This window comes from Coregonus lavaretus (assembly GCF_964263955.1).
Source record: "Coregonus lavaretus genome assembly, contig: SUPER_35_unloc_3, whole genome shotgun sequence".
Taxonomy (NCBI): domain Eukaryota; kingdom Metazoa; phylum Chordata; class Actinopteri; order Salmoniformes; family Salmonidae; genus Coregonus; species Coregonus lavaretus.
This window is the reverse complement of record NW_028167179.1, coordinates 300,265-355,203: the sequence shown is the minus strand read 5'-3', so window position 1 is coordinate 355,203 and position 54,939 is coordinate 300,265. Positions and strand designations below refer to the sequence as shown.

General features: G+C 43.2%; 3 protein-coding genes across 4 annotated transcripts; all 3 read left to right on the top strand.

Annotated features, from left to right (window-relative positions):
• The first annotated feature begins 10,312 nt into the window (after positions 1-10,312).
• On the top strand, positions 10,313-15,776 carry LOC311110354 (uncharacterized protein). Its single transcript, XM_084188899.1, has 3 exons — positions 10,313-10,792; positions 13,277-13,407; positions 13,609-15,776. The coding sequence occupies exons 1-3, from the start codon at positions 10,522-10,524 to the stop codon at positions 14,779-14,781; spliced, it is 1,575 nt and encodes a 524-aa protein (XP_084045025.1). The 5' UTR covers positions 10,313-10,521; the 3' UTR covers positions 14,782-15,776.
• A 4,823-nt stretch (positions 15,777-20,599) lies between these two features.
• LOC311110350 (uncharacterized protein) lies at positions 20,600-29,356 on the top strand. Of its 2 annotated transcripts, none has more exons than XM_084188894.1 (7): positions 20,600-21,102; positions 22,028-22,158; positions 22,363-22,527; positions 25,770-25,934; positions 26,333-26,444; positions 26,657-26,757; positions 27,858-29,356. In XM_084188894.1, the coding sequence occupies exons 1-7, from the start codon at positions 20,826-20,828 to the stop codon at positions 28,881-28,883; spliced, it is 1,977 nt and encodes a 658-aa protein (XP_084045020.1). In that variant the 5' UTR covers positions 20,600-20,825; the 3' UTR covers positions 28,884-29,356. The 2 variants fall into 2 exon arrangements, with proteins under 2 accessions (XP_084045020.1, XP_084045019.1); XM_084188893.1 differs by having other exon boundaries at positions 20,608-21,102; positions 26,657-26,784.
• A 5,646-nt stretch (positions 29,357-35,002) lies between these two features.
• LOC311110351 (uncharacterized protein) lies at positions 35,003-50,292 on the top strand. The gene is made up of 7 exons (XM_084188895.1): positions 35,003-35,512; positions 35,938-36,068; positions 36,267-36,452; positions 40,540-40,704; positions 46,507-46,618; positions 47,000-47,127; positions 48,278-50,292. The coding sequence occupies exons 1-7, from the start codon at positions 35,230-35,232 to the stop codon at positions 49,181-49,183; spliced, it is 1,911 nt and encodes a 636-aa protein (XP_084045021.1). The 5' UTR covers positions 35,003-35,229; the 3' UTR covers positions 49,184-50,292.
• Positions 50,293-54,939: the final 4,647 nt, after the last annotated feature.

Sequence of the window (54,939 nt, the reverse complement as noted above, 5' to 3'; positions counted from 1 at the left end):
TAAGGGCTATTTGAACAAGGAGAGTTATGGAGTGCTACATCAGATTACTTTGCCTCCACAATCCCCTGACCTCAACCCAATTGAGATGGTTTGGGATGAGTTGGACCTCAGAGTGAAGGAAAAGCAGCCAACAAGTGCTCAGCATATGTGGGAACTCCTTCAAGACTGTTGGAAAAGCATTCCAGGTGAAGCTGGTTGAGAGAATGCCAAAAGTGTGCAAAGCTGTCATCAAGGCAAAGGGTGGCTACTTTGAAGAATCTCAAATATAAAATATATTTAGATTTGTTTAACACTTTTTTTTGGTTACTACATGATTCCATATGTGTTATTTCATAGTTTTGATGTCTTCACTATTATTCTACAATGTAGAAAATTGTTCAAATAAAGAAAAACCCTTGAATGAGTAAGTGTGTCCAAACTTTTGACTGGTACTGTATTTATAGTCCATTTGTGTGTCAGGAGAAAATGTGGAGTCGCTCACCACCTTCCACACAGCGGAGTCGCTCACCACCTTCCGGAGACATTTGAAACCCCACCTCTTTAAGGAATACCTGGGATTGGATAAAGTAATCCTTCTACCCCCCCCCCCCCCCCCCCCCCCCCCCCCCCCCCCCACACAGCGGAGTCGCTCACCACCTTCCGGAGACATTTGAAACCCCACCTCTTTAAGGAATACCTGGGATAGGATAAAGTAATCCTTCTACCCCCCCCCCCCAAAAAAAAATTGTAAAGTGGTCATCCCACTGGCTATAGGGTGAACGCACCAATTGGTGAGTCGCTCTGGATAAGAGCGTCTGCTAAATGACGTAAATGTGCCCTTGAGCAAGGCACTTAACCCTAATTGCTCCTGTAAGTCGCTCTGGATAAGAGCGTCTGCTAAATGACTAAAATGTAAATGTAAATGTAAATGTGGTTTATATTCAAACTTGGGCTGGCTAGACTGCCTTTACGTTTTCAATCCAAAATTATTAACTGGAATTAATCAACATAATAGTGATGACAGATGTGAGTTAATGTTTTATAGGGTGGTATATAGGATACCTGCGTGATGCAAACCTGCGTGATGCAAACATGCATATAGCAATCTCAGCCCTGTGAGTTCAATTGTCTATCTGTGTCTGGGTAGAGGAAATCCCCCTCTTAATCGAGTCTAAATATAAGTCATATGAACAAGTACAGTGAGGGGAAAAAAGTATTTGATCCCCTGCTGATGTTGTACGTTTGCCCACTGACAAAGAAATGATCAGTCTATAATTTTAATGGTAGGTTTATTTGAACAGTGAGAGACAGAATAACAACAAAAAAATCCAGAAAAACGCATGTCAAAAATTTTATAAATTGATTTGCATTTTAATGAGGGAAATAAGTATTTGACCCCCTCTCAATCAGAAAGCTTTCTGTCTCCCAGGTGTCTTTTATACAGGTAACGAGCTGAGATTAGGAGCACACTCTTAAAGGGAGTGCTCCTAATCTCAGTTTGTTACCTGTATAAATGACACCTGTCCACAGAAGCAATGAATCAATCAGATTCCAAACTCTCCACCATGGCCAACACCAAAGAGCTCTCCAAGGATGTCAGGGACAATATTGTAGACCTACACAAGGCTGGAATGGGCTACAAGACCATCGCCAAGCAGCTTGGTGAGAAGGTGACAACAGTTGGTGCGATTATTTGCAAATGGAGGAAACACAAAATAACTGTCAATCTCCCTCTGCCTGGGGCTCCATGCAAGATCTCACCTCGTGGAGTTGCAATGATCATGAGAACGGTGAGGAATCAGCACAGAACTACACGGGAGGATCTTGTCAATGATCTCAAGGCAGCTGGGACCGTAGTCACCAAGAAAACAATTGGTAACACACTACGCCGTGAAGGACTGAAATCCTGCAGCACCCGCAAGGTCCCCCTGCTCAAGAAAGCACATATACAGGCCCGTCTGAAGTTTGCCAATGAACATCTGAATGATTCAGAGGAGAACTGGGTGAAAGTGTTGTGGTCAGATGAGACCAAAATGGAGCTCTTTGGCATCAACTCAACTCACCGTGTTTGGAGGAGGAGGAATGCTACCTATGACCCCAAGAACACCATCCCCACCGTCAAACATGGAGGTGGAAACATTATGCTTTGGGGGTTTTTTTTTTGCTAAGGGGACAGGACAACTTCACCGCATCAAAGGGACGATGGACGGGGCCATGTACCGTCAAATCTTGGGTGAGAACCTCCTTCCCTCAGCCAGGGCATTAAAAATGGGTAGTGGATGGGTATTCCAGCATGACAATGACCCACAACACACGGCCAAGGCAACAAAGGAGTGGCTCAAGAAGAAGCACATTAAGGTCCTGGAGTGGCCTAGCCTTTCTCCAGACCTTAATCCCATAGAAAATCTGTGGAGGGAGCTGAAGGTTCGAGTTGCCAAACGTCAGTCTCGAAACCTTTATGACTTGGAGAAGATCTGCAAAGAGGAGTGGGACAAAATCCCTCCTGAGATGTGTGCAAACCTGGTGGCCAACTACAAGAAACGTCTGACCTCTGATTGCCAACAAGTGTTTTGTCACCAAGTACTAAGTCATGTTTTGCAGAGGGGTCAAATATTTATTTCCCTCATGCGGCAGGTAGCTTAGTGGGTAAGAGCGTTGTGCCAGTAACCGAAAGGTCGCTGGTTCTAATCCCCGAGCCGACTAGGTGAAAAATCTGTCGATGTGCCCTTAAGCAAGGCACTTAACCCTAATTGCTCCTGTAAGTCGCTCTGGATAAGAGCGTCTGCTAAATGACTAAAATGTAAATGTAAAACGCAAGTCAATTTATAACATTTTTGACATGGGTTTTTCTGGATTTTTTTGTTGTTATTCTGTGTCATACTGTTCAAATAGACCTACCATTAAAATTATAGACTGATCATGTCTTTGTCAGTGGGCAAACGTACAAAATCAGCAGGGGATCAAATACTTTTTTCCCTCACTGTATAAGGTTGCTGCAGTTTGACATGGTTTTCATCCCCCTGTAGGGGCATCTCAAAAACTAAAGCCCTTTTTGAGAATAGAGCTCCATTTAGGCCAGTATGGTCCACCATGCAAACAGGCTGTTCAGAGCCCTATACTACGAATGTAATTTGAGGAGTTAGCGAGGTAACTTTGGTCAACTGAGTTCAACTCGGGATAACCGGTACCACGAAAGTGGTTCAGCTTTCAGCCTGGTACATTTCTATGGCAACGAATCCTTCAGAACTAACCTTGGCCTGGTTTCCCAAAGGCTAAGTGCATCGTTAGAACCTTCGTAGGCGAATCGGTCAATCTCCAAGCTTTTTCCCAAAACCATCGTTATTAACGTTGCACTTCAAAACGCTTGTAATCTAACGCCTGCCTCAGACCACTCGTAGAACAGCTAAATGTGTCGTTAGATGCTTTTTTGCCCTCCCGCTTCACTTTATACGCAGATCTCTGCTAAACATAGAATCACATGGTGTATCCGTCTCTCTGTGACAAAAGTTGACTACTAATACAAAGTTGCCAATGTCTTTGCAATTTATACAAACAAGCAACGTACAAAAATATGATTCAAATCAATTCCGAGATGACTGCATAAAAATAAACTGTAGGCTATAGGACTATTTTAATTATAATGAAAAACATGTCATGTTCAATCAATTGAGTTCTATTTAGCTACTTGTAGGCTAGGCTGTCTTGTAATTTGTCTCAATATATTTCATGATGTGTAGCCTAAAGTGCGCAATGATGTTCCAAATCGGTGATTTAATGCATTTTTATTGGGTAAGCATTAGAATAAGCCGCGTTAATATTTCGAGCCTTAGGGGGTAAAATGTATCTAAGAGCTGATCCGTCAACAGTATTGCGAAATAATCCTGATGTTAAGGTAAGATTTGAATGGAGAAAGGTGATCTGAGCGCAGCGCTTCCGTTCTTTCGAGCCTATCAGTATCGACACATGCTCCAACGATGCACTTAGCGACCGTTCTCTCTGCGTGGTGTTTTGGAAAACGGATGTTACATTATTCGGCCATTGTAGGAAAGATGCATCGTTAAAACACTCGTAAGCCTAAATTCCGTCACTATCGGGAAACTAACTACATTTATCATTAATTAAGTGTCTGAGCCGCGAGTTGAGAACCAATGAAATAAGATTCCCTCCCTTTCAAAGATTTCGTCGACATCCAATTCATTTGAGGAAGACAAATTATTTAAATGTTATTCATCAAATGTGTTAAAAAATAGTAATGTTAAAATACCTATCACATTACACACCAAATGCATTTGAAACTTCACGCACAGTAAAACTTTTGTATGCCTTAATACAATGACTTTATCGATAGGAGTGGGAAAAAGGATGCTTGTGCATTGATAAGCACAAAGTAATAAAATAAAGACGGCACTTCTAAAAGCCTATTTCACACCCTAGCCTGCTGAATTGGCAAGATAACGTTTCTTTAATTTAGGCACAAAATGAAAATGTGGAACTGACTTCCCCATGGAATGATGTTTCAGCATTGTCTCAATAAAGAGTTTGGCGTTCGACTAGACATGAGCAACATGCACGCGCAGTTACAAGCCTGCTAGAGTTAGCGGCAGGCGGATGAGCATTATCCACTGTTGTAGTACGGATGAAGCCGGAGCTTGAATGGGATGCTAACTGAAGCTGGCTAGCTTTAGAAAACCCTGAGTAGATCTAGCTTGCTTTGCAGTATACCCCTCTCGGCCTGCATCTTCTGGTGACCTATTGAAAACAGTACAGTAATGATATAGCAAATTATGATGTGTGATGTATGCCTTTTGTTTTTATGACAAAACGAAGTAGCCTACACACCTGTGGAAGTTTGTCGCATTCAAGCTCCAACTGACAGGCTTTCAGGGTCCAGCTCCAACTCAGGTTGAATACCATGTGCTTTAGGTTTTTTGTTTTTGTATCCACAAAGCATCTCAGAAAAGGTCTTAGGAATCCTGTTAAACCCGGTTTTAAGAAAGAAAACAACCTTCCACCTCAGAGTAGGTTTTAGGATGGTGTTAAGACACTGCTCAGACAAACTCTGAGCCAGGAGTAAAATCAACTCATAAAAGTTTCTCAGCTGGTAATCACGACTATTTGAGGTACTGCAAAGTGATGATGCTCATTGACATTGTTGCAAATGATGGGGAATTACCAATTGCGATGAGGCATCGCTAGCTGTGAACTCTATAGCACGCTTCAGACAACCACGGTGAATGTGACTGTACATCAAATGTTGCAAAGGTAAAACTTTTGATATAATTTTCGCCTGACACGATCACTTTGCCGACTCTTAATTCTTACCTAATATGACGTAATATCTGTGATAATGCCTTAAATCATCTTTACTTGACAGGAAGTAGTGAAGCTGTGTGTAATGTAATGTTGAACCTTTTACCAAGTATTCTAAAATCCATTTGATCAAATTGAGGGTATCAGATTTACAGAAAGGGTCAAGTGTTACCATGGTGAAAAGTTTTTCTACTTGTCATGTATCGTTTTGTGCAATAAAATTACTGTACTTTACGTTATGTGAGTGTATGACCATTTTGTTGAAATTAGCATGTTTTATCATCGGACCCAGCTCTGCCAGCTGAATTTAAGAACCCACCACTTATTGTATATAGGAGAGGTCGCAATTGACGCGACAGATTGGTCCATGCCAACTGCCAGCTACAAAAATAAATGAGCCCGGTTATTTTACACCCTCTTCCGAATGATAGAGGTTGCGCACAGTGCAACAATATGATGAAGTGTGAATATTTCTGCCACCCACATAGAGGAAAACGGTTCCAAATAAATGACATTATTACGTGCTTCACCACCAATGTTATCTATATGATTAAATGTCCATGTGGGCTGTGTTATGTCCATGTTATGTAGGTAAAACCTCTCGTTCTCTCAAACAGAGAATTAGTGAACATAAAAGTTCAATCAGGAGAAACGACAGGGATTATCCAGTCGCAGTACATTTTAATGACCAAAAACATGACCTTTCTACCTTTAGATTTTGTGGCATAGAGAAAGTCAAGATATCAGACAGGGGCGGTGATATAAATAATACTCTGAGCAAAATATAATGTTTTTGGATTTTCACCCTCCAGACATTATTCCCAAAAGGTCTTAATGATTAAATGCCCATGCATGTTATGTTGTAAATGTGAACATGAATTAATGCTGCCCATTCAGTCTACTCTGACGTTTTTTCTTGGGCTGTACTCAGTAATTTATGAAAACTTACTTGATATGTCGATGTCCTCATTGTGGTTTTACACTCTTGTTTAATAAGTTATGTACACACCTTATTAGAATACTTATGAAATGCACATTGTTATATTTGGTAACGCTTGTTTATTTTCCCTCGACTCCAACCCCATTCGATGCATTGAACGGATGTGGGTGGAGCAATGTCTATATAAAGGTGCAAGTTATAAAAACTCACAAAATCTCTGACAAGGCCTTGAGGCCGATACGTAAAGCTGAATAAAGAGCAGTGATACTAGCAAGAGCAGTGTGCGGGTTTTCTTTTTTTCTCTTGAAATGAAATGCAAAATGTAATCTGTGCTGACTGACTTATTTTTGTACCATTGAGTCGAGCTATAATTTATAAACAACATTGGCTCCATATTGTTAGGTACTTGTATCACAGTGTTAGAGATGGGCTTGACTGTGGTTAACATTTTATAATAGCATGTCATGTTTGTGTGTACAGCAAAGAGTTTCTTATATAAACCTTTATGCTTTTCTGTACAATCTTTGTTTTAAGTCTGTAGTCCATGGTGAACTGAACAACCACAGTCCTGGTGGTCATCAGCGAGACAGAGGCTCCAGTCAGGGATCCAGTCTGCAGCCCAGACCCTTCTCTTCACAGTCTCAGTGCAGTGATGGAGCAGGGCCTGGGGCTGATAGAGATAGACCTTCCTGTTCCTATGATACAAACACCACAGTATCCATGATGAACAGAGCAGGTTACCCTGGGCTTCAGCCTTCACAGAGAGTGGTGGGAGAGCCCCATGGTGGTAGTCTATCAGCAAGTCTGTCTTCTCCTTCAGGGTCTTGTCTAATGACTAGTGACTGGGTTCATAGAAGACCTGGATATAGCCTTCCTCAGTTACCTCATGGTTACCCCACCAATACAGACCAGGTCAGGATGGGCATTCTCCACAAGAGGTACCTGGTCTATAACACAGCACACAATCTCAACAACATCCAAACAATGGTTAGAGGTCAAGGAGGGAGCTCAAAGACTAATCACATGGGTGGTAGATCCTGTTTCTACCTCCTGGGGTGTCATTGTGTCACAACGTGGGAGGCTGAGCATTAGGATGGACGCTGACAAGCCATACGCCTGCCATACGCATGGAAATCGCGTCGCTGAGGCTAATTATGTGAAGAAGCACCAGACCGTTCACACCAAGGAGAGGCTCTTCAAGTGCAAAGAGTTTCTCCTTCCTGAGTAGCCTTATCAGACATAGGAGTGTCCACAATGGGGAGAAATCTTAGAAGTATGGTTTTAGATGTACGCAGGGGATATCTGGGAACCATTCTTTAGCTGACATATTATAGTTATCATGTGAAGCGTCTTGGGGTAAGAGGGTAATTAACCACATACCCCTCATTAACCCTTGGTTAACTTGTCGTTTGAAACAGGCTTGTGTAAATACCTGTTTTTAGAGAGACCGTAAACCTAGGCTAGAACAAGGACAGTTGAATATTTACCTTACTGAGGTGATGTAGATGGAATAAAGTCATTCTATTATTTTCTACTGTAGCACATACACTGTTCTTTCTAAACAAGTCTCTTCTCAGCTTAAAAGATACTGATCATGAGGGTTTGGTAGGTTACTTTCTAAATGTAATCCGTTAGTTACTAGTTACCGGTCCAAAATTGTAATCAATAATGTAGCTTTTGGATTACCCAAACTCAGTAACGTAATCTGATTACTTTGGTACTTTTTGATTACTTTCCCCTTAAGAGGCATTAGAAGACAAAAAGGATCCATCAAACACATTTGGCATGTCATCATAGTGGTCTCTGACATGTGGTCAGAATTGCTCAGATGGAACAAACTTAAACTTGCACCTTTTTTCAATGCTGAATTGAATGTCAATGAGAAAACAGAAAGGTGTAAATGTATTTTTTTATCGCAAACTAAATTTGAGTTTAAAAGTAATCCAATAAGTAAAAAATACAAAATCTAAACTATCTATAATCTGATAACAATATTTTTGCTGGTAACGTAACTGATTACAGTTATCTATTTTTTTTGTAATCAGATTACATTTGTATTTATTAAGGATGCCTTGGCAGCAGTTACTCTTTCTGGGGTCCAAACAAGATTAAGGCAATTACATCACAAAAAAAATACATAATAATACCACAATACAACAACAATACAACATTACAAATGTACGTGTGTGTAGAGTGCGTGCAATAACGGTGCGTGGGTAAAATCACTGGGGAAGCCAATCCAGGAAAAAAAAAGCAATATTACAACCTGTGTTGTGATAATTGCGTTGTTTGCTCTATAACCTGTTAGTTCATACGCCTTGATACCGTGATATATAGGCCTAAGGCCGAGACAATAAGAAGACACAGTGGCAGAATAAATTCAACCACACATTTGTTTCATTACAAAGAGCAACATCTGTCTGGTGAAGTCCACAAAACATATTGCATGTAACAAACAGTTACATGACCTACAGCATGGTCAAGCAAGGTAATGTTTCCGACATTTTCGGACTGATAAACAAGTCGCAAAGAAAACAGCAGCAGCCTCCACTATTCCAGCACCATTTCAACATATTTCAATACAGTGACAACTAAAAGATACCAAAAACGATTTCGTCCAATCAATGTACGCTAAATGGGATGTGGCTGTCCATGGTACTGATGTGTGTGTGTGTGTGTGTAAGTAGAAAAAACATGTTGACTCACCCTACTTGTAGAGAAAAGCCAATGCCATCCTCCTCTTTCATTTTGCCTAAACTGTCTATAACTTTGTCATACAGTACATACTTTTAGTTTTTGTTGTCCTAGGCTACTTGACTAAAATACTTGCTCACTAGTTTCCATTCATGGGCAACAATAGTTAATATTAGCATACTACATCTAGCTAGCTACATGTTGAACTTCCATCCTCACAGGCCAGGGGCACAATGTATACATGTATGGTTGGATCAGAATCGTCGTTATAATCATTGGCCAGTACAGAGAATTAAATAAAACCACAAGTCCAAATTCTTATCTCCATCGATGGCTAATTTAGGAAAGGGGTGATTTTAGCTAGCTAGCTAGCCACCGGAGGACAACACAACGAGATGCAACAATTCATGTTTTTCACTGTCAATAATGAAGTTTGGCTTGTGATGTGATTGGTCTGAAGCCAAATCCAAACTGGCTTCCCTTGACAATTTTTTATTTTTTTGTGAGCCAGGACCATTCACAACTGAGCTCACTCAGTTTAGCTCAACACTGATTGGCAATTATTATAATTTTTTTCAAATAACAAGGGAGGCCAAATGCTCGCTTGCTGCCTTTGTATTCAATGCTAGGGGTGGAAACAATGTCATACACTTTCTGACCAGAGAGCATCAGATAGATACGCTAAACATACTGAGACAGAGGGGCGCTGTATCGTTCGCTCGGATGCTTTCTCCCTTGTGAATTGAAACTGTGGTATCTGGACAATGTATGACTTTGCTAATGGTTGCAAATGGTCTTAGAGGATGTTGACTAAGCTTAAAGGGAGCATCTGGAGAGTAGTTCTATAGGGGCACCCTACAGCCGAGGAAGTCTGTTAGGTGGAGTCCTGGGATTGGTCTGTAGGGGAAAACACCCATATTATGTTACATAGGGCATAGGATATAAATACCACGGTTAAAACAGAGGACGGGGAGAATAACATATTACAGATTGGAGCCGGTTATTCTCCAGATATCGGCAGATGTCTGTAAATTGACGCTGGAATACTTTGATATAATAAACCTTTATAATCAAAGTACAGAGTCAGCGGATTTCCTTGTTCTCACAGCATAATTAGCATCGTTTTCTCGACACCACAAAACAGAGACGAAATATTTCATTTTTTCTTGGTCAATCTGTTGGGGAAGCCTGGCTTCCCTTGGCATCAATGAATACACCCCACTGAGTGCGTATGTTAGCGTGTACATGTAATTAGTTACTCCCCAACACTGCTGATCATAGATTTCATGTGTAACGTAATAAGCAGTACCGTATTTCAAAGAACAGCGCGCATAACCTTTTTCATTTAACCACACCTTTGAGCTATGACGCCAACCAATAAGATACTTTCTCTTCAGTGTAAACGGAAGAACAATTTCCACGTTAGGATTTTAATTGTTATCTTGACGTTTATTAACACCCTGGATCTCAAAATATGACTCATTTAACTGCACAGCATTACATACTTACAACAGGTAGTCTTTAATTCGCATTGGAGATAGGACTTGGTTGATATATATTTTCTAGGTAACGCTATCTAGTAGCTAGTAACGTTAGCTATGTTTTTTCACACTCAAATAACCTCCATCATGGAGGTGCTAGCAAATGCAGCCGTGGCAGAGATCTGTAAACTCGTAGACGACGACTATGCAGTGTTTCGTTTGGAAATAACTAAAAGCCAAAAAGAAAGTAGGGCAATGCGGAGGAAACTACAGCTACTCGAACTGAAGGTGGCACGGGAACGCGCAGAGAGGACAACGCGAAAGCGCGTCCTCGACAGTCGTCCTGGTAGTGTCAACATCCTCGACCGATTCAGAGGAATGGCAAGAGGTACATTTTGTAGAATGCCGAGACTGCAGGGCATGTCGCCCCGTTTTATTTTATTTTTTACAAAGACAGTGCACATTAATCAACGTTTCAGTAAAAGTGCCGGTTTTAGTCAGCCGGCTAATTTTCAACTGCAGTCCCTGGGCAGGTTATTAAAAACAAGTACATTAACAATACAGATAATAAATTAGCAGTGAGCACATGCAGAGCAACAAAATACATAAACGCAACAAAGTGTTTACACACCTCACAAGCTACAGATAACATGGAAAGTGGCAATAAACAGCTAGGGATTATGTTTACAAGTCTGATTGTCCTTTAGCCATGTCTTCATGTTTTTTGTGATGGTGCAGTTATATGTCTGATGGCAATGTGTTCCAGACACGGGAAGCTCTCACAGAGAAAGCAGTTTGACTAAAGGTGCTTTTCCTTAAGGGAACTAACTATACAGTCACTTCTCATGGGAGACCTTGTGGATCTGCTGCCAGTCACTTCTCATGGGAGACCTTGTGGATCTGCTGCCATGGGTTTGGGTTTTCTGTTTGACAAAAGTACTAGGTGGAGGGGGAGCCAGGCCGGTTAGGATCTTGAATACAAGACATGCCTCGGTGTGTTGTACAAGATTTTCCCAACTCAGAAGCTCATGCTTTTTGAGGATGTAACAGTGATGATGTCTATCAAGCACTTTGAGAGCCTGTTTGTAGACAGACTGAATGGGTTTTAATGTTGTACAGCAAGCTTGGGCCCAACTAGTCAAGCAGTATGTTAAGTGGGGGAGTAGCATAGCATTGATGTACAGTTTTGCTGCCTCTGTAGTCTAAACAATTTCGTATGTATCGGAAATTAGATAGGTTCCTCCTCTGTGTATGTGTTTAGATGTGTTGCCCAGAATCAATGGTGGAAAAATGACTCAATTGTCATAATTGAGTAAAAGTAAAAATTGAGTAAAAGTATCTGGTTTTAAAAGTACTTAAAGGAAAATTCCACCCAAACCTTTTGGTATTTGTTTCATTAGTCCATTGTTGATATAGTCCCAAAATGTTTTGCATATCAGCAATCAAGTTGTATTGATAGGTGTGTGAATTGGACCATAATTATTTCCTGCTTGAGCATTGGAAGTGTAACAAGTACCCTTTGGTGTCAGGGCAAATGTATGGGAATAAAAAGTACATATTTACTTTAGGAATGTAGTGGAGTACAGATACCCCCCAAAACTACTTATGTAGTATTTTAAAGTATTTTTACTTAAGTACTTTACACCACTTCCCAGAATTGGGTCTGGGTCCGTTTTTGGATAGTATGCCATACTTCCCCTAATTACTTAGCTATCTTGAAAAACATTTTATTTTACCTTTATTTTACCAGACAGGTCAATTAAGAACAATTAAGTGTCTTGCAGACACAGTATCATATTCTAACCAGATTCTTGATTTACTGAATTTCCTATTGTCATACTCAATTAAAACAATGTGATGCATGGAACATAATCAATCTATAAATAGTATATCAAGAAGTTATGAGAAGTGTTACCTTACATCCTGGGCCAGATTACCAAACGCTAGAGCTCTATTTTCATGTAATCTGACCAAAGCACCGGTTCCAATCCAACTGCCAGTGCCGTTTAGCAAACTCCTGGCGTTTACATTTGTTGGATGACATGAAAATAGAGCTCTTTGGCCACGCACACCAGTGGTGGGTTTGGTGTCGAAATGAGTTGAAAACAACCCCATACCTACTGTAAAATATGGGGGTGGATCTTTGATGTTATGGGGCTATTTTGCTTCCACTGGTCCTGGGGCCCTTGTTAAGGTCAATGGCATCATGAACTTTACCCAGAACCAGGATATTTTAGCCAAAAACCTGGTTGCCTCTGGCAGGAGGCTCAAACTTGGCCGCAAGTGGATCTTCCAGCAAGACAGTAACCACAAGAACACATCAAAATCTACAAAAATGATTAATTGGCCATAAAATCAACATTTGCAATGGCCATTTCAGTCTCTGGACTTGAAACACATTGAAAACCTGTGGTTTGAATTGAAGAGGGCAGTCCATAAGCACAGACAAAGGATATCAAGAATCTGGAAGGATTCTGTATGGAGGAATGGTCTAAGATCCCTCCAAATGTCTTCTCCAACTCATTAAACATTTTAGAAAAAGGCTATGCGCCGTTATCCTCGCAAGGTAGGCTATTGAAAGGAATTGAAAACGGGTGTCAATTTTTTATGAATTGTTAAACAAAACCTCTGTTTTGAGCATACAATGAAGCTCAGTGTGTGAATGATTTATTTTATACAGTCATTTTTGCTCATCTTTATCAAGGGTGTGAATAATTTTGGACCCCACTGTAGGTGCCCCAGGTCCCCAGATGTGGTAGTCCGGCTTACATCCTTGCCAATTGTAGACGGTGTCAATAGTGTACAATATAGCGTTGAGCTTTGACAGTAGTACCTAACTTAACCACCCCTTTTCCCCCAATCACTCTCTCAGGTGAAGGACATCTTACTGGAGGCCACAGCAGCTTTGTGAAGCCAGCGGAACACAACGTGTGGAGAGATGACCAACCTATAGCTATAGATGAGGGGAGTGGAACCTCAACCCAGCATGTTATCGTGATAGAGGTTAGTGTCATAGTGTAACATAAAAAATTACAGTACATCAAATGTGGCCTGTTTATTTCAGAAAGTCTCCCCTCAGCTATTCATTTGCTTACATGTACATTGTTATTTATCTGCCATAGGGGAGCTTGTGAGACTTCCCTATGACATTGTTATCCTATTCAACTCATGTACCGATAATAACCTCCTCTCTTCTTGTGTCAGTCTGCAGATGCAGAGGCTGCAGGTTATGGAGGATCGTCTCTGGTCAAGCAGGAGAGGACTGAAGGAGAGGACCCACGACACAGCAGAGACATCCAGACTGGAGAAGCAGCTGGAATGGCGCCCCCTGTAGCCACAGAGATAATCGCCGCCTCAACCCAGCCCAGGACACGATGCAGCATCACGGAGGTCAAGTCAGACACAGACACCGAGACTTTAACTGTAACACACAAGTTTCTACACACAGGATCTGACCACAGATCAGACCCAGAGAGACTGCAGCTGGGACCAATGGGCTGTCATCCTGCTCCCGGCTCAGAGTATTTACTTTATGGTAATCCAAGCCTGAGGACGGTTAATTCCCATCGGGACTCAGGTGACATGTTAGAGACTGGCAATGATCCGTCTTGTTCTTACACTTCAGAGATGGATCCTGGCAATATGCCCTTGGGTTTAGAGACACAGACTGATCTGTCTAGAGGAGACTGGAACCAATACAGCAGTAGTCTATACTCTGAAGGGTGCCTAGATAAGGAAGGGGAGGTTATAGTCGTAGATGAGGTGACTGTGAAAGTGGAGGGCGACGCTCCTCAGACATGTAATGTAAACGAGACTCACTTAGGAGAAGGACACTCACAAGGCAGAGATTTATTAGATTACAGGGAAAGTTTAGAGACAAATCCAAATGTTGCGACGCACTCCCCTTTACATACGCTCAGGGGTTGCGACCCAGTGTCCACGTCGATGGGGCCTTCCGATCAGGTATTGAACTCAAACGACAGGGCTAGAGCCCAGGCTCAAGGAGGGGGAGCCACATCAGGCAATAGTAAAGAGAAATGGTTCCTCTGCATGTTCTGTAACAAAGGCTTCAGCTGCCTCCAGAAGGTGGAGATCCACCAGAGGGTCCACACAGGGGAGAAACCATTCAGCTGTACCCAGTGCCACATGCGCTTCGCCCAGGCTGGTGACCTGAAGAGGCACCACAGGGTCCACACAGGGGAGAAACCATTCGGCTGCCACCTGTGCCGGGCCAGTTTCTCACACTCGTCCAACCTGAAGAGGCACCTGAAGGTCCACACGGGAGAGAGGCCGTTTGCCTGTACGTACTGCGGAAAGAGGTTCTCAGAGAGGAACTACCTCAGGATACACCAGCAGAAAAAACATTTCACTGTATAACATAGAAAGTAACCATTCCACTCGATAGCTTCTGATGTTTAGATCAAACCTTGCATTAAAGACAAAGATCAATTTTCATTGTCCACAGATGCAGTCCTATGAATTCACGTGTGTGTCCCAAGGACCTACCCTTGTGTATAAAAAAGGTGGTGTTTACAGAATACTCACTGCGTGTAAGGTTTTTATGTTCTTCTTTAACTTCAGGCTATAGTCGAGTCGTCCAAAAGCAAGAGTGTTTCCTGGTCCATCTCCTCTGCTGCAAAAGAGAGGGTAAAAGGGAAAGGGGGTACCTAATCAGTTGTACACCTGAATGCATTAAAACGAAATGTGTCTTCCGCATTTCACCTGACCCCTCTGAATCAGAGTGGTGTGGGGGGCTGCCTTAATCGAAATTCACGTCTTCGGTGCCCGGGGAGCAGTTGTTGTTGGGGGTTAACTGCCTTGCTCAAGGGCAGAATGGCAGATTTTTCCACCTTGCTGGCTAGGGGAGTCGAACCAGTAACCTTTCAGTTACTGGCCCAAAGCTCTTAACCTTAACTACTAGGGGGGGAGATTGTAAGGGATAGTTTCACCCACATTTCTAAATTAAAATACTTTGAAGGAAGGGTTGATAAGCCAGGTCAAATGGTTGAGCAAGGGATTGAGGAAAGAGCTAAATGAATAGAGGTGGCAGTAGCTTCGCAGTTAGAAAGGCAGGCTGATATTCGAACCCCCGAGCTGCCTGAGGGGAAATCTTCAGGGAGAGATTCGTCAGCCAGAGGGTTACCAGCTACAATATCTCTATATACCACCTACTGCTGTTGTGCCCTTGAGCAAGGCACTTTACCCCTAAGTGCTCATGAGCTGCTCCCAGCCTGTGATGTGTGTCAGGTTGGTCAACCTGAAATGAAGTCTCAAGTTTCCATTAAGGTTGTACTATTGGTTATCAATGAAAATGTGGAAGACTTAGATGCTGTTTTACACAGGGTCAATAAAAATCAGTGTTTTTCCCCCACAAAGCTTTGTCCCCACTCTCAAAAATGAATTTATCGTTTTACTTACCCTCAAACTTTGGAATCAAAGAGGCCAGGTTCCACTCATTCAGTGTATCCTTTTCAACGCTGTCCATTCATTGGCCTGGACCTCTGCAAGTACAGAAATAAAGAAATGTTAGAAACATAGCTAACAAACCCCCACTTCTCCTTATATGGTTCCTATCGACACCTCCACTTTTCCTGAGAGATGCACTGCACTGAGATGACATATCAGTAGGTGGCAGCATAGAGACCCGGCTGAGGGAGGAATGCTATGAGAGATGATTTCATAGATAGAGATAGCCAGAGATATTAGCACAGAAAATGGCTAGCTAGCTAACGTTTGTTAGCCAACACTCAAGCTAACGTTATCAAGCTACCAAAATTATGCTAGGACAACCTATTTAACCTGAATGACCATCAAATTCATAATTCGTAATGTTTGGAGCACCTGGCTGCTGATGTCATGCAGAGGCTGTCATTTTGTGTTTATACTTTTTCATAACAACAACGATGAGTTTGATGTCGGATGACAATAGAATGTTCATGATGACGCTATGACAATTGTCTACAGATGTCGATAGATGGACTGTAAACCAGCCTTAACTTCATTATCCACGAGTTCACCTGACTCTGGGGAAGTAGATACAGGGCCTTATTGCCAAAATCACAAAGTATCCCTTTAATGAAGAGTTCAGCGTTAGACTAGACATGTGCGAAATGCACACGCAGTTACAAGCCTGCTAGAGTTAGTGGCAGGTGGACGAGCAGGTGGACGAGCAATATCCACCGTCGTAGTACGGATAAAGCCTGACCTGGAATGTGAAGCTAACTGAAGCTGGCTAGCTTTATAAAAGCCTGAGTAGATCTTGCTTGCTTCGTAGTATACCTATCAGAGCAGGTCATCCTGGACTTCAGCCTTCACAGAGAGTGGTGGGAAACCCCCCTGGTGGTAGTCTATCAGCAAGTCTGTCTTCTCCTTCAGAGTCTAATCTAATGCCTGGTGACTTGGTTCATAGAAAGCCTGGGTCTAGCCTTCCTCAGCTGCCTCATGGTTACCCCACGAATACAGACAGGGTCAGGATGGGCTTTCACCACGAGAGGTACCTAGCCTATAACACAGCACACAATGCCAACAACACCCAAACAATGGCAATAGGTCAAGGAGGGAGCTCAAAGACTAACCACCTGAGGGTGGTGGCTCCTGCTTCTACCTCCTCTAGTGTCATTGGGTCACAACGTGGAAGGCAGAGTGTTAGGCTGGACAAGCCGCACGCCTGCCCCAGGTGTGGGAGGCGCTTCGCTGAGGCGAGCTTTGTGAAGAAGCACCAGACCGTTCACACCAAGGAGAGCAGGCTGGTCACTACAAACAGGTGTCTATTTTAGACGTTTGAAAAGGTCCTGAGGACGTCAATATATTCCACCATTCTTATAAAAAACAATGGCACAGCACTGGGCTCGAATTCATGACACTGCAGTTCACAATTGTCTAGCAAGCAGGGAGAGTACTTGATGATACTAAATGGAAACAGCGCATTGTTTGAAATTGATTAGTTTTATGCTTTCTCCTAACCATAACCCTAACCTTAACCACTCGGAATTAATACCTAAACTTAACCCTTTGAGTTTTTAAAAATTATTATTTAGTTTTATGCTTTCCCCAAATCATAGCCCTAACCACTCGGAATGAATACCTAAACTTAACCCTGTAACCATGCGGAATTAATGGGTCAAAAATCTACGTTCATCCAATTACGTCAAATCCCGAAGTGAAACTATAAAACAAGTTGAGGAGAGGCCCTTCAAATGTAAACTATGTTACAAGAACTTCTCCACGTCACGCGCCTCGGGATTGACCTGTGTCGTGCTTTGCTCTCTGGAGCAGGGTGCCACTCAAAGTAATGATCAATGGGGTAGAGTTGGATCAAATGAAAAATAATATTCCTGGTGTTTGTGACGTCCAATGTTTGGTGAGACGTAGACCCTGTGGCAATGGCAAGACTGAGAATACCCTCTCTGTCTTGTTGAGCTTTGACACAGTTTCTACCTGACAAAGTCAGGTTAGATTATATTTGCTATTCTGTGAGGGCCTATGTTCAGAACCCACTATGGTGCTTTAGGTGCCAAGGATTCGGACATGTTGCAGCAGTGTGTAGAAGGGAGATTCCACGATGTGAGAAATGTACTGGAGGGCACAGTAAGAGAGAGTGTAAAGTTGGGATAGAAAAAGCACTGTCTGTCAACTGTGGGGGCACCATGCAGCTGGGGATCCGAAGTGCCCTGTGAGAGAGAGAGACAGGTTGAGATTGCCAGAGCTGGAGTGGGGCAGAACGTTTCCTATGCCTTGGCAGTGAAGAGAGCAGTAGAGGATAGTGTTTCAACTGGGAGTCCCCAGTGAGTAGGCCTGAAGAAGGCGATCAAATCAAATGAAATTGTATTTGTCACATGCGCCAAATACAACAGGTGTAGACCTTACCGTGAAACGCTTACTTACAAGCCAACAATGCAGTTAAGAAAAATAAGAGTTAAGAAAATATTTACTAAATAAACTAAAGTGAAAAAAGTAACAATAAAATAACAATAACGAGGCTATATACAGGAGTACCGGTACTGGGTCAATGTGCGGCAGTACAGATTAGTCTAGATAATTGAGGTAATATGTACATGTAGGTAGAGGTAAAGTGACTATGCATAGATAATAAACAGAGAGTAGCAGCAGCGTAAAATAAAGGGGGGGGGGTCAATGCAAATAGTCCGGGTATCCATTTGATTAACTGTTCAGCAGTCTTATGGCTTGGGGGTAGAAGCTGTTAAGGAGCCTTTTGAACCTAGACTTTGCGCTCTGTTACCGCTTGCCGTGCGGTAGCAGAGAGAACAGTCTATGACTAGGGTGGCTGGAGTCTTTGACAATTTTTAGGGCCTTCCTCTGACACCACCTGGTATAGAGGTCCTGTATGGCAGGAAGCTTGGCCCCAGTGATGTACTGGGCCTTACACAATACCCTCTGCAGCGCCTTGAGGTCGGATGCCGAGCAGTTGCCATACCAGGCGGTGATGCAACCAGTCAGGATGCTCTCGATGGTGCAGCTGTAGAACATTTTGAGGATCTGAGGGCCCATGCCAAATCTTTCCAGAGGATAAGTTTTAGTAAGGTAGGATTTCATGTCTTTTTTGTTATGGTTATTAATTGTACTGCACTGATGGAGTGTAAATCCTAGAAAATAGATGTGGTAGTGGCAGCAACAGAGATATTTTTGGGTGTAAGAGATTTTAGCGCAGAAGATCTAAAGGGGGTTTTAAGAGAAGGGGTCCCATCCTCCCAGTTGGCCTGGAGTAAGATCTGGTAGGGCTAAAGTAGTGGGGTAGGGGTGGTGTTTTTTTTGGGGTATAGTGGTGTATACAATTAGTGGGCAGGGGCGGTGTGTTCATTAGGGCGATATGGGCGACGCACTGCCAAACGGGAAAAGGAAGGGATTTGTTTTCTAATCAATTATATCACGGCAACAGTAGTTATCAGTGTTCTAATCTAGACGTCTGATCTGCCACTAAATGTCCAATCAGGCTAAAGTCGTGCTTCAAATGGCCCCGCCCCTTTTGGGGCGATTTCAGTCAGGTTGAAAATCGCCCCAGAAGTCTCTCATAGACTCTCATGTAAAATCTTTTTTTTTCAAATATCAGAGCTTTCAATACAATCTCTATGGGTTCCGGGAGGGCTTGCACTTACGCGCTTTCGTCATACGTAACATAACCATGAACGTAACTAAGAAAAGAGCGGGTAGCAGCGTCAATCAATTCACGTACTACTGTCAAGATGGCTAGCGTTCAGTGCAACTCGATTGTCTCTTTGAAAGAAGTTCCTTTTTGTCGGCGAACAAATCAAGATAAATTGGCAACGAAACAATTAGGACCTCCCAGACCAAATTTAATAATTCAACAGGTTTCTACTAAAGGGGGAAAGTCCTACACCCGAGGATTTTCCAAAAATTGGTACGAACAAAAAACCTGGCTAGCAGGCTGCGATGTAGCTAATGCAGTCTTCTGCTACCCCTGCTTACTCTTTCACCCTGAAGGCGGCACGGCAGACAGCACCGCTTGGACAGCGACTGGTGTAACGGACATGCACCATCTTTCAGAAAAGATTAAGAAACATGAGCTGTCAAAGACCCACATGGATAGCTGTTTGAGATTGTCTGCTTTGGGGAGAGTGAACATTGCCACTCAACTGGATGAGGGATACAGGCTAGCTGTCCGCCGCCACAACGATGAGGTTAGCAAGAACCGCCACATCCTCAGCCGGCTAATCCAGTGTGTGAAGTTTTGCGGAGTGTTTGAGTTAGCTTTGCGAGGCAAAGATGAAACTGAGGGCTCCACCAACCCTGGTATTTTTCTTGGACTTGTCAACTTTGTGGCACAATTAGATGAGGTGTTTTATGGAAATGCATATTGTTTATGCAGTGTTGAGGAATGTGAAAGAACACCCTTGATTATTTTTACTGTGATAACTTATTTTGCTTTTGTAAGCCAACACTTTTGAGATCAGTCAATAAATGCTTCTGGTATTGACTTATATGCTGCCCCTGTCTTCATGTTGTTGCTGGACATATCTTTTTTTAAATGTGTGTAGGTCACCTAAATCATCAGAAAAATTGCCCCCCCCTGATAATTTTTTCAGGAGCCGCCACTGTTAGTGGGTCAGATGGTGGTGCGATTTATTTTCGACCTTTCCCCTTATTTTTGTGACAAATTGTGCAATTCACACTCCGACCTGTGAAAGGCAACAATACCCAACACAGCGACCAGTCTACCGGAAACTCACACACGAAGAACAAGTAAACAGAAAGTGAACAGTGACTTAGAAGAATTTCCATTTTCTTTGCGTTTTTATTGTTATTTAAACGTTTATTAACACCCAGGAACTCAAAATATGACTAATTTAACTGCACAGCATCACATAATTGCTGTGTATAGTGTTTAATAAGCGTTGGAGACTGGACTTGGTTGATAGATGTGATCTAGGTAACGCTAGCTAACAATGGCTAACTGTATGGTTTTTCACACTCAAATAGCCTCCATCATGGAGGTGCTAGCTAATGCAGCTGTAGCAGAGATCTGTAAACTTGTAGACGACGACTATGCAGTATTTCGTTTGGAAATAACTCAAAGCCAGAAAGAAAACAGGATTTTGCGGAGGAAACTACTGGAACAGAAGGTGGCACGGGAGCGCGCAGAGAGGACAATGCGGGAGCGCGTCCTCGCCAGTCGTCCCAGCAGTGTCAAGATCCCCGACCGAAACAGAGAAATGTTAAGAGGTACAGTTTGCAGACCAGTTTGTGGTGAACAATATTAGCGTGCAATAGTGTTATCGGCGGATCGCATTCAAAATAAAAGTCCCCCATTGAAACTGATGCAAACTGATAAAAATAGTGGAATAATGCCCCATTAGATAATGCTAAACCATTTTGGAATGTTGTTATATAAATTCAACAAAATACAATAATTAGTTAATTTGACATAAAAAAGGAAAAATCAGTTGAAATCGCATTGTGGATGTATGGACTTCAGAATTAAATTGGGGGCATAATTATATTGCAGTGTAGATACAACCTTACCTATGGGTCTTGGCTCTATGAAATGGGGTATCAGCCTACTCAGTGACACCCACAGATTGCAGAAATATTATTGTGTTACTTTAACTGTGGGAAATCACCTCATTATACAGCCTATTTCTTACCAAGATCATAGGTATAAGGCTGTACACTGCAATATGAATGTTCAATACAATAGGCTGAATAGTGAGGTTATTTCCCACAGTTAAAGTAACACAATAAGAGCTACGATGCTAATATTTGTGTAAACTCTTCAGAGTTGTAATCTGTGGGTGTCCCCTCTTCCCTTCTGCACGTGTTCAGATGTGTTACCTAGAATTGGGTCTTGCTGGTCACTTTTTTGATAGTATGCAATAATTCACCTGATTACTTAGCCATCTTGCGCAAAGACACAATATCATATTCTAACCAGATTCTTGATTTACTGCATTTACTATTATTTCCTCAATGAAAACAATGTGATGCAAGGAACATAATACACTGATAAATAAAAAGTATATCAAGCAGTTATGAGAAGTGTTACCTTACATCCTTGCCAATTGTAGACAGTGTCAATAGTGTACAATATACCGTTGAGCATTGACAGTAGCTAACCGAACCACCTCTTTTCCCCCAATCACTCTCTCAGGTGAAGGACATCTCACTGTAGGCCACAGGAGCTTTGTGAAGCCAGCGGGACACACTACATGGAGAGATGACCAACCAATCACTGTTGATGAGGGGAGTGGAACCTCAACCCAGCACGTTATCATGATAGAGGTTAGTGTAATAGTGGTGCATAAGAAATTACAGTGTCACTGAAATGTGTCCTGTTTATTTCAGAAAGGCTAACCCTCAGCTATTCACTTGCCTACATGTACATCCTTATTTATCTGCTATAGGGGAGCTTGTGAGACTTCCCTACGACATTGTTATCCAATTCTACTCATGTACCGGTAATAACCTCCTCTCTTCTTGTGTCAGTCTGCAGATGCAGAGGCTGCAGGTCCTGGGGTCAAGCAGGAGAGGTCTGAAGGAGAGGAGGACCCACGGCACAGCAGAGACATCCAGACTGGAGCGCCCCCTGTAGCCACAGAGGACCCCACCACGGCCCCAGCGCAGCCCAGGATGCGACGCAGCATCACGGAGGTCAGTGGAACGCAGAACGCCGTCCTCAAGTCAGAGACCGACACCAAGACTTTAACTTTAACACACAGGCTCTTACACACAGGTTCTGACCACAGATCTGACCCAGAGAGACTGGGGCGGGGGAGACTGGGCTGTCCTCCTGCTCCCGGTTCAGAGCACTTACCGGTATTTCACCAGAGCCAGAGGACGGTTCATTCCCGTGGAGATGGTGATGCGTTAGACACTGGTGTTGATGATCCCTCTTGTTCTTACACTACAGAGATGGACCCTGGCAACATGCCCTCGGGTTTAGAGACACAGACTGATCTGTCTAAAGGGGACTGGAACCAGTACAGTAGTAGTGTATGCTCTGAAGGGTGCCTAGATAAGAAAGGGGAGGTTATAGTGGTAGATGAGGTGACTGTGAAAGTGGAGGGCGTCGTTCCTCCCACATGGAATGCAGATAGTCACCTAGGAAACAGACACTCACAGGGCAGAGATTTCTTAGATTACAGGGAAAGCTTAGAGACAAATCCAAATGTTGAGACCCACTCCCCTTTACACGCGTTCAGGGATCGCAACACAGTGTCCATGTCGATGGGGCCTTCCGATTCACACAGCCACGTCCTTTTCGATCAGGTATTGAACTCAAACGACAGGGCTAAAGCCCAGGCTTGGGGAGGGGGAGCAACATCAGGCAATAGTAAAGAGAAACGGTTCCTCTGCATGTTCTGTAACAAAGGCTTCAGCTGCCCCCAGAATGTGGAGATCCACCAGAGGGTCCACACAGGGGAGAAACCCTACAGCTGCCCCCAGTGTCACATGCGCTTCGCCCAGTCTGGCAGCCTGAAGAGACACCAAAGGGTCCACACAGGTGAGAAACCCTACAGCTGCCCCCAGTGTGAGAAGAGGTTCTCCCGCCAGCACCTGCTGAAGACGCACCTGAAGGTTCACACAGGAGAGAGGCCATTCGCCTGTACGCACTGCGGGAAGAGGTTCTCAGAGAGGAGCTACCTCAGGATACATCAGCAGAAAAACCATTCCATAACTATAGCTTCTGACGTTTAGATCAAACCCTGCATTAAAAGTAGACTCAGCGAGATGACGTAGATGCACAAAGAAAACCGCAGTAGTGGGTCAATTTCCACAACAACTAAGAGCGTTGAAGCACGAGGCTAAACTTCTCTGAAGTTTTGGTCCTGCAGCTACCACGTTGTAGCAGCGTGAAGCAAACCCGTGTACATGCGCAGATACTCTGTGTGACTGTGTGACAGCAAAGTCTAGCATCACGCTCTTAACAATATCTGCGGTTCTGCTCGTGGCAACCTCATAACGCTGAGTCTTCCTTTAAAGACTAATGTTCATTTTCATTGTTGTCAAAATAACGAGAGTAACAGATTTCAGTGTTGAATATTCCTGGGTAGAATATTTCCTTCAGGCGTTGTGTGATACAGTGCCTTTAGAAAGTATTCACACCACTCAACTTTTTTCACATTTTGTTGTGTTACTGGCCTACCCCATAATGTCAAAGTGGATTTTTTTTTTTTCATAAAAAATGAAAAACTGAAATGTCTTGAGTCAATAAGTATTCAACCCCTTTGTTATGGCAAGCCTAAATAAGTTCAGGAGTAAAAATGTGTCACATAATAAGTTGCACAGTGTTTAACACAATTATCTGTATGGTCGAGCAGTGAATTTCAAACACAGATTCAACCACAAAGACCAGGAAGGTTTTCCAATGCCTTGCAAATAAGGGCACCTATTGGTAGATAGGTAAAATTTATAAAAAAAGCAGACATGAGGTCCATGGTGACTTTTAAGAGTTACAGAGGTTAATGGCTGTGATAGGAGAAAACACTAACCTAAGTGAAAAGAAGGAAGCCTGTACAAAATAAAAATATTCCAAAACATGCATCCTGTTTGCAATAAGACACTAAAGTAAAACTGAGGCAAAGAAATTCACTTTATGTCCTGAATACAAAGCGTTATGTTTGGGGCAAATCCAACACAACACATCACTGAGTACCACTAAGTATTTTCAAGCATGGAGGTGGCTGCATCATGTTATTGGTATGCTTGTCATTGGCAAGGACTAGGGAGTTTTTTTAATCAAAAAAATAAACGGAATAGAGCTAAGCAAAATCCTAGACAAAAGCCTGGTTCAGTCTGCTTTCCAACAGACATTGGGAGTCAAATTCACCTTTCAGCAGGACAATAACCGAAAACACAAGGCCAAATATACACTGGCGTTGCTTACCAAGACGACATTGAATGTTCCTGAGTGGCCTAGTTCCAGTTTTGACTTAAATCGGCTTGAAAATATATGGCAAGACTTGAAAATGGCTGTCTACCAATGATCAACAACCAGCTTGAAGAGCTTGAAGTTTAAAAAAAAGAATAATGTGCAAATATTGTACAATCCAGGTGTGCAAAGCTCTTAGGGACTTACCCAGAAAGACTCATAGCTGTAATCGCTGCCAAAGGTGATTCTAACATGTATTGACTCAAGGGGTTGAATACTTATTTAATGAAGATGAGTTAACGTTTTTTTTTTTTACAAATGTTAGAATTTTTCCAATTACAATGTATTTACAATTAAATACATTTTAATCTCACTTAACACAACAATATTTGGAAAAAGTAAAAGGGGTGTGAAGGCAGTACTTAATTTTTATATTGTGCTTGTACCGTGTAGACTATGATGTTCACAAATGCCATTGAAATACATTTTTTCTTCCCAAGACACTTTTAATGAGAACATTAATGCAGTTCATGCATATTTTTTGTTGAGACATTTGCATGTGTGGTTTTCATATGATGTATTTAAAACTTGATTATGTTCAATAAACACAAAATGGGACTTTTCATTCTAAGACTTTCATTCACTCTCTTTAGTATACATCACATCTGATCTCACCCTATTCTGCATACACACAACAATGCTTTATATCCAATATACACTTACTAAATATACCTACACATACCTACACACTAACAAACACCTGCAATACACGTCAAAATAGTTTAGTCAGGTTTGTCAGATGACTTCTGCCTTACCATAGCTGACTTGTTTTTACCCACATCATATTTATCCCCACCATGATGAGTTTAACAACAATGAAGTCAGTCTGTAACTACAGTATAGGACTCAAACGTAGTTGGGATGGGTAAACACTCCATGTTGAAAGTGTTTATTATCTCTGTGTGTGTGTGTACGTACCTGAGTGTATGTCTGTGTAATCTGTATCACCTGTCTCTTCCAGGAGGAGGAGGGTCCAGAGGTGCTGCTGGTGAAGGAGGAGGGGTGTGAGGAGGGTCTGGGGAACCCTGAGGGGACCATGGTTATGGAGGACAACCAGACTACACCTCCTCCTGAACCCACAGAGGAACCAGCTGAGCAGCACAGGACCACACACAGTCTCACTGAGGTGAGCCCACTGTGAACTACTGTCTGAATGGTATTAGGTCAGGGCCCGGATCCACAAAGCCTCTCAGAGTAGGAGTGCTGATCTAGGATCAGTTTAGCCTTTTAAATCATAATGAATAGGATTATATGGAAAGATCAGTACTCCTACTCTGAGACTCTTTTGTGGATACGGGCCCAGGTCTTGATTCATTTTGTCTTAAGTGTGGAACCATGCCTTTGAATTATCAAACCATTAAAGAGTGTCAAGTAATCAAATCAACTAACACGTTTGCATAGTATCAAATCAACTTGCATAGTACTCAAAGCAATCCCTAATTGCTCAATCAAAAGATGATTCATAGCAGGGTGCTCATATCAGATTTCTTGATCCAACATCCTCCCACTCTGTATCCCCTACAGTCAGTAGACATGGAGGACGGGAAGCCTGATCTGCTGCTGGTCAAAGTGGAGACAATAGAAGACGGACCAGAGAGCATTGATCTGCTGAGTGGACTAAAGATGGGGGAGCAAGGTAAGGGAGAAATACAAATAGCCTACATAAAGTAATAGATCTTCAATGGGAACAGGCTCATTTTGTTAATTCATAAAATGAAATCAATACAACTCATGTTTACATACAAAAACACACATTATAATGTATTTACTTGACCAGGTGATTGACCAGGTTAATAAAACTCCATACGTAGAGTTCTCTGCCATGTTTTGTAAACCCTCTTCCTGCAGGTGGTTGGCTGGAGGCTAACAAAGGAGACTGGGCAGCCATCTTGGATTCCCAGATTCAGACGGGTGCAGCCAAGGGCCCAGGGGACATCATCACTGAGCAGGTCAGGACCAGAGATGACATAGTGGAGGTCAGTGTATGGGACAGCGTCCTCAACTCTGGGCTGGGGATAAACACTGTTAACCACAACCAGAAACAGACAGTCGAACACATAACAACAACCGAACTTAGTCTCCATGACAACAGGCTGGCTGAGACCAGGGCGAGGCGTAGAGGCCTGTTTCGTATGCGGTGGGAGAGAACAGACGCAGCTAGCGGTGCTCCGTCCTGCTCCTATAGTTGTGATTCAGAGAGACTGATGGCGCCTCAGGTTAACCCCCTAACAGGTGCTGCCTTCAGCCTGCCTTCTATAGGATCTATCAACTGGAACATGGACCCTGTGACAACACAGACACTCCCTGGCCTTCGTCCTCCTCACACTCTCCTAATGCTAAACTAGACCTCAGACAATGCCAGTGCCTCAACACTAAATGGCTACACAAGCCCATTGACAAATGGCAGTAGTAGTGACGCTATCATCAGATCCGGTGGCAAAGGGAAGAGCTTCCCATGTTCGTTCTGTGGGAAAGACTTCAGTTTTCCCAAACAGGTGGAGATCCACCAGAAGGGGAGACACCATTCGGCTGCCCCCAGTGCGGGAAGAGGTTCTCCCGCCAACACCTGCTGAAGACGCAACTGAAGGTTCACATGGGAGAGAGGCCGTTCACCTGTACGCACTGCAGGGAAGAGGTTCTTAGAGAGGAGCTACCTCAGGATACACCAGCAGAAAATGCACACGGCCCATGTATAGTGACATGTAATGTAGTACTAGTTAGTTTGTAGTTAATTCTGTTGGTTTTGGATGTAGTAGGGAACTGGATGAGGTGAGCTGAGGAAAGAATGAGTATGATGAGGCAGAGTAGATGATATGGTGGTGGTTGGTGTGATGGTGTCTGTAAAAATGCTTCACTGATAAAGAGTGACAACTTTGTCCTGTTGTTTGATACTGGTGTTTTATAGTGAGGTAAGGATGGTGCCTTAATTCATGTTTACTTGACATGAAGTAGTGAAGATGATAACATTTGATAATATTATGTAATGTTTCTGTGTGTACAGCAAAGAGATTCTTATATAATCCTTTTTCTTTCCAATCTTTGTTTACAGTCTGCAGTCCATGAAGACCTGCTGATATCCAGTGTTACTGGCGGGAGAGACTGGACCTCTGAGGTGGCTGGTCACAAACCCTGGCCCCGGAACCTGAATCAGGAGCCGTCACTCTTCCTTCCTGAGTCGGAACCAGAACCCAACCGCGAGGGACAGAGACTCCACCACCACACAGAACACAAACAGTGGACAGGTGGACTGAACAACTTCAGTCCTGGTGGTCATCAGAGAGACAGAGGCTCCAGTCAGGGATCCAGTCTGCAGCCCAGACCCTTCTCTTCACAGGCTCAGTGCAGGGATGAAGCAGGGCCTGGGGCTGATAGAGATAGACCCTCCTGTTCCTATGATACAAACACCACAGTATCCATGATGAACAGAGGAAGTCACCCTGGGCTTCAGCCTTCACAGAGAGTGGTGGGAGACCCCCCTGATGGGAGTCTAACAGGACGTCTGTCTTCTCCTTCAGGGTCTCATCTAATGCCTGGTGACTGGGTTCATAGATGGCCTGGACCTGGGTCTAGCCTTCCTCAGTTACCTCATGGTTACCCCACCAATACAGACCGGGTCAGGATGGGTGTTCACCATGAGAGGCACCTAGCCTATAACACAGCACACAATCCCAACAACACCCAAACAATGGCTAGAGGTCAAGGAGGGAGCTCAAAGACTAACCACCTGAGGGTGGTGGCTCCTGCTTCTACCTCCTCTGGTGTCATTGGGTCACAACGTGTGAGGGCGAGCATTAGGACGGACGCCGACAAGCTGTACGTCTGCCCCACTTGTGGGAAGCGCTTTGCTAAAGCAAACTATGTGAAGGAGCACCAGACCATTCACACCAAGGAGAGGCCCTTCAAGTGTAAGCTATGTTACAAGAGCTTCTCCTTCCTGAGTAACCTAATCAGACATAGGAGTGTCCACAATGGAGAGAAACCTTTCAGCTGTACTCAGTGTCACATGCGCTTCGCCCATGCTGGCAACATGAAGAGGCACCAGAGGGTCCACATAGGGGAGAAAGTCTACAGCTGACCCCAGTGTGAGAAGAGGTTCTCCAGTCAGAACCAGCTGAAGATGCACCTGAAGGGCCAACTGGGAGAGAGGCTGTTCGCCTGTACACACTGCGAGAAGAGGTTCTCAGAGAGGAGCTACCTCAGGATACACCAGCAGAAAATGCACACAACCCATGTATAGAGTATAGTGACATGTAATGTAGCTAGTTTGTTTGTAGTTAATTCTGTTGGTTTTGGATGTAGTAGGGAACTGGATGAGGTGAACTGAGGAAAGAATGAGTATGATGAGGCAGAGTAGATGAGTAGACTCCCGAGTGGCGCTGTGCCACTAGAGATCCTACCGGGAGGCCGCGACTAGAGGCCGCGACCGGGAGACCCATGGGGCGGCGCACAATTGGCCCAGCGTTGTCCAGGGTAGGGGAGGGAATGGCCGGCAGGGATGTAGCTCAGTTGGTAGAGCATGGCGTTTGATTCCCACAGGGGTCCAGTATGAAAAAATAAAATAATAACTCACTAACTGTAAGTCGCTCTGGATAAGAGCGTCTGCTAAATGACGTAAATGTAAATGTAATGATATGGTGATGGTTGGTGTCTGTAAAAAATGCTTTACTGATGAAGAGTGTAACTGGCCCTTTAGGTTGATACTGGTGTTTTATAGTGAGGAAATGATAGTGCCTTAATTCATGTTAACTTACATTTAAAAAAACATTTTTAGTAATTTAGAAGACGCTCTTATCCAGAGCGACTTACAGGAGCAATTAGGGTTAAGTGCCTTGCTCAAGGTCTCATCGACAGATTTTTCACCTAGTCGGCTCTGCGACTCGAACCAGCAACCATAACCACTAGGCTACCTACCAGCTACTTGACATAAAGTAGTGAAGATATATGTAATGTAATGTTGAACCTTTCCCAAAGTATTCTAAAATTAATTTTATCAAAGTGAGGGTACCAGATTTACAGAAAAGGTCAAGTGTTACCATAGTGAGAAAAGTTATTTTACTTGTCACGTATCATTTTGTGCAATAAAAGTACTGTACTTTAAAGTTATGCGAGTGTGACAATTAAAAAATAAATACAAAATCGACTCTGTGCTGACTGACATGGTTATTTTTGTATAATTGGAGGGACTGAGTTTCCCTTATCTCAGTCGAACCAAAACACTATACTTCATTCTTGAATCAACACATATGGACATTTTTTTAAATAATAAACTCAAATACCTCCATATTGTTAGGTACTTGAATCACAGTGTTAGATATGAGCTTGACAGTGGTTAACATTTGAAAATATGTCATGGTTCTGTGTGTACAGCAAAGAGTTTCAAAAATACTTACCCCAACCAAAGAACGTGTATAGATGGCATTTATTGCACAAAACTGAAATCTCGAACCACCGCATTCAACCACTGTAAGGTGACCGGGAACATTGACAAGTACAAAACACACCAGCTACGACCTCTGTTAGGCAATCAGAGGCAAAAAGTCAGTACAGGGACAAAGAGGTCATAATTCAATGGTTCAGACACGAGACGCATTTGGCAGGGACTTCAGACAATCACGGATTATAAAGGGATAACCAGCTGCGTAGTGGTCACTTCCAGACAGGCTAAACACCTTTTTTGCCCACTGTCCCCACATGCTTCAAGATCTCCACCATTGTTCCTGTACCGAAGCAAGCTAAGGTAACTGAACTAAATGACTATCGCCCCGTAACACTCACTTCTGTCACTATGAAGTTGTTTGAGAGGCTAGCCAAGGACGATATCACCTCCACCTTACCCGACACCCTGGACCCACTATAATTTGCATACCGCCCCAATAGATCCACGGACGACGCAATCACCATCGCAGTACACACCGCCCTATCCCACTTGGACAAGAGGAATACCTATGTGAGAATGCTGTTCATTGACTACAGCTCAGCATTCAACATCATAGTGCCCTCCAAGCTCGTCACTAAGCTCAGGGCCCTGGGTCTGAACTCATCCCTGTACAACTGTGTGCTGGACTTCCTGATGGGCTGACCCCAAGTAGTGAGGATAGGCAACAACCCCTCAACCACACTGACCCTTAACACTGGGGCCCCCCAGGGATGTGTGCTCAGCCCCCTGCTGTACTCCCTGTTCACCCACGCACAACTCCTACTCGATCATCAAGTTTGCTGACGACGTGACAGTGATAGGCCTGATTACCAACAATGATGAGACAGCCTACAGGGAGGAGGTTGGAGCCCTGGCGGAATGGTGCCAGGACCATAACCTCTCTCTCAACAGTCAACAAAACCAAGGAACTGATTGTGGACTACAGGAGACAGAAGAGAGAGCACGCCCTTATCCATATCAGCGGTGCCACAGTGGGGAGGGTCAAAAGCTTCAAGTTCCTCGGAGTGCACATCACCGAGGACCTAACATGATCACATCACATTGACACCGTAGTGAAGAAGGCGCAACCTCACCACCTGGTACGGTAACTGCACCCTTCAGAGGGTGGTGAGGTCAGCCCAACACACTATCGGGGGCACGCTGCCTGTCCTCCAGGTCATTTACACCACTCGGTGTCGAAGGAATACCAAGAAGATCATTGGGGACCTCAGCCACCCGAGTCACGGACTGTTCACTCTGCTACTGTCTGGCAAACGGTACAGGAGCATCAGAGTGCCGGAACCAACAGGCTCCTAGACAGCTTCTAACACCAGACCATCAGACTGGTGAACAGCCATCACTAGCTGTCTGCCTGTCCAGTACTCTGTCCTGCACCTTAGAGACTTTTTTTGCACACATACTCCCACAAAACACACACACAAGCTCTCGCACACACACACCTCACACAAACAAACACTGCACTCACATATACACTCACACCCATACTTGCAAACACACACACTCACATACACACACACACAGTCAACTCTGCTGTCCCATGTATAGTATATAGAGACATTGAACACGGGACACTTTTAATTTCTGTTTGGGAGGGTAATTAACCACGTACCCTCATTAACCCTTTGTTAACATGTCATTTGAAACAGGCTTGTTTCTATGGCGCCAACCAATAAGATCCTTTCTCTTCAGTGTAAACGGGTGTCTTGATTTGTCTAGATCTCTCTGAGTCATGACACAGACCCGGAAGAATGGGAAGAAAGGCTCAAACCTCCGTGTTTGTTTGTTCTGAGTGCATTCGGAAAGTATTAAGACCCCTTGACTTTTCCCACATTTTGTTACATTACAGCCTTATTCTAAAATGGATTAAATGAAAATGTTTCCTCAATCTACCCATAATGACAAAGCAAAAACAGGTTAATTTTTTTTGCAAATGTATACAAAAAATAAATCACATAAGTATTCAGATCCATTGCTATGAGACTCGAAATTGAGCTCAGGTGCATCCTGTTTCCATTGATCATCCTTGAGATGTTTCTACAACTTGATTGCAGTCCAACTGTGGTAATTTCAATTGATTGGACATGATTTGCAAAGGCACACAACTGGCTATATAAGGTCCCACAGTTGACAGTGCATGTCAGAGCAAAAACCAAGCCATGAGGTCGAGGGAATTGTCCGTAGAGCTCCAAGACAGGATTGTGTCGAGGCACAAATCTGGAGAAGGGTACCAAAAAATGTCTGCAGCATTGAAGGTCCCCCAAGAAGGCCTCCATCGTTCTTAAATGGAAATTTGGCCTGAATGCCAAGCGTCAAGTCTGAAGGAAACCTGGCACCATCCCTACGGTGAAGCATGGTGGTGGCAGCATCATGCTGTGGGGATGTTTTTCTGCGGCAGGGACTGGGAGACTAGTCAGGATCGAGGGAAAGATGAACTGAGTAAAGTACAAAGAGATCCTTGATGAAAACCTACTCCAGAGCGCTCAGGACCTCAGACTGGGGAGAAGGTTTACCTTCCAACAGGACAACAACCTTAAGCACACAGCCAAGACAACGCAGGAGTGGCTTCGGGACAAGTCTCTGAATGTCCTTGAGTGGCCCAGCCAGAGCCCGGATTTGAACCCGATTGAACATCTCTGGAGAGACCTGAAAATAGCTGTGCAGTGACACTCCCCATCCAACCTGACAGAGCTTGAGAGGATCTGCAGAGAAGAATGGGAGAAACTCTTCAAGCTTGTAGCGTCATACCCTAAAAGACTCGAGGCTGTAATCACTGCCAAATCGCTGCCAAAGGTGCTTCAACAAAGTACTGAGTAAAGGGTCTGAATACTTATGCAAATGTAATATTTCAATTTTTTAAAATATAAATTAGCAAACATTTCTAAAAACCTGTTTTTGCTTTGTCATTATGGAGTATTGTGTAGATTGATATCTTTTTTAAATCCATTTTAGAATATGGCTGTAAAGTAACAAAATGTGGAAAAAGTCAAGGGATCTGAATACTTTCCGAATGCACTGTATACCTAGTAATGGTGTTAAAGAGTACACATCAACTACTGAGTGTGAGATCCTGTCTCCTGTTACAACAAGTAACCATGGAGGGAGTGACATGGAGTTTGGAAATGAGCCTGACCAGGATAAAGTACTTGCGACGACAGGTGTGGTAGAAACTTCAACGTTTTCCCTGAGAATCCTACCAGAGATGATTTTGGACTGGTTTTGGATCCCTGCTTTTTGGCTGACCCATACGTTGTTTCAAGCTGGGTAAATGACTAACAGAACTGTTACACCTGTCAAAGTTTCGAGAAGTGGAATTTTTTAGATTTTTGAGGTACCGGGTGCTCCGCGTCACACCCCTCGGGGATTGACCCGTGTCGTGCTTTGCTCTCCGGTCATGAGCAAAACATGTTGATTGCCACACACATAGATCCGCGTTTTGAAGTTGGTTTAATAATACTTTCCTGTGGACCACCAGCAGAGCAAGTTTAAATATAATTTCATTCAACATTTGTGACAGACAAGGAACATGTAAATGTGCGTGGCGTTGTCTACATAATTTAGTGACTAGGATAGAGAAAGCACTGTGTCAACTGTGGGGGCGCCCAAGATGTACTCTTAAAAAGTCTTAATCGATTCTCAATTGCGATGCGGTTCTAGAAACAAAGCCCATTACTTTCATATCACATCAAAATAAATTCACAAATGCTAAATATACACACTGTGTTAACTGGATTTATCACAGTTGCAGCCGACAGTATTTTTCAGTTACAAGTTCCTGGCAGCCTTCTTCTGTAACACACATGCTAGATAGCTAATTAGCACAGATGGTCCCTCTGTCTTCCGTAAACACATGCTGTAACATGGAGATATGGACGTGTGTGAACATATATTTTTGGCTGACATGAAACTTACGTTCCTTATGTTTCCAAAACCGTACCGCAAGCGATACGTGTTCACGTTTAGAGTAAACATCGGTTCTATCATCAATAGGTGATAAAGGTAGTTAGCGTCTATGAATGGGGTAGAGGCACCCATGCAGCTGGTGATAGGAAGTGCTCTGTGAGAGAGAAACGAGTTTGAGTGGGGCAGAAAGTTTCCTATGCTGAGGCAGTGAAGAGAGTAGAGGATAACCCAAGGGAGAGTGATTTGACTGGAGCCCCCCAGTGAGTAGGCCTGAAGAGAGCGATCCAGAGAGGATGAGTTTTAGTAAGGTAGGATTTATTGCTATGGTTATTAATTGTCTGCACTGATGGAGCATAAATCCCAGAAAATAGATGTGGTAGTGGCAGCAGCTGTTGGCCTGGATTAGGATCTGGTAGGGCTAAAGTATTGGTCTATTTTTGTATATGTGTAGGGTTAGATAGTGGTGAGATAAATTTTCACCCTTCTTTTCTGTGACATAATGTGCAATTCACACTCCGACCTGTAAAAGACAGCAATACGCAACACAGCGCCAAGTATGCATGCCGGAAACTCACAGGAAGAAGAAGTAAACAGTAAACCTATGCTAGGACAGTTGAATATTTACCTTACTGAGTCGATGGAATAAAGTTATGTATTATTTTCTATTCTATTCTATTTTTTATTTTCTATTCTAACACACTGCTCATTGTAAACAAGTCTGCTTTGACCTTGAAAGATACTGATCATAGGAGATTGGATGTGTACAGTACCGTAATTCAAAGAACAGCGCGCATACGCTTTTCATTTAAGCACACCCTTTGAGCTATGACGCCAACAAATAAGATCCTTTCTCTTCTGTGTAAACGGAAGTGAACAGTGACCAAGAACCATTTCCACATTCATGTTTTTATTGTTGTTATTTGGACGTTTATTAACCCACTGGAACCTTAAAATATGACCCATTTAACTGCACAGTGTCACATACTTACCTCAGGTCTTACCTCAGGTCTTTAATTCGCGTTGGAGACAGGACTTGATAGATGTTATCTAGTTAACGCTAGCTAGCTGCAAACGTTAGCTAACAATGGCTAACTGTATGGTTTTTCACACTCAAATAGCCTCCATCATGGAGGTGCTAGCGAATGCAGCCGTGGCAGAGATCTGTAAACTCGTAGACGACGACTATGCAGTGTTTCGTTTGGAAATTTCTCAAAGCCAGAAAGAAAACAGGGGATTGCGGAGGAAACTACAGCTACTCGAACTGAAGGTGTCACGGGAGCGCGCAGAGAGGACCATTCGAGAGCGCGTCCTCGCAAGTCGTCCCAGTAGTGTCAAGATCCTCGACCGATACAGAGGAATGGCAAGAGGTACATTTAGCCTGTCGCCCCGTTCGCCTCTGCGCATGTGTTCAGATGTGTTACCCAGAATTGGGTCTTGGTCAATTTTGGGATAGTATGCAACTTCCCCTGATTACTTAGCTATCTTGCAAAAACGTTTTTCTTGTATCTTTATTTTACCTGGCAGATCAATTAAGAGCAAATTCTTCTTGCACAAAGACACAATATAATATTCTAACCAAATTCTTGAATTTCCTATTGTTATACTAAACATTTTGTATTTATTGCATGGAATATAATCAATCAATAAATAGTATATCAAAAAGTTATGAATAGTGTTATAAGTGTTACCTTACATCCTTGCCAATTGTAGACAGTGTCAATAGTGTAAATATTGTGTTGAGCATTGACAGTAGCTAACTTAACCACTCCTTTTCCCACAATCACTCTCATAGGTGAAGGACATCTCACTGGAGGCCACAGGAGCTTTGTGAAGCCAGTGGGACCCAATGCGTGGAGAGATGACCAACCTATAGCTATAGATGAAGGGAATGGAACCTCAACCCAGCATGTTATCGTGATAGAGGTTAGTGTCATAGTGTTGCATAAAACATTACAGTACATAAAATGTGGCCCGTTTATTTCAGAAAGGCTCCCCTCAGCTATTCACTTGCTTACATGTACATCCTAATTTATCTGCCATAGGGGAGCTTGTGAGACTTCCCTACGACATTATCTAATTCAACTCATGTACCGACAATAACCTCTTCTCTTCTTGTGTCAGTCTGCAGATGCAGAGGCTGCAGGTCCTGGAGGATCGTCTCTGGTCAAGCAGGAGAGGACCGAAGGAGATGAACCACAACACACCAGAGACATCCAGACTGGCACAGTGGCTGGAGTGGCGTCCCCTTTAGCCACGGAGGACCCCGCCGCCCAGCCCCAGCCCAGGACCCGACGCAGCAACACGGAGGTCAGTGGAACGCTGAACGCCGTCCTCAAGTCAGAGACAGACAGCGAGAATTTAACTGTAACACACAGGCTCTTACACACAGGACCTGACCACAGATCAGACCAAGAGAGACTGGAGTTGGGACCACTGGGCTGTCCTCCTGCTCCTGTCTCAGAGTATTTGCTTCACGGTATCCCAAGCCCGAGGACGGTTCATTTCCATCGGGACTCAGGTGACGCGTTAGAGACTGGCAATGATCTGTCTTGTTCTTACACTACAGAGATGGACCCTGGCAACATGCCCTTGGGTTTAAAGACACAAACTGATCTGTCTAGAGGGGACTGGAACCGGTACAGTAGTAGTGTATACTCTGAAGGGTGCCTAGATAAGAAAGTGGAGGATATAGTGGTAGATGAATTGACTGTGAAAGTGGAGGGTGACGCTCCTCCCACAAGGAATACAGATAGTCACCTAGGAGATGGACACTCACAGGGCAGATATTTCTTAGATTACAGAGAAAGATTAGAGACAAATCCAAACGTTGTGACCCACTCCCCTTTGCACATGCTCAGGGATCGTGAACCTGTGTCCACGTCGATGGGGCCTTCCAATTCACATGGCTGCATCCTTTTCGATCAGGTATTGAACTCAGAGGACCAAAGGGCCAAGGTGCAGGGAGGGGGACTAACATCCGGCAATAGCAAAGAGAAACGGTTCCTCTGCATGTTCTGTAACAAAGGCTTCAGCTGCCCCCAGAAGGTGGAGATCCACCAGAGGGTCCACACAGGGATAAAACCCTTCAGCTGTACCCAGTGTCACATGCGCTTCGCCGAGGCTGGCAACCTGAAGAGGCACCAGAGGGTCCACACAGGGGAGAAACCTTTCAGCTGTACCCAGTGTCAGATGTGCTTCACCCAGGCTTGCCACCTGAAGAGGCACCAGAGGGTCCACACAGGGGAGAAACCCTACAGCTGCCCCCGGTGTCATATGCGCTTCGCCCAGGCTGGCAACCTGAAGATGCACCTGAAGGTCCACACGGAAGAGAGGCCGTTCGCTTGTACGCACTGTGGGAAGAGGTTCTCAGAGAGGAGCTACCTCAAGATACACCAGCAGAAAAACCATTCCACTCGATAGCTTCTGATTTTCATTGTTGTCAGCAGAAAAGATCCACAGATGCATTTGGTATAACAAGAGTAACATATTTCAGTGTTGAATATTCCTGGGTAGAATATTGCATCCAGGCATTGTGTGATATATAACGCATATATAAGCCTAAAAAGGCTGTTACATATTGTGTTTGTACCGTGTAGGGTATATGTTGTTCACAAATGCCTGTTTCATTACCTCCATTTAAGATTATATTTCAAGAGGTAGGCTTTCAGACATTTTCAGAAGATGGGCAGGGACTATGCTGTCCTAGCTTCAGGGGGAAGCTGGTTCCACCAATCGGGTGCCAGGACAGAGAAGAGCATTGCCTGGGCTGAGCGGGAGCTGACCTCCCGTAGGGGTGGGACGGCCAAGAGACCAGAGGAGGCAGAACGGATGCTCAGGTTGGGGTGTAGGGTTTGATTATAGCCGGAAGGTATGGAGGGCCAATTCCCCTTGCTGCTCCGTAGGCAAGCGCCATGGTCTGCTAGTGGATGCAAGCTTTGACTGGAAGCCAGTGGAGTGTGCGGAGGTGTGGGGTGAGAACTTGGGAAGGTTGAACACACGGCGGGCTGCGGCGTTCTGGATAAGTTGCAGGGGTTTGATGGCACAAGCAGGGAGCCCAGCCAACAGAGAGTTGCAGTAGTCTAGATGGGAGGTGACAAGCGCAGGGATTAGGACCTGCGCCGCTTCCTGTGTGAGGAAGGGTCGTACTCTATGGATGTTATAGAGCACGTGTCACACTCAACACCCCTGTTGTAGAGCATGAACCTGCAGGAGCGAGTCACTGCTTTGATGTTCTTTGCACTCTGGGAGGGGGACACCGTGGAGCCGCGGCTTTGTCTTGTTGAGCTTGAGGTGGTGGGCCAACATCCAAGCTGAGATGTCTGCCAGGCACGCAGAGACGTGTATGTGTGGTTTTCATATGGTGTATTTAACACTTGTTTATGTTTAATAAACACAATGGGACTTTTCATTCTAAGACTTTCATTGAGACTCTTTAGTATACATCACATCTGATCTCACCCTATTCTGCATATACCCAGCAGCGCTTTATAGCTGTAGCGGGGATGGGTAAACACTCCATGTTGAAAGTGTGTTTATTACAGGGCCGGCATTATGGGCGGGCCTTAGGGGGCCTGGCCCGCCATACTGTATCTCCATACCCGTCCAAATATATTTATCATTTATTTGGCCGAGACGCGCGCAGACAGAAAGACCCATCATTGTCAGATAAAGCATCCGAGCAACCAAAACAGCCCCCCTCTGTCTCAGTATGTATAGCCCAAGAGTATGGCAAGACATTCTCTTTTTTGACCACATCAGACAAATGGGCTACATATTGTAAGACAGAAATGTAAGTCGTTCGGATGCTATTTTGGACTAACGTGCGAAGGTAACCTACTTTTTAAAGTGATTTGATTTACAATCGGATGAAAACATCATGACGTGTTGCGTTCATGCCACATTATAAGGTAGACAAATACATTTTTACAGTTAAATTACATGTCATTACTATAAAACCCACAATAGAAGCGCTAAAGCAGTCATTTGGACTGCTCAAGAATTTAAAAAATACATTAGTCTACTCTGCTATTTTTAAAGTCAGGCCCCCTCCGTCCTTGACTTTTCCTAAATAAGTCCATAATACACACTGTCCTTGTCAGAATCTTAATATCACAAACAGAACTGGTGTTATAGACCGTTTTAGGAGGGCATATCATTTTGGTTTTCCTCGTTGCCCCTCCTCCTGACGGTAGGGCCTGCTCCCCACCTTCTCCCGATAGTTGAAGATGCCGTGCCCAGTTGATAATCACCCCGATAATTGCCTCGAAGCTGAACCTAAACTATACTGAAACGAATTTCACACATATAATAACAGATGAAATAAATGAAGTAGGCTAAAGTATGATGAGGGAGAATGGATGAGTTGATGCGCAAGGGGAAGCGAACAATGCATAATTATGCTATCACCAATTGTGAATAAAGAACAGGGCGGGCCATTCTATTGTATTGATCTATTCTAATTATAATCTAAAAAAGGTATATACTCACTCTGTCAATCTATTCTGGCCTACTTGGAGTACACAGTGAGAGCGTGCGTAATTTACAATGGCAAGAAGACCAAGACAAATGGATGCACTTGTTACCGTTGCTACAAAATCTGAATGAAACCAACTCAGATGGTGGGGGAAGAGTGAATCATGATGACATCTCTGATGAGTATTCTTCTGATTCTAAGCTTCAACCTGAACCTACTCCCAAGCGCAAAACATAATTGTGCACGCTGAGCAGGTTCCAGCGCCACCACCAAATGAAATGGTGAGACAGGAGAGAGGAGGGCACCGTTCGGAATAGAACAAGCCGGTGAGAATTCTATGGGCCATTATCAGCACAAAATGTCATCACTGAGAGAGCAGGCCCTACATCTCAAGCAAGAAAACAAATTCAGCAACACACTCAACAGCTTTCGTTGTTTAGGCTATGTGAGATGGACATGTTCCAACTGATAATTAACTTTTGGACTGGTGTCATATCAACACTTATATTAATTATGCCATTATTGCTTTTGTGATGATTTTCACTATTATCAAGCACACTTGGCACTTGTAATGATATTTAGGCTACTGATGTTTTCATCATTTGACCGTGCATCTTGCTGACCGTGTGTCTTGGCTGTTGGGGTATTTATTTTTATTTAGTTGTTATAAATATACCGGGTTCATAGTTGTAACAAAGCCACTCCACAAATACAATTTATTGAACACTTTAATTATTATAATTAAAAATGTTTATACATATATCCACATAGGAGGTCTTGAAAAAAACATGCCCCCAAACGTTGCCCGTCCAACGGATTCGTTCTTGCGCCAGCCCTGGTTTATTATCTGTTTGTGCGTGTGTACAGTACATATCTGATGGAGTGTATGTCTGTTTAATCTGTATCACCTCTCTCTTCCAGGAGGAGGAGGGTCCAGAGGTGCTGCTGGTGAAGGAGGAGGGGTGTGAGGAGGGATTGGGGAAGACTGAGGGGACCATGGTCGTGGAGGACAACCAGACTACACCACCTCCTGAACCCACAGAGGAACCAGCTGAGCAGCACAGGATCACACACAGTCTCACTGAGGTGAGCCCACTGTGAACTACTGTCTGAATGGTATTAGGTCAGGGCCTGTATCCACAAAGCCTCTCAGACTAGGAGTGCTGATCTAGGATCAGTTTAGCCTGTTAGATCATAATGAATAAGACTATGTAGACAGGTGGAGGACCTTTGCTTTGTGGATTTAATTTTGTCTTAACTGTGGGACCATGCCTTTTAATGATGAAACCATTAGTGTCAAGTAATCAAATTAACAAACACGTTTTTTATTTCGCCTTTATTTAATCAGGGAGTCATACTGAGACCAAGGTCTCTTTTACAGATGAGCCCTGAATTACAGAAATGTGAGAAAATAAACACATCAAAATATAAATACAAAATGCAACTAGAAAGAAAAACAGTCATAAAATACAAACACATTCATCAGGATTAAGGTCCTCAATCATCCTTCTGAATTGCCCTAGAGGCACCAAAACATCAAATGTAAGAACATTTTGAAGATTGTTCCACAAATAATGTGCAAGAAAACTAAAAGCTGATGAACCTAACTTAGTAGAGACCAAATGAATTTCCTGAGTTAGCCAACCCTGACACCGGGTGTGGTAACTCATAAGTCTAAAGTTTAGTAATAATGTTAGGTACAGTGGGAGTTTTTGTAAAGGGGCTTTATAAATGAAAATATAGCAATGTATCAACCTACGTGACATCAAAGAGGGCCAACCAACTTTCTGGTAGAGAATGTATTGATGAGTACTAAAACTGTCGCCAATAATGATAATAGCATCTAACGGCTTTAATGAAGTGGCAGCTGCGTTCATATAGATGATGTCGCCATAGACTGAATAATTTGCTGTCTACTATTTAGCGAGAGGTATGACCTATTTCTATAGAAGAAGCCTATTTTTATTCTCAGCTTAAATAACTCATCCATATTCTTTTTAAAAGACAGATTTTCATCTATCCAGATGCCCAGACATTTGTAAGCAGGGACACGTTCAATATGGACACCATCCAAAGTACATATGCTTAAATCATCAGAGTTATTTTTATGCGCTCTAGAGAACAACATATGCTTAGTTTGATCTGCATTCAATACTAATTTTAGGTCAATAAAGTTTTTCTGTAATACGATGAAGGCAGACTGTAGATCAGATAAAGCCTGGTGAATCGTGGGGGTAATAGCATACACAACAGTATCATCGGCATGCAAGTGCAGGTTACAATTATTTTGTAAACTGCAACAATATTGTTAATGTAAACAGTAAAAGGTACAGGACCCAGAATTGACCCCTGCGGGATACCTTTTGTTATGTCCAGAAAACAGGATTTAACACCATCAGTAGATACACATTGAATTCTATCTGCCAATAAATTTTTAAACCAGTTATACTGAACTAAAATATAAACGAACATGTAAAGTGTTGGTCCCATTTTTCATGAGCTGAAATAAAAGATCCCAGAAATGTTCCATATGCACAAAAGCTTATTTCTCTCAAATGTTGTGCACAAATTTGTTTACATCCCTGTTAGTGAGAATTTCTCCTTTGCCAAGATAATCCATCCACCTGACAGGTCTGGCATATCAAGAAGCTGATTAAACAGCATGATCATTACACAGGTACAACTTGTGTTGGGAACCACTCTAAAATGTGTAGTTTTGTCAAACAACACAATGCCACAGATGTCTCAAGTTTTGAGAGAGCTTACAATTGGCATGCTGACTGCAGGAATGTTCAACAGAGCTGTTGCCAGAGAATTTCATGTTAATTTTTTGACCATAAGCCGCCTCCAACGTCGTTTTAGAGAATTTGGCAGTATTCAGTACTCAGACTAGAAGTGGTAGGCCACACAAGCTCACAGAACGTGACCGCCGAATGCTGAAGCGCATAACGTGTCAGTCCTCGGTTGCAACACTCACTACCGACTTCCTAACTGCCTCTGGAAGCAACGTCAGCACAATAATTGTTCGTCGGGAGCTTCATGACCGAGCAGCCGCACACAAGCCTAAGATCACCATGGCAATGCCAAGCGTCGGCTGGAGTGGTGTAAAACTTCCCGCCATTGCATTCTGGAGCAGTGGAAATGTGTTCTCTGGCGTGATGAATCACACTTCACCATCTGGCAGTCTGACGGACGACTCTGGGTTTTGCAGATGCCAGGAGAACGCTATCTGCCCCAATGCATAGTACCAATGGTAAAGTTTGGCGGAAGAAGAATAATGGTCTGGGGCTGTTTTTCATGGTTCGGGCTAGGCCCCTTAGTACCAGTGAAGGGAAATCTTAATCCTACAGCATACAATTACATTCTAGACGATTCTGTGCTTCCAACTATGTAGCAACAGTTTGGGGAAGGCCCTTTCCTGTTTTAGCATGACAATGCCCCCATGCACAAAGAGAGGTCCATACAGAAAGGGTTTTGTTGAGATCGGTGTGGAAGAACTTGACTGGCCTGCACAGAGCCCTGATCTCAACCCCATCGAACATCTTTGGGATGAATTGGAATGCCGACTACGAGCCAGGCCTAATCGCCCAACATCAGTGCCCGACCTCACTAATGCTCTTGTAGCTGAATGGAAGCAAGTCCCCGCAGCAATGTTCCAACATCTAGTGGAAAGCCTTTCCAGAAGAGTGGAGGCTGTTATAGCAGCAAAGGGGGACCAACTCCATATTAATGCCCATGATTTTGGAATTAGATGTTCGACGAGCAGGTGTCCACATACTTTTGGTCATGTAGTGTATGTTGATGTTGATGGTGGTGCTGGAGATTATGAATATGTCCCTTTAACTTCTTAAGGATCGGACACTTTTTTTCAACTTTCCCTAAAATGACATACCCAAATCTAACTGCCTGTAGCTCAGGACCTGAAGCAAGGATATGTATATTCTTGATACCATTTGTAAGGAAACACTTTGAAGTTTGTGGAAATGTGAAATTAATGTAGGAGAATATAACACATTAGATCTGGTAAAAGATAATACAAACAAAAAAACATGAGTTTCTTTTCTTGTTCCATCATCTTTGAAATGTAGGAGAAAGGCCACAATATAATATTGCAGTTTAGGCGCAATTTCGATTTTGGCCACTAGGTGGCAGCAGTGTGTGTGCAAAGTTTCAGATTGATCCGGTGAAGCGTTGCAATACTGGACTATTATCATGTCTGCCCAAATGTGCCGAATTGGTCAATTGATAAATTTTCAAGTACATAACTATAGAGAACATACAAAAATGATATGGTAATACAAAATGTAAGTTGACACACTCCCAGGAATGTCATACATGATGGATCATTAGCTTATGCACTAACTTTCACACATCTAGATCAAATCAAATCAAATCAAATTTTATTGGTCACATGCGCAGAATACAACAGGTGCAGACATTACAGTGAAATGCTTACTTACAGCCCTTAACCAACAGTGCATTTATTTTAAACAAAAAAAGTAAGAATAAAACAACAACAAAAAAAAAGTGTTGAGAAAAAAAGAGCAGAAGTAAAATAAAGTGACAGTAGGGAGGCTATATATACAGGGGGGTACCGTTGCAGAGTCAATGTGCGGGGACACCGGCTAGTTGAGGTAGTTGAGGTAATATGTACATGTGGGTAGAGTTAAAGTGACTATGCATAAATACTTAACAGAGTAGCAGCAGCGTAAAAAGGATGGGGTGGGGGGGCAGTGCAAATAGTCCGGGTAGCCATGATTAGCTGTTCAGGAGTCTTATGGCTTGGGGGTAGAAGCTGTTGAGAAGTCTTTTGGACCTAGACTTGGCACTCCGGTACCGCTTGCCGTGCGGTAGCAGAGAGAACAGTCTATGATGGCCGGGGTTCAAACCCAGTTCCTACATTTGAATATAAAAATTGATTTTATCAAACAAAACTATGCTACATTTTACCTCTGGGACCCTTAGGATGACAAATCAGAGCAAGATTACTGAATGTAAGTACATTGTTTACCTTCAGAGGTGAAGGAGCTCAGATAGCTGCGAAGAAAACCAGTGGTTAGATCTATCTTTGACTCTGAATTGTTTAAAAGGGCCGTGTTTATCTGCCAGAGGAATAAATATGGAGTATACATTTTCTAGAGCCAACTCAGGGTCAGGAATACAGGAGACAGTGGCTAAATCAGAGTAGAGCATGTCATGTAAAAACCCTTGAGGAGAGAATTTTTAAAAATGTATATTTTTAATTAAACAAGGGTGAGTATTTTTGCTGTTTGGTATCTCTAATACATACAATGGGACAATTATCACTGAGATCATATGCAAATACTCCACTAGACAAATATTTATGGGGGTTATTAGTAAGACATTTAGCTGTGTGGGTTTTGAGATAAATTGAGTCAGATTAAACTCAACGCATTCGTGAAAGTATTCAGACCCCTTGACTTTTTGCACATTTTGTTACGTTATAGCCTTATTCTAAAACTGATTAAATTGTTTTTTCCCCTCATCAATCTACACACAATTCCCCATAATGACGAAGCAAAAACAGGTTTTTAGAAATTAGAAAAATGTGGCAAAGCAATTCAGTTTTTGTCCTGAATACAAATTGTTATGTTTGGGGCAAATCCAATACGACACATTACTGAGTACCACTCTTCATATTTTCAAGCATAGTGGTGGCAGCATCATGTTATGGGTATGCTTGTAATTGGCACGGACTGGGGATTTTATCAGGATAAAAATAAAACAGAATGAAGCTAAAATCCTAGAAGAAAACCTTGTTCAGTCTGCTTTCCACCAGACACTGGGAGATTAATTCACCTTTCAGCAGGACAATAACCTGAAACACAAGGCCAAATCTACACTGGAGTTGCTTAACAAGAAGACAGTGAATGTTCCTGAGTGGCCAAGTTACAGTTTTGACCAATCTACTTGAAAATATATGTCAATCCCTGAAAATGATTGTCTAACAATGATCAACAACCAATTTGACAGAGCTTGTAGAATTTTGAAAAGAATAATGGGCAAATGTTGCACAATCCAGGTGTGGAAAGCTCTTAGAGACTTAACCAGAAAGATTCAGAGCTGTAATCGCTGCCAAAGGTGCTTCTACAAAATATTGACTCGGGTGGGAATACTTATGTCAAGTAGATATTTCTGTATTTTATTTTCAATACATTTGCAAACATTTCTAAAAACATGTTTTCACTTTGTCATTATGGGGTATTGTGAGAAAAAAAATCTATTTACTCCATTTTGAATGCAGGCTGAAACGCAACAAAATGTGGAAAAATAATACTTTCTGAAGGCACTGTATATGGCCACTCCTCCCCCTTTCTGTAATCTGTCACATCTAAATACATTATAATAATTTACTTCAATGTCTTTATCAGAGACAGAACCATTTAACCATGTTTCCGAGAGAACCAGAATGTCAGGATACTAGTTCTGAACCCAAATGTCAATTGTGTCCATTTTTAAAATCATACTACGCACATTTAGGTGCATTAGCCCCCTACGAGATTTAAAGTCAGAGGGGGTATTCAGCTCATTCACATAAGAGCTAACAGGCATAGGGTAATCTGCAGCAATTTGTTGAGTAAGCTGAGACTTTACCAGGTCCCTGGCCAACCACGTGAGAGCAGAGCAGACTGAGAATTCGACAGATCTCCTTCAAGTCGCTGGATGCAAGGGCTGGGATGGGAACGGGGTGAACAGTGTTTGCAGGGCTCAGTCCACCCAGATGAAACTCCCATAGTATCAAATTAACTAACATGTTTGCATAGTACTAATAGCAATCCTTCTTTGCCCAATCAGAAGATGCTCCATAGCAGGGTGCTCATATGATATTTCTTGATCCAACATCCTCTCACTCTGTATCTCTTACAGTCAGTAGACATGGAGGATGGGAAGCCTGATCTGCTGCTGGTCAAAGAAGAGACAATAAAGGACGGACTAGAGAGCATTGACCTGCTGAGTGGACTAAAGATGGGGGAGCAAGGTAAGGGAGAAATACATATAGCCTACATACAACCCTGTGTAGCTCAGTTGGTAGAGCATGGCGCTTGCAATGCCAGGGTTGTGGGTTCGATTCCCACGGGGGGCCAGTATGAAAATGTATGCACTCACTAACTGTAAGTCGCTCTGGATAAGAGCGTCTGCTAAATGACTAAAATGTAATACAGTAATAGATCTACAATGGGAATAGTGATGCGCCTGGCTATTATTCATTCTTAATTTTCTTCATTGATAAAATGTAATCAATACAACTTATGTTTACATACCAAAACACACATTATAATGTATGAACTTGACCAGGTAATTGACTCAGAAAACTTCTCTGCCATGTTTGTAAAGTCTATTTTGTAACGTCTTCCTGCAGGTGGTTGGCTGGAGGCAAACAGAGGAGACTGGGCGGCCATCTTGGATTCCCAGACCCAGACGGGTGCAACCAAGGGCCCAGGGGACAACATCACTGAGCAGGGCAGAACCAGAGGCGACATAGTGGAGGTCAGTGGATGGGACAGCATCCTCAACTCTGCGCTGCAGTACAATACTGTTAACCACAAACAGAAACAGACAGTCAAACACAAAACAACATCCGATCTTAGTCTCCATGACAGCAAACTGGCTGAGACCAGGCCAAGGCGTAGATTTGGTCTGCGGAGACAGGGAGGTGTCCATATGTGGCGGGAGAGAACAGACACAGACTAGCAATGCTCCATCCTGCTCCTATAGTTGTGATTCAGAGAGACTGATGGCGCCTCAGGTTAATCCCCTAACAGGTGCTGCCTTCAGCCTGCCTTCTATAGGATCTATCAACTGGAACATGGACCCTACGACAACACAGACACTCCCTGGCCTTCGTCCTCCTCACAATCTCCTTATGTTAAACCAGACCTCAGACAATGCCAGTGCCTCAACACTAAGTGGCTACACAAGCCCATTCACAAATGACAGTAGTAGTGACGCTATCAGCAGATCCGGTGGCGAAGAGAAGTGCTTCCCGTGTTTCGTTCTGTGGGAAAGCCTTCAGTTTCCCCAAACAGGTGTAGATCCACCAGAGGATGCACCCGGGGGAGAAATTGTTTGGCTGCCACCTCGACTGGGCCTGTTTCTCCGACTCATCCCACATGAAGATGCACCTGATGGTCCACATGGGAGTGAGGCCATTCGCCTGTACATACTGCTGGAAGAGGTTCTCAGAGAGGAGATACCTCAGGATACACCAGTATAGTGTATCCTGAGTATAGTGATATGTAATGTAATACTAGTTAGTTAGTTCGTAGTTAATTCTGTTGGTTTTGGATGTAGTAGGGAACTGGATGAGGTGAACTGAGGAAAAAATGAGTATGATGAGGCAGAGTAGATGATATGGTGATGGTTGGTGTGATGGTGTCTGTAAAAATGCTTCACTGATGAAAAGTGTTTTCATGTAATGTTGAACCTTTTCCAAAGTATCCCCCAACCCAACCCGGTTATATCCACCAACCCAACCCAGTTATATCCCCCATATCCCCCCCAACCCAACCCGATTATATCCCCCATACCCCCATTGACTGTGGTTAATATTTTAGAATATCATGTCATGTTTCTGTGTGTACAGCAAAAGGTTTCTTATATAAACCTTTATGATTTTCTCTTCCATTTGTGTTTACAGTCTGCAGTCCATGAGGACTTGCTGATATCCAGTGTTACTGGTGGGAGAGAGTGGACCTCTGAAGCGGCTGGTCACAAACCCTGGCCCCGGATCGGGACCATGGATCAGGAGCCATCGCTCTTCCTTCCTGAGTCGGATCCAGGACCGAACCGCGAGGGACAGAGACTCCACCACCACCACAACTACACAGAACACAACCAGTGGACAGGTGGACTGAACAACCTCAGTCCTGGTGGTCATAAGAGAGACAGAGGCTCCAGTCAGGGATCCAGTCTGCAGCCCAGACCCTTTTCTTCACAGTCTCAGTGCAGGGATGAAGCAGGGCCTGGGACTGATAGAGGTAGACCCTCCTGTTCCTATGATACAAACAAAACAGTATCCATGATGAACAGAGCAAGTCACCCTGGGCTTCAGCCTTCAGAGAGAGTGGTGGGAGAGCCCCCTGGTGGGAGTCTAACAGGAAGTCTGTCTTCTCTTTCCGGGTCTCGTCTAATGCCTAGTGACTGGGTTCATAAAAGGCATGGGCCTGGACCTGGGTCTAGCCTTCCTCAGCTACCTCATGGTTACCCTACCAATACAGCACACAATCCCAACAACACCCAAACAATGGCTAGAGGTCAAGGAGGGAGCTCAAAGACTAACCACCTGAGGGTGGTGGCTCCTGCTTCTACTTCCTCTGGTGTTATTGGGTCACAGCGTGGGAGGCAGAGCATTAGGGGGGATGCCGACAAGCCGTACGCCTGCCCCACATGTGGGAAGCGCTTCGCTCAGGCGAATTATGTGAAGATGCATCAGACCGTTCACACCAAGGAGAAGCCCTTCAAGTGCAAACTATGTTACAAGAGCTTCTCCTTCCTGACTAACCTTACCAGACATAAGAGTGTCCACAATGGGGAGAAATCGTAGCACTGTGGCTTGAGTTTTACACAGGGGATATCTGGGAACCATTCTTTAGCTGACATATTATAGTGATCATGCGAAGTGTCTTAGGGTAAGATTTTATTTTTTAAAGTACTCTAAGTCCCTCCATTGAGCATCTGGGTATGCTCACATTTTCGTCCTCCATTTGGCAAATCTGACCATAACTCTATCCTCCTGATTCCTGCTTACAAGCAAAAACTCAAACAGGAAGTACGAGGACGCTCTAAATTCGGAAGTGATCAGATGATGTGGATGCTAAGCTACAGGACTGTTTCGCTAGCACAGACTGGAATATTGTTCTGGGACTCATCCGATGGCATTGAGTAACCACATCAGGCATAAGTGCATTGATGATATTGTCCCCACAGTGACCATATGTACATATCCCAACCAGAAGCCATGGATTACAGGCAACATCCGCATGGATGTGGCAGGGCTTGCAAACTATCACGGACTACAAAGGGAAACCAATGCCGCGAGCTGCCCAGTGACACGAGCTTACCAGACGAGCTAAATGCCTTCTATGTTCGCTTCAAGGCAACCAACAGTGAACCATGCGAGAGCACCAGCTGTTCCGGATGACTGTGTGAGCACGCTCTCCGTAGCTGACGTGTGTAAAACCTTTAAACAGGTTGACATTCACATGGGCCAGACGGATTACCGGGACACGTAGTCAGAGCATGCGCTGTCCAGCTGGCAAGTGTCTTCACTGACATTTTCAACCTCTTCTTGACCCAGTCTGTAATACCTACATGTTTCAAGCAGACCACTATAGTCCCTGTGCCCAAGAGCGCCAAGATAACCTATCTAAATGACTATCGCCCCATAGCACCCACATCTGTAGCTGTGAAATGCTTTGAAAGGCTGGTCATGGCTCACATCAACATCATCATCCCATTTTTATTTCCCACAGCAAGAGAGGAGTTGCCACATTTATACAATATTTTTTTTTCTCCATAATGTTTTCAAGCCAATTAAGAAGGAATATCGATGTAACTTGTAACTACGTTAGAAGCTACATTTGGTTTATCAAAATAATAATGATTGTGAACTATGACATGACGTAATAAACTAATTTGAATATGTCGCAAGAGAAAATATAATTTGCCCTTATTAAACTTGCCAGATCATTTTCCATCAATGGATGTCGATTTAACTAGTTTGACTGCTATGATTAACCAATAAAGCACGAGAGGGTATGGTATATGGCCAATATACCACAGCTAAGGGCTGTTCTTAAGCATGACGCAACGCGGAGTGCCTGGATACAGCCGTTAGCCATGGTACAGTGTCTTGCAAAAGTATTCATCCCCCTTGGCGTTTTTCCTATTTTGTTGCATTACAACCTATAATTTAAATGGATTTTTATTTGGATTTCATGTAATGGGCATACACAAAATAGTCCAAATAGGTGAAGTGAAATGAAAGAAATTACTTGTTTCAAAACATTCTAAAAAATACATAACGGAAAAGTGGTGCGTGCATATAAATTATATTCACCCCCTTTGCTATGAAGCCCCTAAATAAGATCTGGTGCAACCAATTACCTTCAGAAGTCACATAAATAGTTAAATAAAGTCCACCTGTGTGCATTCAAAGTGTCACATGATCTCAGTATACAGTTGAAGTCGGAAGTTTACATACACCTTAGCCAAATACATTTAAACTCAGTTTTTCACAATTCCTGACATTTAATCCTAGTAATAATTCCCTGTCTTAGGTCAGTTAGAATCACCACTTTATTTTAAGAATGTGAAATGTCAGAATAATAGTACAGAGAATGATTTATTTCAGCTTTTATTTATTTCATCACATTCCCAGTGGGTTAGAAGTTTACATACACTCAATTAGTATTTGGTAGCATTTCCTTTAAATTGTTTAATGTTTCGGGTAGCCTTCCACAAGCTTCCCACAATAAGTTGGGTGAATTTTGGCCCATTCCTCCTGACAGAGCTGGTGTAACTGAGTCAGGTTTGTAGGCCTCCTTGCTCGCACACGCTTTTTCAGTTCTGCCCACAAATTGTCTATAGGAATGAGGTCAGGGCTTTGTGATGGCCACTCCAATACCTTGACTTTGTTGTCCTTAAGCCATTTTGCCACAACTTTGGAAGTATGCTTGGGGTCATTGTCCATTTGGAAGACCCATTTGCGACCAAGCTTTAACTTCCTGACTGATGTCTTGAGATGATGCTTCAATATATCCACATCATTTTCCTTCCTCATGATGCCATCTATTTTGTGAAGTGCATCAGTCCCTCCTGCAGCAAAGCACCCCCACAGCATGATGCTGCCACCCCCGTGCTTCACGGTTGGGATTGTGTTCTTCGGCTTGCAAGCCTACCCCTTTTTCCTCCAAACATAACGATGGTCATTATGGCCAAACAGTTCTATTTCTGTTTCATCAGACCAGAGGACATTTCTCCAAAAAGTATGATCTATGTCCCCATGTGCAGTTGCAAACCATAGTCTGGCTTTTTTATGGTGGTTTTGGAGCAGTGGCTTCTTCCTTGCTGAGCGGCCTTTCAGGTTATGTCGATATAGGACTCCTTTTACTGTGGATATAGATACTTTTGTACCTGTTTCCTCCAGCATCTTCACAAGGTCCTTTGCTGTTGTTCTGGGATTGATTTGCACTTTTCGCACTAAAGTACATTCATCTCTAGGAGACAGAACGGGTCTCCTTCCTGAGCGGTATGACGGCTGTGTGGTCCCATGGTGTTTATACTTGCGTACTATTGTTTGTACAGATGAACGTGGTACCTTCAGGCGTTTGGAAATTGCTCCCAAGGATGAACCAGACTTGTGGAGGTCTACCATTTTTTTTCTGAGGTCTTGGCTGATTTCTTTCTATTTTCCCATGATGTCAAGCAAAGAGGCACTGAGTTTGAAGGTAGGTCTTGAAATATATCCACAGGTACACCTCCAATTGACTCAAATTATGTCAATTAGCCTATCAGAAGCTTCTAAAGACATGACATCATTTTATGGAATTTTCCAAGCTATTTAAAGGCACAGTCAACTAAGTGTATGAAAAACGTCTGACCCACTAGAATTGTGATACAGTGAAGTTAAATAATCTGTCTGTAAACAATTGTTGGAAAAATTACTTGTGTCATGCACAAAGTAGATGTCCTAACCGACTTGCCAAAACTATGGTTTGTTAACAAGAAATTTGTAGAGTGGTTGAGAAATGAGTTTTAATGACTCCAACCTAAGTGTATGTAAACTTCCGACTTCAACTGTATATACACCTGTTCTGAAAGGCCCCAGAGTCTGCAACACCACTAAGCAAGGGGCACCACCAAGCAAGCGGCACCATGAAGACCAAGGAACTCTCCAAACAGGTCAGGGACAAAGTTGTGGAGAAGTACAGATCAGGGTTGGGTATAAAAGCATATCCAAAACTTTGAACATCCCACGGAGCACCATTAAATCCATTATTAAAAAATGGAAAGAATATGGCACCACAACAAACCTGCCAAGAGAGGGCCGCCCACCAAAACTCACGGACCATGCAAGGAGGGCATTAATCAGAGAGGCAACAAAGAGACCAAAGATAACCCTGAAGGAGCTGCAAAGCTCCACAGCGGAGATTGGAGTATCTGTCCATAGGACCACTTTAAGCTGTACACTCCACAGAGTTGGGCTTTACGGAAGAGTGGTCAGAAAAAAGCCATTGCTTAAAGAAAAAAATAAGCGAACACGTTTGGCATGTGGGAGACTCCCCAAACATATGGAAGAAGGTACTCTGGTCAGATGAGACTAAAATTGAGCTTTTTGGCCATCAAGGAAAACGCTATGTCTGGCGTAAACCCAACACCTCTCATCACCCCGAGAACACCATCCCCACAGTGAAGCATGGTGGTGGCAGTATCATGCTGTGGGGATGTTTTCATCGGCAGGGACTGGGAAACTGGTCAGAATTGAAGGAATGATGGATGGTGCTAAATACAGGGAAATTCTTGAGAGAAACCTGTTTCAGTCTTCCAGTGATTTGAGACTGGGAGGGAGGTTCACCTTCCAGCAGGACAATGACCCTAAGCATACTGCTAAAGCAACACTTGAGTGGTTTAAGGGGAAACTTTTTAAATGTCTTGGAATGGCCTAGTCAAAGCCCAGACCTCAATCCAATTGAGAATCTGTGGTATGACTTAAAGATTGTTGTACACCAGCGGAACCCATCCAACTTGAAGGAGCTGAAGCAGTTTTGCCTTGAAGAATGGGTAAAAGTCCCAGTGGCTAGATGTTCCAAGCTTATAGAGACATACATTTTACATTTACATTTGAGTCATTTAGCAGACGCTCTTATCCAGAGCGATTTACAGTTAGTGAGTGCATACATTTTTCATTCCCCAAGAGACTTGCAGCTGTAATTGCTGCAAAAGGTGGCTCTACAAAGTATTGACTTTGGGGGGGTGAATAGTTATGCATGCTCAAGTTTTCTGTTTCTTTGTCTTTCACACACAAAAAAATATTTTGCATCTTCAAAGTGGTAGGCATGTTGTATAAATCAAACTATACAAACCCCCCCAAATATCCATTTTAATTCCAGGTTGTAAGGCAACAAAATAGGAAAAATGCCAAGGGGGGTGAATACTTTCGCAAGCTACTGTATATTAGCCATATACCAGAAACCCCCAGGGTGCCTTATTGCTTTTATAAGCTGGTTACCAACGTAAAAGTACTTTTTTGTCACACCCATGGTATGTGGTGTGATATACCACGGCTTTCAGCCGTTCAGTATTCAGGGCTCGAACACGGTTTATAATTGTAAGTAAATCCCTTTTGTGCATAACTATTGATAAATCCGACATGAGAGTTTGAGTGATGAAAGTTGGACAGAGGATCTCGAAATCTCTAAGCAAGAAACACTTGGACAAACTTTCAAAAACAAATGTTAGGTTATTTTCTGCCAATTATGCCGTTATTATGTGCCAGATGTTAAGACTACAAACAGTTATAAATGGTCAATTTGCGAGATTGACACCATACCTACTGTGAAGCATGGGGGTGGAAACATCATGCTTTGGGGCTGTTTTTCTGCAAAGGGACCAGGACGACTGATCCGTGTAAAGGAAAGAATGAATGAGGCCATGTATCGTGAGATTTTGAGTGAAAACCTCCTTCCATCAGCAAGGGCATTGAAGATGAAACGTGGCTGGGTCTTTCAGCATGACAATGATCCCAAACACACCGCCCGGGCAACGAAGGAGTGGCTTCGTAAAGAAGCATTTCAAGGTCCTGGAGTGGCCTAGCCAGTCTCCAGATCTCAACCCCATAGAAAATCTTTGGAGGGAGTTGAAAGTCTGTGTTGCCCAGTGACAGCCCCAAAACATCACTGCTCTAGAGGAGATCTGCATGGAGGAATGGGCCAAAATACCAGCAACAGTGTGTGAAAACCTTGTGAAGACTTACAGAAAACGTTTGACCGGTGTCATTGCCAACAAGGGGTATATAACAAAGTATTGAGAAACTTTTGTTATTGACCAGATACTTATTTTCCACCATAATTTGCAAATAAATTCATAAAAAATCCTACAATGTGATTTTCTGGAGAAAAAAAATCTAATTTTGTCTGTCATAGTTGTACCTATGATGAAAATTACAGGCCTCTCTCATCTTTTTAAGTGGGAGAACTTGCACAATTGGTGGCTGACTAAATACTTTTTTTCCCCACTGTATAGTCATTTCAACATATTTATTGTATCAAATGGCAGCCTACAGTAGCCTATAATGGCATA

What these genes read in the sequence shown, in the direction of transcription:
- LOC311110354 (XM_084188899.1), top strand. Translation starts at nt 10,522, where the DNA reads ATGTTTTTTCACACTCAAATAACCTCCATCATGGAGGTGCTAGCAAAT. An exon ending in ATTCAGAGGAATGGCAAGAG is followed by an intron (nt 10,793 to 13,276) that starts GTACATTTTGTA and finishes TCACTCTCTCAG; the next exon opens with GTGAAGGACATCTTACTGGA. An exon ending in AGCATGTTATCGTGATAGAG is followed by an intron (nt 13,408 to 13,608) that starts GTTAGTGTCATA and finishes TTCTTGTGTCAG; the next exon opens with TCTGCAGATGCAGAGGCTGC.
- LOC311110350 (XM_084188893.1), top strand. Translation starts at nt 20,826, where the DNA reads ATGGCTAACTGTATGGTTTTTCACACTCAAATAGCCTCCATCATGGAG. An exon ending in CCACACACAGTCTCACTGAG is followed by an intron (nt 25,935 to 26,332) that starts GTGAGCCCACTG and finishes TATCCCCTACAG; the next exon opens with TCAGTAGACATGGAGGACGG. An exon ending in ACTAAAGATGGGGGAGCAAG is followed by an intron (nt 26,445 to 26,656) that starts GTAAGGGAGAAA and finishes CTCTTCCTGCAG; the next exon opens with GTGGTTGGCTGGAGGCTAAC.
- LOC311110351 (XM_084188895.1), top strand. Translation starts at nt 35,230, where the DNA reads ATGGCTAACTGTATGGTTTTTCACACTCAAATAGCCTCCATCATGGAG. An exon ending in CCCGACGCAGCAACACGGAG is followed by an intron (nt 36,453 to 40,539) that starts GTCAGTGGAACG and finishes TCTCTCTTCCAG; the next exon opens with GAGGAGGAGGGTCCAGAGGT. An exon ending in ACTAAAGATGGGGGAGCAAG is followed by an intron (nt 46,619 to 46,999) that starts GTAAGGGAGAAA and finishes GTCTTCCTGCAG; the next exon opens with GTGGTTGGCTGGAGGCAAAC.